Source organism: Hesperophylax consimilis, chromosome 1 (genome assembly GCF_061612785.1).
Source record: "Hesperophylax consimilis isolate HC1 chromosome 1, BYU_Hcon_1.0, whole genome shotgun sequence".
NCBI classification, from domain to species: Eukaryota; Metazoa; Arthropoda; class Insecta; order Trichoptera; family Limnephilidae; genus Hesperophylax; species Hesperophylax consimilis.
Genome location: NC_142836.1, coordinates 45,624,260 through 45,696,348, shown reverse-complemented (window position 1 = coordinate 45,696,348; position 72,089 = coordinate 45,624,260).

Genomic DNA, 72,089 nt, shown 5'->3' with positions numbered 1-72,089 from the left:
TAACGAATGAAAATTTGAAATCGTCAATTTATAAATAAATGGTTTATTCATTTACGTCAGTAGTTACGTTTATTACAGAACAGTCATTATTATAAAGCCATAATAAACCATCAATAATCCAGTACCTAATGAAGATTAGATCAAACTACAACAATGGAGAGAAGACATGGAGGTACACGATTAGAAAGCTCTCTATGTATGCAAATATCATTTTTTTATGTGGATTCCGCATAAGAGTCCCAACTACTCCCAGCCGTCTGCAGCCAGTGAGACTATGACATTTCCAATTGCGGTATGTGAGGCTGAAGGTAGTGAGGAGGGGAAGCAGATCGGGAAGTACCTCACTATTCAAATCTGTTTTCACACATGGAGGAACTCAAGGATTGCATCCGGGAGGAAATCGCCCATGTACCCGTCGAGATATGCCAAAATGCAATTGAATCGTCTTCATGAACATCATCTTTCTGATGTCATCTTTAGGACTTGATGGATAAAATAGCATGATGTACCGAATATAATAAACCCCATATTTGTAAGTTACGCCTTTTTTTAATAACCCTTCAAAACTGCACCGTCTGTTTGTGCACTGTATATTTTTCCGCACCCTGTATTTGGATAGTATGAACTTGCTTGTATATTATACTTTGTAATATTTTTAGCGCAGTTGTGTTATTTATGTGTCATTGGAAATATAATGTTTGGGAAGTAGCCTCTCTTCTTATCATTACTTCTACCATCGCCTAGAATCAGCCTAGAATTAAATTGTTTATTTATTTATTTATTTATTGTTTATTTGCAAAAACAGTATGAACCAGAACATTGCAATATCGATAATTAACATTTACAAAAAAGTGAATAACAAATAGGTACATTTACAAGTGGGACAAAGAAAAAAGTTTCAAATTTAGATTTACAATTTTAAGTATTGAATAATAATATTTCACGTTTAAATACGTTGTAGGACATGTGGAAAATATCCACATTTCCTGCGAGGCAGTTAATTAACCTAGTGATTCTTCCCAAGGGCATCACCATTGGTAAGTTAGTTCTGCACCTAGGAAGAATCAAAAGCCTGTGTTGGCGGCCTCGCGCGTAATTATCCGGGACATAAAATCCTATTTTAGCCAGAATGTCTGGTATTGATACTAAACCGTTTAGTAGCTTATACGCCATCAGGAGTAATGCAACATCCCTTCTGGAACTAAGGCTGCATATACCCAGCATTCCCGAGATAAATGCTGTTGGAAACAGCCATGGGTAATAACCAAACTCTCTCATGTAGAGGTATCGTAAAAACTTTTTTTGTATCTTCTCGACCATTAGTACATAGACAGTGTCCTCTGGCCCCCATACCTGAGATCCATTCTCGAGAATGCTACGCACTAAGCTAAAGTAAAGCAGCCTTATTACTGCAAGGTTGGTCAAGTCTTTCGAATTGTGTATGACAAAACCCAACATCTTAGTGGCTGATTTACAGATCTTTTCAATATGAGCGTGAAATGTTAAGCGAATGTCGTACACAATTCCCAAGTCCTTGCAAGTCACCATGTGCTTCAGTGACGTATCTTTCATTTTGTAATTAAAATATATGGTCTTGTGTGCCCTTGTAAAGCACATCACTGAACATTTTTGGAAGTTGAACCCAAGTTTGTTATCAATACTCCAGTCAATAATTGCATCGATATCTTCCTGGAGCTTTCTACAGTCTTCTATCGATCTTATTCTCAGAAAGAGTTTGATGTCATCGGCAAAAAGTAGAAAACGGACGAATTTAATCTTTCCCTGAATATTGTTTATAAAAATTAAAAACAATAGGGGTCCTAAATTGGATCCCTGCGGCACACCAGAATTTGTAGGATATGCATTAGAGTTGAACTCACCATAGGACACGAATTGTTCTCTTTCACTCAAATAGTTACAAAAGAGTTTCAATAAGTTTTCCGAAAAACCAATTTCTTCGAGCCTATTTAGAAGCACTAAGTGATCAACTCTATCGAAAGCCTTTGCAAAGTCATGGTAAGATGCGTCAACTTGCTCGTTGTTATCGAGTGCTCTCGACAAGTAATCTGTAAATACCATTAAATTTTAAATGCACTTTACCCCCGGACTATAATGTAGATGCGGGTTTATTATTTCTCTGTTTTATCATTTAAAACCAGTAATTTTTACAGTAATACAGTTCTTTGGTGACCTACGCTATACGTAAATACTTACACCTCCCATCTTCTATCCTGATGATACATATGAATATTAAAAATTATATGCCAATACAGTACATATTTAGTATACATAATTGAACTGCCTCAGAAATTATCTTTTGTATTTGTTAAGTCGTAAATTAAAGATGTCTTCAGTATAATTGTTTCCCTCTATAAGTATTCTGGGCAATGAGGAATTCATAGGGAAGTTAGTAACAGAATTTTTGACTGAAATAAATTCTGACTTCTAGAATTACGTAGTGCAATCCTAAAGCTTATCAATGCCAGCAATTCTGGACTATAAAGTGCATCATTTAGAATTTTATATAGAAATACTAAGTCAGTGAAAATCCTTCTGTCAGACAATTTCAGCATATTCATTTAATTTACAAGATTGTCGTAGTTCAAAAAAATTGCTGGTATACCCATTTTATAACTTTAGAAAACATAAGAAATTATTTTGTATTCTTTCAATAGCTTGTACATGAATATTCCAATTATCATTTTATATTAAATAAAAGAAAATTTGGAAAGTACTTAGTTTATTTTTTCTACCAGTAAGCTTGTATATATGTAAGTTTTAGCGAAGGTAGTTACACCCACAGCTATATTTTTATTATTTATAAAATAAATTATTACGAGTACCAAAACAACGGCGCTCGGAAAAGGTTTCTGCCACATTAAAGCGCCTGTATTTAAATGAAAAGTATAAATCGTACCCGAAAACAAAATAAAAATACGAACGGAAAACCGGAGAATTATTTATAGCCGCCATTATGTTTGAAAGAAAGCTGGAAACAAAGATAGGCTGGAGCTGGACTGGAACTGCGACTGGAACTGCGACTGGAGCTAATGTGATGAAGGCCGCGACGGACCGGCCGGCGGTTTCAGGGGTAATTGAACACGAGAAAAATGTAATTGTGATGAGATTGTTTTGTCGCTGTTGTTATTTAAATGAACCACTGTGCGTCGGTGGCCTAGAATGGAAAAAATGTGTATTTTTTTTACTTTATTGAGATTTTAGTGGACGTTTTAATAATTTATTATATTTTTATACACTATGCAATCATATCCACACAATTGTAATCCGAAGAATATCATAGGTGGGTACTGAATATTTAAAAAAAAAAAAAATTGTCGAATACCTCACTAGAGTCCCAACTGCTCCCGACCGTTTTGTAGCCAGTGAGACTATGGCATCCCTAATTGGGGTATGTTGTGAGACTGAGGGTAGTGGGGAGAGAAAGGAGATTTGGAAGAGTATGGTGGGAGAGTACTTAGCTATCAGATCTGGTCACCAAACACGGCTAAAGCCATTTAGAGCAACGTTTCAGTTCTGAATGGTGGTCTTACACCAGCTTTACTGAGAATATCTTCCACGTGCCACGGGTATACTACATATTATTTTTAAAGAATAAAATGTGAAATAACACAAATTCATGAAATAAAATTCACTTGCGCACGTCCGAATTTCAACCCGCGACCTTGGAATTGAGTATAAGATGATGTCATCAGCGCCCAATAGGGCCTCTCAAAACCCGGGTATCAGGTATACAAGGTATCAGGGTAGCAGAACTGTGCCGGGGTGGAAGCTACGGCCGGTACCTCCGGACGACGGAATAAAATAATTGCCGCCGACCGCGCCGTTGAATATTTATATTTGCCCAGAGTGAAAAGTATATTAAAATAGCTAACCTGTGTAAATGAATTTTCATGCAAATCGTGCGGGCCCAACGCTTAAGGGAATGGACACTGAGGGATGAGAATTTCAGGCTATATCATATACATACTCGTACAGCAGCCTGCAGGGGATGCCAATCTTTTTTTCTAATCCGCTAGAAATAAAAAAAAAATGTTTCTGAAAAAAATTCCGATGGACGATCCAATCACATAAGTATCACCGACCAATTACATAGTATATTTGCCCCTGCTCGGAGAAAACTTACTGATATGAAATATTGTTGATTTATTGAAAATCTGGTCAAATTATTCGTTTTCCTGTTTAAAAAGTGACTGGAGGTCTATAACCAATGATTTGACAAATTTCATAATAAACTAACAGTAAAACACGAATATGTTATCAGGAAGTCGAAACACGTGTTCTTTAAAATAATAATACTTTCGCATCTCGTCCATTAAATTTATTCAGAAAAGGTTACCTGCCTGACCACGTATTAGATATGTTCGGAATGACTAATTTTCTATCAGGAAATGGTCACGCAGTCACATTTTTAACAGTTTCCTGATAAAAATTACTCACTAAAAATTACTTACATTCACACAGGGAGAAAAATACTCATTTTTCTCCCTGAACGTAGGCCGGAAGCGGGGTCACCTGCGATCATTTCCACAAACAATACCTCAAACGGTGACCGGATAAATCATCATAATGATAATTCATCACATCTTTAAAAAGTTATATAAAGTCATGGAAAGTGATGAAACCTAAACTTTATTAACTGGGTAGGTTATATATAGTAGGTTAGGTTAGGTTAGGTGATAATTTTTTTTTTTATGACTCCATATCACTTTTTAAAAGTGTGTTGAATTGTCACTGTGTTGAGTTATTTGTCATTATTTTGTAGATGTCTGATAAGGAAGAAGTGTGTGCTCTCAATTTTTCGCTGTCAACTGTCAATGTGAGTTCTGACGAGAAAGACGTTTTTACAGTTATAAAATCTCGCGAAAGACACCTCGAAATTTAAAATTAATTAAATTAATTAATCAGGAATCGAAAATAGAATACATATTTGGTATAGGTAATTCTTCCGCGTCCCCGAAACTGATTTCTAAGAATTAGTTTTATTTATTCAGCCAGATATTAAAAAAATTACATCATTTCGCCAGAAAATGCTTGTTGTCACATTATGATTTCTTGCATATACCAGCCTGACCACTTGAGAATCTCGAAAGAACAGCAGCCAAAAATTATTCCGGAGGTTTCTTGGGCCTTAAAAGACTTTATTTAAAAATGAGTTCATGACACGACATTGTTTATTTACAATTTATTGAACTCATAATTACTATTCTCGTTCAGTGCACTTAACCTCTAAAACTATAGTAAAACGATTAAGGCTCCGTGACAGACCGCACCGCGCGGTAACTGTCAAAAAATGAAATAATCCCCTCCCTTGCCTTCCCGTTTTGAATGGGCGTAGAATGTTTTCCTTGGACAACGGAAAACACAAAATGTGTATGGGAACGCCCCCTTTTCGAATGTATGAGGCAATGTTCATCGTAATGTTGTAAATAATGTTGCGAAAAACGATCGCTGGAGATGTTGCCTCAGGGGCACATTTTAGGCATTTCGAATAAGTAGCAGCACATAGAGCAAATCAGAAAATATTGACACTTTAGGATAGTACCAAAAACGTCATATTTATAATTATAAATGTTTCTGAGAAATAAATAGCAACATACAGAATAATGGTCTTGGAGTAAACCATATTGTATGTGAAATATTTAATATAAATATTTGTTTCCTTCGTAACTTGATTTCTCCCATATTTGTATATATTTTAAATTATTAGGAAACCTATGAATGGGAAGCAATATATATATATATATATATATATATATATATATATATATATATTGCTTCATGAGGTTGCCTATATATTGTGACAAAGTTGAGTATCTTGGAGACGTTGTAGAACAAGAGATACAGACACATTACTTCGAATGACATATCTCAAAACTTTTTTAATTTTTTGCACAGACAGTAGGTACTTAATTTATCTGCTGTTTGGATTTTGTACAGCGCATCTTGTAATGTTATTGGGCGCATCTCAGTTACGCCTTTTTGTTATGATATATTTTCTCTTATTTTTTTATTTGGCTTGAGAAACTGCTTGTGCAGCAGTTTCTCAACGAAATTGCCTCTAATTAACAATATTCTTAAATCAACCATTTTTTGCGCAATAATTGTGTTTATTGTGGTCAGGGTGAGACACATTTTATTATCAAGAGGCTTTAAAAATATGTTTGCGCTTTATTGGATATTTTTATGATAATTGAATTTACGCTGGCTCAATCAAAAGGCTGAAAAAATCTAAAAATGAAAATTATTTCATATAATATTGTTGTCAATGTAACACTGTTACAAAATAATTAAATATTGAACGGATGCACACAATTTATGATGAAACGTCTGACAAAACATAGAAAACGCTCTCATGTAAAATCAGTAAAAGTAAGAAACGCCAATTGGAGAGGAGACTCAGTTTTCTTTATTACGACATCATATTTGTATAATTTATACAATAATAAAAGGAAATAACGGTTGAGAAAGTATAGCAATCAATTAAAAAAAAATTAATAGGACAATTTTTTCCAAGCAGAAAAACATTTTTTCTAAAATAACTAAAAAAAATTACACCGGGGAGTTTTCGACGAAAAAGTTTGTGAACACTGCCTTAAACCGTATCATACCCAGTAGATACACCTTTATGCCTTTTATATAGCATTATGTACATTCACACATCCGGAGTGTCATATTAACATGCTAGCACTGAACACACACAGGGCAGAGTGAACAGTGCAGAGTCGCCATATTTGAACAGTCTCCTCTTATTTGCTGACATCTCCTTGGCAATAAAAAAATATTAAAATTGTACTGCAAATATTTGTGCCAAATTGTTATTGATAAGGCTGTTTGCATTCTGCGCACCGTATAAGTTTAAACAGACTAATGCGTTACTAGAGAATATTTAAATTTAACCGTGTTTTGCATTCATTCCTATTTAAATTCTTAATTTAATTAAAACTAAATGAAATATTAATAAGCCAGAATCGATCAATTTCCATTTGAAGGCCTCTCGAAGCATTTTTCATCGACAATCAAAGTTTCTTATGACGCGAGAGCTTTACATCAAAAAAACTCAACTCCTATTTCTCAATACTGCCCAAGCGAATTGGAATTTGATTTAAAGTGCAAGATGAGGCTTGAGTTCCAGTCCGAAATCCGCACCAAAAATAAATAAATAATATAATTATTTAGCGCAACTTTTTCACAAACCACATCAAATACAATTTAATAATTATCGTTTGGGATTCGCTTGATATGGGCCAAATATCAAAAATATTAGAGATATTTTGCTATGTTTTCTTGTGAATCTGTTAATGTTTAATCTAAGCTTTATATTAGGAAAATATAACTGGAATATTTTTTGTTTTTGGAACAGCACACAAGATTTCTGTGTGCCCAAAGCCACTGCGACTATGGCATACCTAATTTGAGAATGTCACGAGGCCAAAGAGAGTGAGAGAGCAAAAGAGATGTAGGTTGGTTTGAATTTAGTTTTATTATAGATATGTAGTAAAATAGTGTATCCACAGTCTTCCTCCCTAGAGATTCCTGTTCCGAGGCGGACTATGGGTTGTTGTGTTGGTTGTTACGTCATGCTTTCCTCGTATTTGTGTTTGTTTGTGATTGTTAATTTTGTGCTCGGAAGAATCTCTTCAAATTATGGCAATCCGGTTAAAAACGGGATTGCAGGACGTTTTTAACCAGACTAAAACCGGAAAACTTTTAGTAAATTCCTAATATATCGAAACACGTGTTCATGCAGCTGGATTTGCCTAGAAGATATATTTTGACGAAATGCGAAAAAATTATGATTTTTATGAATACGTGTTCCGACATCCTGATAACATATTCGTATTCATCTAAAAGTTTATCAGAAAACCTATATTCATTCGAGGGTCTGCAATCCCGTTTATAACGGAATTACTGATAAGTTGAAGAGATTCTCAATACATTAGCAATACTCATTGTCATGTTTGTTGATTTCCTTATCTATATTGCCATGTTGCTGTTTAATCTTATTAAGAAAATCATTCAAATTAATATATGATTTTCTCATCTTCATGTTTACTTAGACGTGTTTTTATGTTGTTTTTAAACGAGGTATTTTCATTTTTTTTAGATTTTGTAGCATGGAATTTGTGTTTTTTCTTTCCAAGAGTTGAATTTAATTAGACATGGAAAGTTTCTTTGGTATTAGACATGTTTAGTGAAGTAACCAACCATTTATATAATGATAACAGTATTCTCCTTCCCTCGTAAAGGTTACAATCATCACCTGTCTTCAATTAAAACTTTTCTTTAAGACTCGCGTGACTAATTGCTAGAGTAGGTAAGCGCCCAAGGGACTCGTAAAGAGAGTCTCAACTTTTTCTGGCATTAAACTACTGCAGGGTATTCGCCAAGTATTTTATTTGCGATAATACCGACGTTTTAAATACCAATTGAATACAGGCTGAAGTAATAATTCATAGCCAATGTAACATCAGCAGGCACTTTCCAGGTAAGAGACTTCCACCCCGAGTCTAATTTTAAAAACATGAAAAAAATAATAATAATTAGTTGATGGAGCCATACAAACTGTCATTTTAACCGTTTTCTTTCATCCAATCATCACCCAATTCCTTTATTCATAGTTCTATGGTTCAGTTCCCCACAGAACCCTTCTGCGACAATAACAATTTGATTCAAGTATTCAAGCACTAATAAACAACTAGCGGACAATAAAACAATAACAGATATTTAAAAATGAAATTTTGATGAATTGTTCCAATTTTGTGAATCAATCCGTTCTAAGTCGTCTAAACGTTTCAATAAACCTTAAAAATACTATAACATTGCAATGAAAATACTCGTATTGATACTGATTGTACGTTGTGTAATGCATGCTAAAGTAAATCCAATGAGGACGTCATAAACTTTCGTCCTCTTCCTTCTTACGCGTCTTGTTTGAAGATGAAAAATGCAGAGGATATTAGAATGATGACGTGACATAAGATCTCTCGCTTGGGCTAGTAGTATGTCAATTGGTGTTGTGGTGGTGATCGGAGAAAACTGATTTTTCTGCTTAAGGGTATTATATTACGTGCATTATTATGAAAATGCACCAAACTTGCAGCACAATACTTCTGTTTTAGTAATTACTTAAAACAATATATCGATAACAAACAATTCTTGCTAATAATAGTCTCCACACAAGAATCATATTTCTTTGAAACAGTGATTACAAATGTTAAATGTATAATTTTACCATAAATGAACATTAAAATATCGAAAACTATAAACTAAGCCGTAACACATCCACTATTACCGATGTATCAAAAATAACATAGTGGTAGGCGGGACCCCCTTCGTAAGCGTTGTATTTAATTTTCCATGTGTTCCATATTTGGTCAGGTTCCCTATTTAAGATGGTCATTAAGGGCCTTATTTACTTTGAGACATTTTTGTCGTGTCGATGGACATTGCGATAGGAAAGGAATGAGTTTTTACACGCCGGACTTAAATAGTTGCATGTGTCCTCAACTCCCCCACTGGCGCAGCCGCACTTAGTTATAGCATGGGGCTAATTTACCGCAACGGGTGTGAGGATTGTTTCTGCTGATAAATTAATAATTTAACGGTGTTTGTTTCAGAGGGCATCAATCATTTACTTTGTTCCATGGCAACAAAAACTTTTTCCGTAACATATAAATATTTGTATGTTAATTTAGGTAAACACAAATATATACCCATTAGCGTAAAGCGGTTTTGCGATATGAACTTTGGAGCCAAGAAAAAAGCCGCAATGCCGAGCGCTTGCTACATTGATGTACATTTTACGTATAGTACAAGTATATACAATGCTTTGCATGTAGATATAAACGTACAAATGTTACACTCATATTATATGAATTCTTTAAATAATTCAACTGAGTATGCTTTCATCGTAAAAAACAATAACTACCTTATTTGTATTGTTTCACAAACTCATTATTGATAATTGCAAAGTCGCGGGCCATTAATTTTGGAATGACATATGAAACCTTTAAAGAGTAATATCATCATGACTAATCACAACTTAATTCACAAAGTATTAACTTCAACTGGAAAGATTCTGTGTGTACTTAATTAAGTAGATGATTGTTTAGATTTTTTTATGAATCATGGTCTGTCGAAAATGACCTGCCGACATTTTAAAGGAATGACTTGTATTTTATTCAATCAGTTATTTTGGACACGTGTTACTTTTCTAAAATCAGAGAAATATACCGACTTTGATTGTAATAATAACGTTCGTGCAAAACTTGACTCCTTGATTTTTCTCATAATTCGTGAAGAAAGCTTTTTTATACAATAGTTACCTACTTTTGTTTTACTTTGAAATTTCAAAGGTTCATAATTCGGCAATACTAGAAAACAACAGTAGATCGATCATTAAAAAGTATTTTTATCGTATAGAGTATTTTACTCCTTAAGTGATACTGATATGTAAAATGACAAAAAATTAAATTAGTAGACAATTTTATGAAAACCCCAGTAACAAAAGATAAATAATTTCACGTAAATTGTGAAAGAAAGTAATATATGATTGAAAATGAACCATTCTAAGACATGATGAATAAATAAACGAGTATTGCTAATTTATTAATAATATCTTTAAATATTTTGCAACATGATTAACAACGGGATTGTAGGCCCTTAGCGAAATAACTGATAAGTTACTTGATAAACTTTTAGTAAAATATGAATGTAATATCACGACGTCGGAACACGTGTTCAGAAAAATCCAAAGATTTTCGCATTTCGTCATTATATTATCAAGGAAAATGTAGGTGAATGCATACGTGTTCCGATGTATTAGTAATTTTTCTAAAAGTTTATCAGGAAACGGCGTGCAATCCCGTTTTTAACCCGATTACTAATAATTTGTAGAGATACTTAATAAATAAGCAATATTGTTTTTTCTCCGTGCACAAACATGAAGAACAACATGCACAATCCGCCTCGGAACATGAATGTCTAGTGAGGAGGACTGTGGGTACCTACACTATCATAATACACATAATCGACAGATATTAATCAATAAAACTAAAATAAAAACCAAGCTAAATCTCCGTTACTCGCTCACTCTCTTTGGCCTCATGATATTCTCAAATTAGGTATGCCATAGTCACGGTGGCTTTGGGCACACTTCGTGCGATGTTTCCAAAACAAAGAATATTTCAGTTTTCGCCAATAGAAAACAAACCGTATTTGACAGATATTATTATTTTAAAATTATATTACAATTTTTTCGATAAAATATTTTAAATAAAAACAGTGATCGCTGATCTGAAGGGTTAAATTATACGGTAGCATCACAGTTTGAAGCTCCCATAGTCACCTAGAACGTTGTATGTGCATGAACTCTAGGATCTTTCGCTTGAGATCGGGAATTACACGAAATCTGCGATTGCTCAGCGGATCAGCGAGATCCGGTACTTGTGCGGCACGACGCGCGGGCCCGTGAGAACACGGCTCTACCAGTCTACTTACTGTACTAGCTGTAGGTACTCCGAGGGCGAGGGTCCACTGCGCTACCTCCACTGGGAGGATGGACCCACCCCGAGGGATTAGTAGGCAGATAAACGAGTATTTGTTATGGTGTTAAAATATTATTTGTAGTACCTACCTATTTACCTATGTTTTTTGGGTGACAAGATAACTCGTCAAATTCAACACATCTTGTGATATAAATTTGTGGAAACTGATGAAATAAAAAAGGTTATGTAGGTTAGGTTAGGTTAGGTTATGTAGATTAGATTTATTGGTTAGTTTTTTTCATTGCTTTTTTTTTAAGTTTACATTACTTTTTTTAGGTGTATTGAATCGTCATTGTGCTGAGTTATCACGGAACCGTTTTTTGACAGAGAAAAAATCGACAATATAAGAAGTTTACAAGGATGGAGGAAAAACTGCAACATGGGTAATTATGATATTACTATTTTAACCAAAAATATTCCTGTGTCTGCCGTCGAACCAATTAGTTTCAAATTCGATAGTAAGCTTTTGTTATATAATTTGGCCAACTTCGTGTTTGAGGCGGCTAAGAAATCTCAGTTAAAGTAGGTAAAGTGGGTAATGGGTTGATGGTAAAATTCCTCCGGTCTCACGATATCTTAGTGCTGGGGCCACCGGCCAGCCTCCGGTCCCCCGCCGTATTAGGTAACTGGCAAATGTCTGTTTTATGATCATGACTTCAGTAGGATCTTCCGAGCTACACATATCCTATATCGTCCAGAACTTGGCTATACGACTTCTCAGAATTAATATTTACAAAAATATATTTATTGGTTAGGCAGTGGTCATAATAATACTTTGTGATTATTTATATCTGTGCACGTCATTCCTTATAAAATTTCTATGTGAAAAAATCAACCTGTAAACGAAAAAGTTCTTTTACTCTACATCTATTTTTGTATTTAATTTTTATTGTTTTTTTTTTGGTTTGACTTATAACTTGTGCGAAGAAAAATGTGTTTTAAAACTTTCAAAAATTTAATTGTGAATTGAAACTTCCTCCCCAGAAACTGGAGTCGACCGCGCCAACAACTGAGCCAAATCCTGATTGGGTAGGACTGACATTTACTTAGTTTGTTAATTAAATTAATGTATCCTATGTCTGATTAGATTTTTATAATTGTGATTAATTGTAATTGTTGTATCTATTTATATGTTAACTAAGTTTTTCTAACTGGAGTGTTTTCACGTAAGTGAGATCTTCTGTAGAAACCCAGTATAAATAAATTAATATATGAATAATTTTTTTTTTTTTTAAATGCCTAAATAAACTGGGGTGTTCGGGGTGGACATGGTATGACCAAGTACTTTAATTAGGTAAAGTAAATCTAATTAGACAAGAGTTTAGGAGAAAATTAGATTTGTTATTTAGTTTGTCTAACTGAATTTTTTTCAGCGAATATTTTCGGATGATTAATTGTTAGTACCTACTGGTGAAACATTTTTATAAAGACATTATTCAAAATAAACCCTAAAAAATCAAAATGTATAAAAATAGACCTTAAATTGATTACACGTGCATAAACCCACATGCATAATGCAAGTAAAAATGCTAATGTGAAGCTATTTTGTCAATATATTTTGAATATTTCAGCATGCGATAGTAATCTATTCGTCAAAAATGATTAAGACGATATCCGATGAGAATGTATAATTTCCAGAAGAGCAATAGAAGAACCAAATTTAGATGTAAACCGATAAACCTAGTTCTATTTTAAAACACAAAATTACATATTTTTCAATAATTTGCAAATTCACCTTTTGGCCTCATTTTAATTAACTAAAAAATATTGAATTATACGTTTAATTACTAATTTAATACTTTATGTTTATCCTGACGAAGAAACAATTGGTTTTGATGATGGAGGATTTTTTTAAAGTCTTTTTAAAGTCTAGAAAAAAATAAAGATATATAAAAAATATTTCAAAGTTAAAATATTTTAAAACTTAATTCTCCTACTTAAGAATCATTTTTCGAATAGAATTTTATTGTATAATGTGGAAAAATAAGTTTTTTCACAAAATAATCTAAAAAAAACAATATCTGTGCATCAATTTTATAAAATAATATAAAATGTATATTTATATAAAATCATCTACTTTAACTTATAATTTTAACTTCCGGACGAGTTAAACTGGCCACTTGCGGGAGAATCCTAGATTTTTTCGCTGAAATAGGGCAAATATCATTTGTTGGCATCTGCATTTCCAGCATTTGCATTGCAAACAGGCTACTTGCACGAAATAGGAGTAACAAATTTTCAAGTTGGTACATAATTTTCTTTCACCGTCTTCAAAAATGATAATTTCTTCGTAAATTTACTGGATTCTTATTCAATACTTTAGTTGACTACAAATAAAACTTCGTTACACTGCTAATATTGACGGCTACACAAGTTAACTACTAAAATAGATTTCATAAAATTCTGTATTGAGGACGTAAATTTGGAAATCAATCCTTCAGGGAATGTAATTCAGGATATTTTAAGGTAACTTCCATTTTTCCGATTTGTTATTTATAAGTATTACTATTTGATATTAATGTGAAAAAAAGTGGAATATTTTTTATTTGAACAGCTCATATTTGAAGAATAAAATGTATTATTGATGAAAAAGGCTCAAATACGCATTGCACACGAAAATATGCATCGCGATATCTAATCAAGAGATTTTGAATAATTTTGAAAAAAAATTAATAGTGTTCATAAACATTCACAAAATACTCTTTTATACTTATGTGTAGGTCTTTTATACTAACTAACTATACTGTATTTATTATACATAACTAAACTGCCCCAGTAACAATCTTTTGTTTATGTTCGCCAATTTAAGCACAATTATTAAATTTAATAGAATGACCTAGTTCAACAAAATTGCTGGAATGCCCATTTTAAGACTTAGAAATCTAAGAATTTATTTTGTATTCTTTCAATAGCTTGCACATGAATACTGTAATGTGATCCGTGGAAATTTCATGTTTTAGGTGTTAGCAGTGGATATTATTGCAAAGTAACGTTATCAATAATATGTGGGTGAGGTTTATCCGGACTAATTTTCCGCACACACAGAAAAAGGCTTATCTCGGATCTAGTGGCGCAGTTCCCAGTAACTAGTCCCGGTGAATATGAAGCAGTGACCAGTACTGTACAGTAGGGTACGGCGGTGTCACGTTCTGTGCCGTTTCGTGAGGCGACCAGAGGGGGCTGGACGTCACGGATCACGAAATGTGCCCGGGGTTGTTTATTCACACCACCCACTGCGGGTTACTGTACACGACAAACCTGACTCATTTTATATGGCGACTAATACTTAAACCTTACGGGTATTGATTTAAGCCCATATAATAATGCACACTATAAATTATAGTGCTTGTTTTCCGAGTAGTGACGTATCCAATCGAAACGTTTTAATAACCATTGATGCTCTACATCGAGCAGCTGGATGACGACGTGCATTTAGTGTTTGAGCTTTGTTAACTTTTTTGTTAACTTTGTTAACTTACTGACGGCATCCGTGGTCGAAGGGGCAAGGCTCTCGACTACTAAACCGGAGAACGCAGTTTCAAATCGCAAAGTGCGCAAGTAAATTTTATTTCATTAATTTGTGTTATATCACAATTTACCCTTTTAAAATATTATAACGTATAATTGCGGCACGTTCGTTGAAACGTTCCTTGAATAGCCATGTACTTCTCCACCTTCCTCTTTAACCTCTCCACAACCAAAAAATTCATAATATGTCTTAATCGGGGTTGCCAAAAATCTTCCTGGCTCCTGACGGTTGGGAGCCGTTGAGACACACATAAAAAACACTATTAACTCATGCGGATGAATTTAAATTGATCGAGTCTACTGTCTATGTTTTTTCATCGGTTTTAGGAAAGGCTAAGTGCTAATTCTAGATCAGAACTAAAGTTTCATGAACATTTCGACTCTTAAGTTGTGTTGTTTTGTTATAGAACAAATAAAATAAATCTGACAAATGATTAACATAAATCATTTGTCAATCACACAGCGTTATAGAAGTACACTACAACCTCCCTTTTTAACACAACCGCTTATAGTTGCAATAATAATCTAAAATACGCTAGTGAGGATTCTGCATTTTTAGCAGCCATTTAAGAAGTTTAAGAAAGAAAGAAAGAAAGAAAGAAAGTTTACAATCACAACAGCATTTAAAACAAGATTTTTTTAAAGAAAATTACTATTCATCTCACAGACTTTTTGGTATTTCATTGATCAACCATTTCAACAAAAATATTTAGTTATTTATACTAATTTAATAAAATTTTACTGTATAAAGATCGATTTTGTTTTCGTGATTGAATGAATCTAAATCATGGATCTGGAAATTCACTTCCCGATCCAGCTGAAACTCGGCAGCTAAGCTCGTTATCGATGACAATACAATCACGCAAACACACCTGGACATATACGCATTTCTCTGAAATTGGATGATATTATAGCAGTTAACATTTTATTTTATTTTTATACATTATTATACAATTACTACTTCAACTTTAAATACAGGTGTTACCAACACTATTTCAGGTGATTTCTTCAATGGGATGCTGATTAAATTTTTATTTTTATGTTAATGTAAATAATTGCATACTGCTCACTAACCCCGTATGCACGGACGTTGAATTTGGAGGGTCTAGAATCGTTCAAAATAAATGCAGCTTCAGTTTCATCTTGCAGTTTCCATATAACGCCGCGCCCTTGGGAAAACGGTGGGGTCTACTCCAGTTAACATACAAAATAAATGTCAGTCGTATCCATTCGAAATTTGGCTTATCTGTAAGTGCAGTTGACTCTAGTCCCTGTGGAGCAAGGTTCAATCCTCAGTACAACAAAACAAAAAATAAATATTTTTAATTACATCTATTAATACAAATAGATTTATTACACACACGTACATAGATTACATCGAGGGCTTGAAGTCAAACAAAACTGTAATAATATAATTATTATTTTAATGGCTATGATAATAAATTAACGTCATTTTTTTAATGTAGCGTATTGACACCAAGCTATATGATATCCGCTTACGTCACCTTGCGAATGAGTTCGTGAAAGAAGCTGCACTGTGTACCTACTGGACTTACCGTATGATTGAACCCGGGTTATGATGAGAGGTAAGTTCCGTGAGAAGTGTAGAAAGGGGTTGAGAATAATGCATATCAATGACCGCACATCTTCACCAATCCAACACATAACACTGAATACAGGACGGAGCTACCGCAGATATCTCAGGGCAATCCAGGTTTTAATGGGGGCCTGCCGTAATGAAAGACTTTCGCCAGCGGAATCCATAACATCGTTTACTCTGATTATAGTCCGGTGGACTCGTGAACAGTGAACACGGACTCCTGCAGAGGGGGCTGGGGCTGCTGCTGAGGAATCAATCTTGGGATACTGTCTGTGTCTACAACTCTGCAAATATTGGTTCTCGACGAAGTTCTTGGACAGGGTCATCGCACTCGATTAAAAAAAAATTGTCTGTCTTCTAAAATAAGTTTAATCTGGTTTATCATGTAGACATTTCGGAAAATACTCGTTAAAGAGAATGATGGTAATATAAAATATGTAATTTTTATTTTAAAACTCAGAGGGACAGTTGTTTTACAGTTCTATTTAAGTTCCGTTATTATTAAAGTTCTGTGGAACAACTGGGCCGCAATTGAATAATAACTGAACTCAAAAATTAGTACTACCTTTGGAAATCGATGAATTTTTCAAGTTCTGTGAATCAATTGGTCCTAATAATTGGACGAATTCGTGAACCTCTTATAAATAAAAGCGAAAACGAGTTCTTATCATAACTTGGTGCCTTTACAGAATATCGTTTTTGGACACTATATACAAATAGGTAATCGTGAAATCATCTACGACTAAAGGAGGGATTTTCAAGTCTAACCTACGTCAGTGCGTACAAATAAAAGATTCTTCCATTTGTAAAAGAACATGGTGAAACGTAAAAAATATTTATTTATCTAACAGTGATCATTATGACAGATGTAACGCCCTTTTTCCGACCAAGTTCTGACAAATTTTTAAATCAATATTACAGATAGCAGGGTCACTAAATGAAATCCATGACAATACATTTTAATGCGATACGAAATAAGTGTTTTGTAATAAGTGTGTTGTACTTAAGTCAAAAATAAACATAATATTGCAAAACATAATCTGTATTGCAACCCCTCTCGAATCATCTCACTTGAGCATTACCGAAAACCCATCATACTATAAAAACACGTTACTTATAATCGTTTCCTCAGACACCGATCGATCTCTTCATGCAACTTGAGTAGGCACTTGAGAGGTTTGTGATTCTCCCTGACAACCGCAACCGGAGTGCCTAGTTACCAGTGCTTACAATGTGAGGTGTGGTAGTTAGTAGTTACCTGGCCACTGGGAGATATAAGTACCTGGGTAGTGGAAGAAGCAAGTACTACCTGAGCAGATTATGCGCCATTACCGGTGGCGTGAAGCACGGATCGGCTTTCGTGATAACCCGACAATTGGCGTTCAATCATCACTCACTACTGCAATAATATAACGCAGTCAAAATAGGAAAAGTACATTTCTTACTCAGCGATTTTTAATAGATATTTGTAATGGTTATTTATATTAGGTAAAATAAGACAGATATAATTAGTAGCATAAATATTTTTAAAAAAAAGTTAAGTGTGACAGTTCGCCTTTGTTCTTGGAATGAATAATTCCAAGAACTATCAGAAGCGAGATGATGTTTAGTGTGTCTCTAATTGCCATCCTAATCATTTTCACCTATATTTCTAGCTGGGTTGGGGATCCATTCCGGGGTGGTTATCTCAAGAACCAAGAGGAGAATTACCCTGACCATTAGATATAATGACAATCTCCCCGGAAATATTATGACGATATTATACTTCTCGAGAGGTACCAGAAAATTGAATTAATTAAAACAAGCAGTACTACGCAGTGTCAACTACTAAGTATCCACGAACAATAACAAAATGATTCTGGAATTTTTTTAAATGAAGATTATCAGGGATTTAGAAAGAAACAGAACTGAAGGAAAATAAACACGAAATGTTAATTGTGGCAAAAAAAACAGCTAAAAATATAACACGTGACCATTGTGCATATCTCTTTCCCACAACTGAAAGGAATGCACCTTATTGATTGGAACCACATTGACGTGTCATCGTAAAGAGTTTTGTTACTTTAAGCCTAATACGATACGATAGAAAATATTATTTGATTCGTCGTAGATATCCCACTTCCCCACCTTCCTCTTTCCCTTCCCCACTTACCTTCAGCCTCACAACATCCCCCAATTGGGGATGCCATAGTCTCACTGGCTCCAGACGGGAGCAGTTGGGACTCTTGTGAGGTATTCACTATAAAAAAAAAAATTAAAAAAAAGATATCATCAGCTACCTACTAACCTTGATGTAAAATAATCTATAGATGATCAAAAATATACAGTGCTGAGCATACAATTGGACTAACATTCAACAAAACTTGAAACACGCAAAGACAGCGTAATCGGAAAAGCGAACCGTTCTAAGTTTATCATGAACAGGAAAAGTAAATGAGGTTACGAATTCATGCAAGGCTGTAATCATGGCAGTTTTCCTTCAAATTATCTTCTAGAATGACACGAAATACTGTACACGGGAGTTATTAACTCGTAGCTCTTGCGCGTTATTAGGAAAAATGCAACCAACCAACATAATTGGTTTCGGGGTACTTTAAATCCACGATTGCAATGTGCTTTGCAAAGAGAGGGTTTCATTATTTTATTTTTTATGGCACGATCATGTTGCAGTTTTAAAGCGAAAAACGTAATGATTTGCAACCTATGTAATATGACCAACTGACACACAAATCGCGGGTTCAAAATTCGACATGAGTAAGGGTATTTTTTTTGAAAAAAAAATATCGATGGGCCTTACGTATGGAAAAATGTAATTATTTCTAGTATGAAATTATTGCACGTCATCAGAGAGCGTCTCAGAATCATTGACCATTTGGAATCGAAACTTTGCTTGAAATGTGTTTAGCTACGTTTAGTGCTTTTAAAAGATCTATCGGCAATCATTCCTTCACATTTCTTAAATATTACTCCACACAGGAGGCCTTGAGTGCTTTTCCTCATTACATATGTCATTTTTTGGGACGCTTTGTGGAGGGTCTTTTTGAGGAGAGGAAGGAGTGAACATGGGTCTCTTCAAGACCTACATACATGTTGTAGGAAGGAGAATACACAGATACCGCTAAATCTCCCCACAACTGAGCTATTGAACGAGTCGTAGAAACGACCCGTTCTCATTCGACAGATGTCAATCGTGTACGTTTAATCAATGTTACCGTGTACAAGCGCGCGTTTGGCGTATTGCCCGACTACGCACCGGTTCAATGATGCTAATTCCTCGGATCATCTTCCTTTGAAATACAGGTAGAACAATGAGAGCACACCTACCCAAAATCTGTATTCTTAAGATTGCAATCCGTTTGTCAAAATAGAGGAATCTGTCAAACAGACAGCCTGTTTCTGCACAGAGTCTAGGATTTTTTCATGTATTTTGGGACTCCAGACCAGAGGTGGCTACCATATTCAACGATGACCGGTCATCAAAATGGTAATTCATCACATCTTTAAAAAGTTATATAAAGTCATGGAAAGTGATGAAACAAAATCTTTATTAACTGGGTTAAGTAGGTTAGGTTAGGTTAGGTTTAAATTTTTTTTTCATCGTTTCTAATAACTTTAAATCATTTTTTAAAAGTGTGTTGAATTGTCCTTGCGTTGAGTTATCATGGAACCATATTCAACAATGAGGCGCACTTGCAATTTGTACAGGTTCAGCAGTTGTGTTCTGATATAACCTGAAACATCTCTAAAAAGCGTGGTACATTTACATATAATTTCCCACTCCTTTCAATTTTATAGATACGACAATGTATTTTGTCCGATACCTCTAAACATTGGTAGTATTGGCACTAGTGGGTATCTTGACTTCGCAGCAACCAAAAGAATTCAAGGATTGTTCTGCGTTGTTTTTACAGCCTTCCAGTTGGGTCCATTTTGGGAACAAATATGTTGAAATGAACATTTTTGTGAACACAGTAAACCACTAACAAGGAATACTACCAAATTTAACCAGAAATGCAAGAAAAATTCAGGAAATCAGAAAGGTTCGTTTAAAAAACTTAATAAAATATCTTCAAATATTTTCATTACAATTTATATTACACGAAATCTGAATGAAATGTTGTGTCGTTATCTTCTCACAAATTCTGAGAATCGTCAGGTTAGCTATTTCTTCCTCCACCTGGCAATTGGCAATCACGACGGATTGATGAGAAAATATCTCAATGTTAGACGTTTATTAAAATGACGTATTTACTAAGATATCGGTAGGTGCAGGCTTTTGTACCTATAGTTGATATGTTGGTAACATACCGCCGCGCCTAAACATACCTACTAGTATGATAATATAGGCTGATATATGTAAGATAAATGTACGTATGTATTCATCACACATCACATACACGCACACACACATGCAGAAATACCTACAAGAAAAAAAAAATCTATTATTAAAAGTCCGTCTCTCGATCAATAGGCTGTTAGCTGCAAGTCTGTTGCCGGAATGGCGTAAGAACTATCGAGCGTTACTTCATTGGTCACAAGGGACATCCTACTAAATTGCAATGATGTATTTATTGGTATTTCATAAGTTTCAAATAATGTTGAGGAGAACATCTTTACAGGTATTGGCGGATTTCTGTTCAACTGATGCCAGTAGACAAACCAAAGGGCAGCCCAGATAAATGGCATGGAGGTAAATAATGTTTCTACAGTTAAACTTTACAATATTATTTTTAAGACTAAAATATTACAATAGGTACCTATATGAAATACACTCAAGAAAAAATTTTTGAGCGGGTCACAGACCCGCTTTGATTAACCAACATATCAAAGTTAAGTTGACAATTATGCAGACCACTCAATGTGGTTCGCCACGTTTGGTGCCTGGTTTCATGGGGGTGAGTTTTGTCAGGGTCTTTGTAACGTATGCGTCTGCATATGTTATGGTATCTCTCTATCGGCGGATTCATACTTATGTCAATCCTGGACATACCAACCCTTATATTCCTACCCACCCCTCATACCCTTTTTCGTCTCAGAACTTCCTCTCCCTCATTTTATTTAAAAGACCTGACACATTTAAAAAGAAAATACTTTCTGTGATGCATTCCAGGATAGAAACTGCCTTCAAATTCATACTGGGGATAGGACCCACATTCATAATCTAAATTTAATGTTGCCTGATTGTGATGTCAAGTCATGTGAATATTAAACAACAATAAAATTATTACTATTTAAATCTTAAACAATAAAATTATTAGCCTGGCAATGTTTCTACTTACATCTGCATCGTCTACAAATGAATCATCCAAAGTTGCAGGTTGTAATACGTCCATTGGCGGATCGATGCATTCCGATGCATTTCATTTGATCCCGCTCGTAAATCTTGTTCGGCATTGTGGCCGGGACCTGTCACCGGCAAGACCCAGGCCCAGACCCCCGAGGCTTCGCCCTGTTAAACTGAAGCTGAGGACTCCAAATATGCCCAAACGCGCATCAAATCGTTTTTCAGCCAACTCCGCAGACAAACTTTCAAATTCCGAATAACGTATTCGAAAATTAAAATATCTTAATTCGAATAAGGGGCAGTTAACGGAGAATCTAATTGACGTTTAACGTTTCGATTATCTATAAATCTGTTATGTTAAATTATAATAAATCGCTAGAAAAATTTACGAAAAAATTCGTTTTTTAATTGTAATTTTAGCTGTGATTCAATGAACTCAGATTTGTTTTGAATTTAAATGTTGTTAGTACCTACCTACCTACAATAAAATATTTTGACAGAAAATTATTTTAATTGTCATTTAAAATTGGAACCAATGCGTCGAGAATTCAGACAAGCGATAAAGTAATAATACAATAAGCGATAAACCTATAATATAATATTTTGTTAAAGATCATTATTTAAGTTCTAAAGTTTCGTAGGTTGAGTTTCGATTCGTAGAAATTCACCAAATGTCATCAAATGGCCATTCAGCGCAATTTTTTTATTGTTTGACAGTTCTCGTAAAATGCCGATCCGAAGTCCGTTTCACAAATTGTGATTAGCAGAAGAGAAAAACTATTGTTAATCATGTCAGCTTATTTTGATTTCATAGGCACCTAAACGCACCTAGAATCGGCGTTCAACGGGGAACTTCCAAAAAAACCAAAAAATTGAGATGAAATGCTATTTGATGGTAATGTTTTATTTGAATTTCTGTGAAAAAACTGGGCCTTAGTGTCTTAAAAAAACATTTGCGCTGGTGAATTCACAATATTTAAGGAAACTGAACATTACTCCAATGCAACTTCTAAATTTCTTACACATTTAATTACATGTAAAATATTAGTTATGAAGTCGGTTTGTTTATAATAGCCCCTTTTAAAATAAATTTTAGTAATTTAAAAAAAAAAATAATGTACTTACTGCAACGTGCATAGTTTTCTTTAAAAAAATCTGCAAAAAAACGTTAGAATGTATTATTTTGTTGATGCCTAGATAATGAATGAAAGGTTACACAAATTGAAGCTTTCTTTAAAAATAATTCACACCTATTTCAAAAAGAATCCATTACACATTAAATGTAATATTCCTTCCCAAATTTTCTTATAATGATAGGTAAGAATTGTAGTAAAGCGACATATTGCATACAAAAATATTATGTTCTGACAATATTCTCCAATTTCAATAAAATCACTAGAAGAATTAACTTCTTAATCTAACGGGAAATTTATCTCAATTCCTTTATGGATTTAAGTCACATAAACAAAAAATGAGAATGTTATTGGATGTGCAGAAGTCATTAAAAAGTATTTCACCATTGAAAATAAGATTCCAAACAAAACAGTTTGTTATTTAAAGCAGATGGTTTTTTGCTGTCCATTCTTATTTATTTCCATTGCATAACGATGGACCAGTTTTAGGGACCAAACAAGAGGCCCGCTTATACTCGTTGGATTGTCTTTTCGACGGAAGAGGATGTCAGAATATCATCTCAGCGACAAAAAAAATTGGACACATTCAATCGATCTTAGAAAACCAGTCTTTAAAGATCCTTGATTCGCGGAAAATATCACAATGGTTTTTTTGTCAAAATCCACCTTTAGATGTAGATACGAGGTACATGCATTATGTAGAGAAAGGTTTCTTGTTACTGTTTTCATATTTATTTTGGGTAGCTCTATTATATTAAATTGAAGCTTTAAAAAAACCTTATATCATATTTAACATGTTGCTGAAAATAATTTTAATTGTATTTTTAGTAAAAATGTATTTTTTAAACGGCAGGACACTGATTACTGAAAACATGAACCCTCTTACATCGACATTCAAACGATACTCATGTTCAGTAAAATATGTTGTCTGAATATTTAAAAGACGTGCGAACTATATTGCTCCTCATATTAATGTATTTGTGTTTTTCATTCTGAAACAATGCGTTATTGCTAAAGCCGAACAACATTAAGATCAATGAAAATAAATCTTCTGCAAGTGAGAAAGCTGCAAACATATTGGTCGATATTTTTTTACTTAAGTCGGAGCAGAACTCGCCGAAATTTTCGACCCTCATGAGCAAATTCTTGCATGCGAATTTGTGTTTAACCCTGAAAACTCTTTAAAAATTAATTAGCATTGTTTGTTACGTTTAGATCCTCCATAGCATGGATGGCTTAAAAAGGAAGCGAAGACCATTATACAACAACGCATCAAACATGGCAAGGAATGATTCGTTTGATAATTCAATAATCTTCTTTAATAATGTTTCGACCACATCCATGAGTGTCCATATTACAACTTTGAAAGGGTAATAAAGTCTAATTTCACAATGTTCTTAACCGGTAGCATACCAACATTGAAAGAATTCTCGGAGCGAGTACAGTTTATAAAGTAAATTCCTATAAAATGGATACATCTGACAAGTCCGGCGCTAACCGAGTAAGAATGGACATTGGACATTTCTGTCCAGCAAATATGTTGAAATGTTCAATGTTTCGACTTCACCAGCAAAAATATAACACTAATGAGACTTGTTTATTGCAAACCATTAATTTGACATTTTTCTACACGTTTGCTTCCCATTTTTTAGTGTCAGCTCAGGACTTTTATGAGTTGATTTTTCACGTGACATTAGCAATGCTTTAAGAATGGGCTAAGATTTCCTTTGTTTGAATTTACACATGACGTTCATTGCAACATTGGAGGTTGAAAAAACGACATTCTTAACATATTGTGACACGACGGGTAGAAGGGCAGAGTGAATTCCACTATTTTATAATTTCAAAATTCCAGTTTAGTCATTAACCCTAGAAAATAAAACTTTTCATTAATTTTATTAAAGTTCCTCACAATGTGCAATTTAAGTAACCTTTTTTGTAGTATTTACGCGGTGACACGCTTGGACTATTGTTTGTCGCTATTGGTGACTTCCGTTATTTTTTTCTTATGCGTGAAACTCAAAATCACCCCCACGCATCGATTTTTTTATTCCACATTTATGTACTTAAAAAATGTCCAACACAAGAAAAGATATGTCGTGCTCTGTGTTTGGTGAATCAAAACATTTTAAACACAACATGTTACCGACTTATTGTGTGGCCTATCACAATTTGGATTATTTTTGCAGGTTGCGAAGGGTTGAGCTCTGTGAAAATCGCTAATTTGAACAGCTACGAATCTCTCTTGTGAGATAATAAAATTTTAACTTTATTATTGAATTCTTAAAGAAGTTAATCATTTAACAGAAGTCGAATCCAAACCCTTTAATTTCTACCAAATCAATCCTTAAAATCTTAACTTGACTTGACAAAATAAAATGTCAAGGTATTAGTAGTAAGCTGTTGAAATTTCGCATTTTAGAAATGTTGTATATAGGTAGGGAATCAAGTCATGAATTATTTTCTTGACACAAGTCCGATGTTCAAGTCATTGCATTTCAGATATCTTTAGAAATATATCGGATAGATCTATGTAACTAGTATATCTGTACGAGCTTACATACATTTTATAAGTTGCCACTTGAAATGGCAATATATTATTAAATGTCTCGTAGTGAGGTTATGTTCTAGCTGTGACACTGTTACGTGATTGGTTTAGCTAATAATGCCAACTTGCACATGTCTGTCTCCCTGTCTCTACTCAGCCTTTAAATCCGTTGGTTTACTTTTCTATAAGAGTGATGCTTTTTACAAATGGACAGATGAGTTTTACTAAAATCAAATTGTTGAATGCAAGAACCTTACACATACATAATGCATTGGATGGAGTTTGCAAAAACCTACTGACGTTTCAACAGCAACGATCAGGTATTTTAAAATTTTTGCGTTTTTCGCAGGTTAATTGAAATATAAAAAGAACATTAATTTACAATTTTTTTAATCGCTTGGGTATTTTTGTACCTGTCTAAAGCAGAAGAGCATTTCTGTGTACTTAACGGCACAAAGTGGGACGGACTCATAAAAGTCGTTCTATCTTATTTTGTTTTACTGTGATGCATGATTTAAGCTATTTAGGCAATAACAGAATGATGCTTTGTATTTTTATTTAAAAGTTTAATATTAGACCGCTTTCATTGACCGCTATTGCGAAATGTTGTAAATTTTTTATTAATATTTTTACAGGAAACGAAAAAAAAATAAATGACAATAACCCCTTTAACTCGTTTGTGTAATTGAGTAAATGTTTTTAGTTTTGTATAAAGAGGTTGTTCCATGATATTTCCTCAAAATGACAACTAAACACACCTTTAAAAAGTGATATAGTCATTAAAAGTGATGAAACAAAAAATAATTTAAATAGTTATCTATGTAACCTATTTTTGTTTTTTACTTTTCATTACTTTATATCGCTTTCTGTAGGTGTATTGAACTGTCATTTTGATGAGATACCCGGTCACCTAAAGTGGTGTATTTACAATTTACAAGAAAAAACAATGGCAAGCGACATAAAATGGTAATATTCTGTAAAATCTGTCAAATACGGTTTGTTTTTGTGTTTGCGATGTAGGGAGAATTAATTGTTATGTTGATCCCTCAAATTGCACTAAACGCACGGAGAAAAATGAGTATTGCTATTTTATTAAGAATTTATTCAAATTATTGATAAACTAGTTAAAACGGTATTGAATGTCCTTAACGAACTATTAAATAAGTTTCATATTAAACTTTTAGTAAAATACGAATGTACTATCACAATTTTGGAACGCGTGTTTTGGCAACTCAAATGCAAGCGCAAGAACACGTGTACCGACAGATTAAAAATTTACTATACTTTTTCAGAAAACGACCAGCAATCCCGTTTTTAACCGGACTCTCAATAATTTGAAGAGATTCTTAATAAATTAGCAATACTCATTTCTGTGCAGATCAATATTATTTTAAATACCTCTCTAAATACGCTAAGTAAGTAAGTCTAAATACGCTGCTTAAATTGAAACTTCTTAAAAACAAATAAGAAGATATTTAAGCTCCTTTTAAAAGTCCTATATTGATGCAATAATTAGACAGGAAATACCAAACGGAGTCCAGGATGGGCATATCGGAGCTGGGCGGAGGTCGGTCGGACAGGCATGTCACTGTTTCGTCACGAAACGGTCGTCAGCTTTTTGTGGCTGGTCGAGTCCGCGGCCGGGACACGGGCGTAGGACGCAGGACATGGGCGCAGGGCGCAGGACACAGCACACGGAGCATCCATTGTCTTGGGCATTCCGCACGGGAGCATCATCATGCGTCTGTCAGTAAAACTAGCAAAACACGCGGACACGCCGAGAAGCCGTTTTGACTTGTCTTGGTAGCATGGGGTCACATGCGCCCAAACTTATCGGAAGAAAAAAAAATGTGGACTTCAAAAAGCTACATAAGCAGAGTGATCGGATCCTTGATTCTGAACACAAACATCGTGAAAATTGATCGAATTATTTAAATTGGGGTTTAGAGTTCAAATAATTTAGAGGAAAACGTTTAGTTCATAAACAAAGAGTTCACCCAGAACCTATCGAAGGACGAAGACCACCATTCAGAATACAAACTTTGCTTGGAATAGCATTACCTGTGTTTAGTGAGTAGATCTGAATAGCCAGATAATTCCTAACCTCCTATTTTCACATAAATTTCTTTTCCTAACCCTTTTTAACCTCAAATAATATTTCAATTGTGGATGTCGTAGTCCCATTGATTCTGGGTTGTTGGAATACACCTGCGATACTTTCATTGAAAAATTCGCCATTTTTATATATTGTATTGCTCTTTTTCTTTCGTTTTGTAAATCAACTAATATCATTTTCAGTTATAATAACGTTATTAATACTGCGAACAACTAAATAATATGCGTTTGCTTGAGCTTTGAACAAAAAATAACAACACGACAAGACACCTTAATTCGTATCAATGCCGTGTAGTTATTATTAGTTATTTTACGACAACACAAAATGTACTCAATGTAATCAAATAAATTTATATCATTATCATAGTTTGTATCGTTTCTAATAATTAGAATAAATACCAGAATTAAATGATAGCACTTCAAATGACATGCATTGAGCAGTGTATTCAATATTTTGTCCTGCGCGTGCTAAACTGTGTGAAAATATGATTATATAATAAATAACGTTACTCTAAGGTGACCTGCTAGCTAAGTGTTGTTCAGTATATTATCTGCCTGTACAAAATATAAATCAAATGTACATTTTTATGTAGCATCACGTTCATTGGTGATAAATTGTAAATATGATAGTTTTATGTCATTGACAGATGAATTGGCGGATGAAATCTTTTAGCCTTAAGTTATCAGCTTATCCTAAGTGTGGTTCAGTATATTATCTGCCTGTACAAAATATAAATCAAATGTACATTTTTATATAGCATCACGTTCATTGGTGATAAATTGTAAATATGATAGTTTTATGTCGTTGACAGATGAATTGGTGATGAAATCTTTAAGCCTTCAGTTATCAGCTTATCCTAAGTGTGGTTCAGTATATTATATGCCTGTACATAATATAAATCAAATGTAAATTTTTATGTGGCGTCACGTTCATTGGTGATAAATTGTCAATAGTATGATATTTTTATGTCATTGACAGATGAGCTGGTGGATGAAATCTTTTAGCCTTAAGTTATCAGCTTATCCTAAGTGTGGTTCAGTATATTATCTGCCTGTACAAAATATAAATCAAATGTACATTTTTATGTAGCATCACAATCATTGGTGATAAATTGTAAATATGATAGTTTTATGTCGTCGACAGATGAATTGGTGATGAAATCTTTTAGCCTTAAGTTATCAGCTTATCCTAAGTGTGGTTCAGTATATTATATGCCTGTACATAATATAAATCGAATGTACATTTTTTATGTAAATATTATATTATGTGCTGGTGGACGAAACCTGTTAGCCCTATGCTACCAGATATTGTAAAAAAATAACTATGTTTTATTTTTGCAATGACTTAATGAGTAAAACCTCAAATTGTTAATTAATTATTGAAGATAATATGAACGATTCTTAAACGAAAATTTAAAAAAGAAAAATATTTGGTCACATCTAGGACCATGATCGTATTTTATAATTTCTTCAATAATTAAATTATCCATTTATATAAAGTAATGATATAAAAAAAACCACAGATGAATCATTACATGTAGAGTTTTCTATTTTGTGTGTTGCGTTGTTCATGTAAACGGCAATTTAATAAGATTAGGTGTATATTATTTAAAATTGGGAAGATACGTTAAACAATGTTAACTGTAGACCAAAGTGACCATATTTTTCGCCGACAGGTACCTACGTCGTTTTGGCCAAAGCTTCCAGTTTGTAATGTCTGTTATTGGAATTTATCGCCTCTGCGGAAAAACCTTCGAGTTATTCTTCAAAATTTTCTACTTTATGTTAGCATTTGAAATATATACAAACTTTTACACAGATATTTTATTAGAGGATCATTGATTAAAGTATTGGCTGCGGCGATTGCGAAATTAATTGTTTTCGATTAAATACATTTAGTCGTACAATTTCAGAATTTTTGATAACTCCAAGAATCTTTTTTGGTTAAATATTACGGTGATGTTAAGTATGAGTATATAAAAAGAAAAAGTCTTTGTTTTGCACAAAAAAAATACCCAGGTCAGTATTATTGCATATTTGAAAATAATATTTTTTTCAAATAATAAATTGGTGTCACAGAGTTATTGTTTATATTATTGTTTTACTAAACCATGATATCCTATGTAGGTACCTATCTACGTAGAAAAAAAAAGTTTTCTTTTTAATAAAGGTGTTCCACGTCCGTAGAAAAAACATTTTGAATACACAATGTCGGTAACTGCTAAGTATTTGAATATGCTCAGTTATCTTGGGCCGGGAGTAATTTATTGATGATTCTGTTAATTGCTCTTGTATCAATTACCCTTCCTTAAAAACACTAGCGATTGATCATCATGACTGCATAACAAACCATCATTTAGGGCCGACCCATTTTATGTACAGCAATGCACCATGCATTACGCTCAAAAACAAGCAATATTAACCCCTGAATAAAAATGCAACATAGTTTGTATTAAGTATTAATTAATTCCAGCTTTTGATCAGACTTTTTTACTAACTGTCAAAAACCGATGTGATTTTAGAATTCTTCTATACTAGTAGTTCATATTTTGCAGTCTATATGATGCACGAGTTCATCCGAACTAAGTCAATTCAATCCACGAGTAAAGTCCATTAGTAAAAAAAGTTGGAATGCATCAAAGCTCTCATGGATTGGCGCTGATTGCATATTACAGTTTTTTACTCGTGTGTGATAATTGGTGTGTTCCCTCTTCAATTAGTGAAGGGCGTCCCGTTCACTCATCCCGAGCAAATTAACGCATTAATTACTCTGGCGGAACGCGGGATTCACTTCACTTGCTGGTCGCGTCTAATAAACAAATCAAAACATTGCAATTATACGGAACACGTTTAACAAGCTCGTTAATTTTAATTGCAAATTTTCTTATCCAATTATTTTCAGAGTAGTCTAGCGTTGAAGAGCTGGACACCTCAACAGTAGCGGGAGAGGGCGAGGCAACACTTTTTTAAAGAATGATAATTATTTGTTTTTCACGTCTCATAGTACCACATGATGGGAGACTTTTGGGGTGTTAAAATACACTACACTCACTCCTCTTGAGCAGACGTTTTTGGACAACCTTGAATTGTTCACCATCGGAGGTATGCCACAAAATCTCGAAGCTTAGTTACGTAAGAACGCATGGAAAATTTACGAATTTGGAACCATTATTTATGAATTCTAGACAATTATTATAGCAAATTGTTATGAGCAATCATTATAAATCTGAAACACAAATATAAATTGAAAAAATCTTCCGACAAAAAATAAATGCCGCCGACGGGAATTGAACTCACACCGTTCTGATTGCCGGTCATATGCACTATAACGACTAGGTGTTTATTGTTATAACTGCTAGTCCTTTGTACTTTGCATAAAAATATCATTATTTTATTGTCTTGTTATCATTATTTTAATGTGGCCTAAATTATTTTTTTTGTCATTTAGTTATTTTATGCAACTATATTACATTTTATGCAACTATATTACATTTTATGCAACTATATTACATTTTATGCAACTATATTACATTTTATGCAACTATATTACATTTTATGCAACTATATTACATTTTATGCAACTATATTACATTTTATGCAACGAAAAATGGTATTTAGTTATGGACACTGTAATACTGTCCGTAAAGTTCGCTAAAGAAGGAGGTAGCGCAATACGGCATAATACCCCACAAATAAATCAATATAATTCTTTTGGCCGTAAAAATCTCGAATCATATTAGACTCAATTAGTTAATATATATTTTTTAATTAATTTTCCTAAATATGGGGAACAAATAGCAATATTAGCAATTTCAACAAAACAACGAACAAAAAATTTAATCTTTTTGAATATCCATTGCCACTTTTTGAACGGTGTCTTCAAACCCAAATAAGCTACTTATTAGCAAAAAACCATAAATATGTTTTTTTATTATACCTAATACGCTACTGTGCTCTAGCGGTTACTTGTGCCTTGGGTACCTTTCTAGTAACTACTAGTGTACCGGTAGAGTACCCACTGGATTGATTGAGCAGATAAATGCAAGTGTTAAAGATTTTCATCATGTTCCATTATCTTTATAATATAGGCTTTTAATTTTATAATATATTAATTGAACTTCCCAGGAAAACATGTAAAAACTTATAAAAACTTAATTTTAGTATTAAATTACAAAAAACACCCACTTAAACAATATTGGGTAGAAAACTGTCAACTAAAACGAAAAATTAGGTAAAAAACAGGTATAAGTACTTTACTTTATTCAAAACTTTAAAGGACTTTATTTGTTATATGGAAATGAAACGCTTTGTATACACCATTTTTAATATTTGTTAGTTTTCTGGACATGTCGAAGAAGAATAGCACCATTGCTGATTGACTAATCAGGTGTATGTCTGATATTATCATCCCGCGGTGCTCCATCGAAGCCAGAGTCAAATTAGCCTCTCGGAAGCTGAGCGTACTGTACAGGACCTGCAGATACTTTAATAGTACATAACTGCTGATCCTGTAAGAATGGCAAGTGCGCCCACTGTTGAATTTGGCCGCCACTTCTGGTCTGTACCTGAAAAAATCCTTGACTCTGTTCGGAAACGGGCGGTCCATTTGATAGATTCCCTTATTTTAACAAACTGATTGCAAACAGAACAGGCGTCAGGTAGGTATGCTTTCCTTGTTCTACCGGTATTACAATGGAAGATACTCAGAGCCCTTTGGCACCGGTGGATAGTCGGGAAACATGCAAACATACAAACACCATTGAAATTATTTGTCACGTGAAAACGGGTCGCATCTACGACATGGCTCTTGAAAGATTTGCCGGCCTCTGTATTTCCTCTTTCCTACAACATGGGTCTCTTCAAGACTCATGTAAGCTCCTTCTTGACCTCAAAAATACCCTCCACACAACATGCCCCAAGATCACATCGGCCCTGAGGAAAATTATTTTCTCCTGTGTGGAGTCAATGTCAAAAATATACTATATAGTAATGTTGCCTATCCCCGGTAATGTGACATAAATCCTCCCAAACATCATTAATGAAAGAATCGACTAACAATTGCCAAGATAGCTGTAATCTAAGAATCCCAAAACAGACTCGATAAGTTATTGTGAAACTTAATTAACCCAATTTGAATAGGCAAAACGTTCTCCACGCGCCTGACATCATGCGCAGTGTACACTAAACAGGTACAGTGCACAGGTGTGACAAGCGTTTGATCAAGTGTGTTAACGTTTACAAATAATCTGCGAGTGGCTGCTATCAAGAGCTGCCGCTAAGACAGAACAACGGCCTTCTTATTTGGAGAAGAAATATTTTCAACTGATTACCATCGCCTTTCATTGGCCCAAAGCAGTCTAGAGCTGGGGGCTTCACTCAATGCCTCTGACACCTGTCGGTGAACCTGAAAGGATGCGCACAGACGTGTGTCAAGATTTCGAAGGGTATTGATCTTCAATGATGATTTATAGACGCGGTGACACGAGTGTTAGGCATTGTTTTAAATACGTGTTATTCAGCCTAACACAGTTCCTAATTAATCTAATCGGAGATAGAACTTGCAAACAAATTAAAGCTGTGGTTGCGAAGATAATTTGACATTTTATTTTTCATCCGTCAACTTTTCCTACCCTCGTGACAATGGTAAAGCATTTGGCCCTATGCCCTTCGCCTCACCTTTATTACTTATCATTATGATTATTTCAATAAAATGAGAGCTATGGCTTACTTACATCTTGATACATCTTGCCCATCGCAGTGTAGTTTTAACAAAATTATTAGACTTCAAATCAACTCATATTTGGTATTACGTAAGTGCATTATATGTATAGGTACGTAAGAACGGAAAATGCATTTGGTAATTAATTAAATAAACCGGTATCTCGTACATGATTGTCCGAAGAAAGTGAAAAGCATAAAGATATTATAATTATATATTTAAAAAGATGGTTGCACTAGCCATAATATTTGGTATGTATGAATGATAGCAAAAGTATACACCAATATTTAAAAAATCTAAATGTTTTGAATTGTCGTTGGAAAATTGAAAAAAATTACAGAATGTATGAGGAAAACTAACGCCATTGAAAACATAATCTCCAGGACAATCATACTTACCCCATTGATTTTTACAATGCGAAAATTTACCCAATCATCGATAGTTTGATCGGTTTTACGCGTGTCATAATTGTTTAAATAATATGTTTCACCAAACGACATCGCAACAAGCGATCGGGCATCGCTTACTTACGGAACCAGTAATTAAAAATCCGGTCACATAGCAACCCATTGTTTTCAGCTTAGTGTTAGTAACAATACTGTATAAGATAGCTTTTCATGTGTGTTTTGAATCTCATCTTCACACCAATGAACAATGTGAACAGTAGCATGGCACCAAGTAAAAAGTTTAGTCATTTGTGAATAATGCCGTAGAAATACCGAGAAAATGTTTTATAGCTTTGTTTAAACGCTCTTTAATTGTTGAGAATATTATTTTCTATTGATATGGTATGTTCGCTTGGAGTGAGTTTTATTCTCACGTCAACGAGCCGGGGTCAAGGCGAGGATGCCTACAAATAGCTAAGTGTACGTAGCACGCCACAGCGAGCAATCAAAAAAATATTTATGAAACATTGTTTATTTTTTCAGAGGCTCTTTATTCCGAAGTCATTACACCCGCCGCTGATGCGCTATCTGAAGTCTCCACTGACAATGGCGAGGAAAGACGGATTATTTCTTCGTCTTTGGTATTACAAATCTTACCATATCTAAGGATGTGACGATATTCATCCGATGACGTATTTTGGCTTCTGATGAAGTAAAGAGTAACAGATATTAGAAAATCCTCAATCCCAAGGAAATACCGATATAAGAAAAGCCAATCAAACTACGAATGGGCTATTAAGATATTTAATGGGATGAGTAGGTACTAAAAGGTTCGGAGAAGCCATTTTCACACTTTCGATATATAAATGTACGAGCTTTCCTTCAGACCATATACGTGTATTAACATGAATGAAGGCGTAAGTATTTATATACTAAGGGCCTTACTAATGAACGTGTCTTAAATTTTACACAACCGGGATAAACCTACAATGTAGGGTAAATGGTTGTTTTCCAGTTGTGTAAAATTTAAAACACATTAAAAAATCATCATATTTTTCGGGTGAATTGTCTGGTGGTTGAAGAACCTTTGCAATAGGAATCTTTCACGTTAATAAAATGATATTTATGCTTTTCGAAGGTCATCGGTTTGCAACAATATTTATTTTCTTAGCTTTTTAATATTTTTTATAAGATCTAAAATAAACACAAATAATAAAGATCACCAAAATCGAAATTAAAATCTCGATAATATTTGTGCAGGAAATAAAATGAATTTATACCTAATATGAAATATTAAATAACATACTAACGCAGAAGCGCAAAAAATTCCAAAATCAGATCCAAATTTTGAAAATGGAATATAAAATAATTTTCTGTTAAAAGTATTACACCTTACTTTAACGATTGTCTGAACTCTTTAAACAACAATTAAATCCTTCCAATTATCAAAATAGATATATGATCGATATTTAAAACATGGTAGTAGAACGAAATGTGATATGCAACTGTATATACACGATTGAAGCTCAGGTAGTAATGTTCTGTGAACACCTCACTAGGAGAACCTGTACCGAGGTGTTCGCATGGGTGTTATTCTTCCGCCATAGGTGGAAACACAATATCCTCCTTGGGAGTCTCCACCGTAGTTCCACCCATGGTGGCAGTATTTTACATTATTAGGTTAGAAGTTAGAAACTGTGTTGACATGTTCATCATAATATTATATAGACACAATGTAGTAATTTGAGGTATGTTACGTACCAAAATGTTCTGTAGACACACTGTAGTAAAGATACATTGTAGAAAATAATTTATTTATTATATTTGAGTAATGAAAAGAAAAGTAAGAAATATACATGAAGTGAACTTAATGTGCAGTAAAGTTGAAAAGAGAAAAAAAGCGAAACAGAAGATAAATTACAATTAATTGTATACTTATGTTTGGTTTGGAGTAAATAGGTGTTGGAAAAATAGAGCTCCTTTAAAATTCAATTTAAATTTTAGTTCATTTTACCAGATTTCACGCGGGAATAAATCACACAGGAATAACAACGGAAATAAGATATTTTATTCTATTGCAATTTTTATAATAAATAACATTTGAATTAAACCAGGCATTTATAAAGTCAACAAATTAAATGTTGAAAATTACACAATTATTTAAATGGACTACTGAAATATTTAGATAAATGAAATAAGTCGACAAGAAAAAAACAAATGATGGAATTGTTATTCACATGCCACAATAATCTTTGAAAACCACTGGATACAATGTAAATTACCATCAATACAAAAAAACAATTAGAAAATACTGCAAATTTTTACATAAACGCTAAAAATCAAAGCTCGCACCAAAGGTTAACACGAAGAAAAAACAAGATGCTTATTGTTTTCTGGCAGAAGCACAATAATTAATCTAATGAATTCAACATTCATAAGACTCTTCTGACTGGCCTACCATTGTTTTCCTTTTCATTCTTAGTTATAAATTCAAAACATATTCAGCAATGCCTACGTCACAAGACTGTTATAAAAATACATGATTGCATCAATTTACATAGTTATGTAACTGTTAATGTACGTTTTTAATATTCACTTCTCCTGCTTATGTTAATGTATGTTTATTGTTTTACATAAAACGTTTCGGAGTTTGCGGTAAATTTAGTGCTAGGTTATTTCGTTCGATGAGAATTGCACTTTGAAAATTTTCAATATAAAATATATTTTGTGATAATCAATAAAGCAGATTTATCCCAGCTTCCTACAGATGCTTTCAGTTTTGCTTATACTTGGCGAATGTCATCGCTTTGAAACCAGCGGTTTTCTTTAGGTTATCAGCTCTTCATATCAGTAGGTTACCTTAATTTCTCGTCTCTACAAAGGATGCTGTTTGAATTTCATCGGCCATACATTAGCTGTCCATCTATCACATCTACGTGCCCAGCACAGTTACACAGTGTGGTAATTGTGACAGTAAGGTAGGCTAAATTTGTCTTACTTCTTGCCCGCGCATTAGTCTGTCTATCCCACAAAAAGACACCTATCATGGCTTTTTCCTTGTCTAAAATAATTGCCACGTTTCTCAAAATGTTCTTAGTAACAGTCCACGTTTGCACATCGAGCGTGAGTTATCTATTGGAAATAAACCCTTTCTGGTTAGAATCGTCTTCTTTTTGAGAATTCACTTAATAAAGAATTCACTTGAAAAGTCACTTAAACGACGTTCTGTTTAAATATTCTTCAATAATGAAAATTCGACAATTTAGAACACAGCGTGCAACATTTGTTGACCAGCACTGGTTAAAGAGCGTTGATCTTGCCTGGTGAGCAGTGAGCACCGAGACGTCTTGACCGAAGAAGTAACGGATGAAGTCCGTAGTTTGGGCTCATAAATGCTCCGTCAGGTGGAACGTCCGGCGATAAACGGATCCGAAACCACCGAGCATAAAGGCACAGAATGTATGCCATCCATCTATCTGACATTATTGTCAATCATTAGCTTTGCTGCCCGGGGCCTGGTGTCTGATGTCCGCTGCCCGCTGTATGGTGTATGGTGCCCGGTGCCAGCTATGGTAGGCCTTTTGTTACGGGGCCGCGGCTAGTCACGCCAATTAGCCATCGGAATCCTCGACCAGCCGGGCGAGGAAAACTCTACGGAAAATACATCGCTGCATTGTTAGGGCGCGCGTTAAACGAATAACTCTCGAGACGAACTATGTTATCAACCTGCAGATAGTTGCTATCCGGCTCCGCCCGAGTTCTCTCGAACACTCTTATATCACTCTTGTAAAATGTGAAACAAAATGACACCCAAAGCGTCACAATATTCCATATTTTATGGCGATAATGACGCTGCAAAATTAAAATTATAGTATTTACCTAGATATTACCGACACACATCTCTGCAAACCTTTTGACGCCAAAAAACACTATTATTTATTATAGGATTGGGTGTAACTTATAAGAACACACACACAACCGCTTTATGGAGCACATAAATTAATATCTATTATTTTATTATATTATTACAGTCTATCGTAGGTACACAAAGCTCTATATGCTAGCTACAAACGGAAGTTCTGCCATCTCTAATGTTCAATTAAAACTGACCAAGATTTTTATGCTGATGCATTTCTCTACCTGCTAGTTAAAAACAATTTTTCTTAAACCATGTACATATTTGTCAGAACTTCTGTTTAAAGAATTTAAAGTAAGAAAATTTAATGTATTGTACTTATATCAAGAAACATTACACGTTTAAAAAAATAATATTCTAAATAGAACGTACTCAATTATAAATTAATAGAAAACTCAGATAAACGTAATTTCTCCCAACTCCAATACGTTAAAAAAACAATGGGTAATTCAGCTATAAATAAATATCTCGGAGTAAAATCTTTTAATACATTACCAGAAATTATAAATTACAAAAAACATTTTAAAGTTCATCTTAAAAAACACATTTACAACTAATATATTAACTGAATACTTTGACACATAAATAAATAAATAACGAACATAATAACATATCACCCTAACACACACACCTAGCTTTATTATGGTGGTTCATATTCTCTCTATATAAATAACAATATGTGAAATACTTACTATGTACATTGTAACATATTTTATGTAAACGATATAAATTTTTTTTATAAACATAAAAATAAAATAATTACAGGGATATTTGTTGAGATAGTATTTCTGGTTAACAGTTATGTCGAACTTGTTAAATAACTGTACTTTTATATTTTTCCTCACAAGCTCAACGTCCTATATATTTTAGTGATTTAGGTTATGCGTGATTGTATGCAACTGCTCCTAACCGTCTGGAGCCAGTGAGAATATGACATCCCCAACTGGGGTCTGGGGTGTATTGTGAGGTTGAAGGGTAGTGGAGAAGGGATGGAGATGGGAAAGAGGGAGGTGGGAGAGTACTTGGCTAAACACGACTGAAGCCGTTTGAAGCAACGATTCAATTCTGAATGGTGGTCTTACACCAGGGCGATACTGAGAGTATCTTCCACTCTGGAAACGCCGCAAGTATACTATATATTATTTTAAAGTGATAAATTGTGACATAACTAAAATTAATCAAATCAAAATTACTTGCGCTTGCCGGGATTTGAACCCATTTCGGCTTGCTAGTCGAGAGCCTTACTCCTCGACCACGGAGTCCATCATATACATATGGACGACAACTAACGATAACTAACTCGAATATTATTTTGGTTGAATGTTTTTGAACGTTATTGCGACGAAATTTATTTATTTATTTTTGTGCATTTGACATAGAAAACAATATATAAATTACATATTAAGCTAAATAATGTACACATATAGATATTGGACATGTCTATATATACATGTAATAATATGACAAGCACAGTGTACGTCGAGGATAAGCTGCAATACAGACGTGAATACATGCTAGCCTGGTCAACATTATTTTCTAACTAGGCAGTACCTTTTCTAAGAAATTAATCATGGCATTATTTTTTGTTGTTTGGTACGTAATAATAAATAAAAAAATATGTAATAATTATTGAAGACAATATAATTTCGATTCTTAAACGAAAATTTGAAAAGAAAAATCACAATAAGATACGGTCGCATCTAGGGCTTGAACCCACTGAGCTAGTAGAGTTGGTAGTCCATTATCAATTTAGATTATTTTTGTAAACGAATAAAATTAAGAGATGATTACCTCCCTTTATGGTAAAGAAATATAAATCTCCATCAAAGTTATTTAATTGTTAGTAACGGTTCTTCAGTTTATATTATTACAAGTATTATATTATTTCATCGTTATATAACAATATTACGATCTGATTTAAAATGCTGTAGTATGGATGTAATTTTCAAGTAAATCCTTGGTAGACATAACAGTAAGAAGTTAGAATTTAATCGTTTTACATTACCCGTAGTTGTATTTTTAATTTATATTAAAATTCCTTGAGTTATCAGAAAACGGAAATGAGTACATTGATATTAGCTTCGATGCGGAACCAGTAGGTATTAATAACTTTAGCTCCGACGGGAGACGATTGCACATAGTTTTGCATCAACAAAATGAATCTAAAATTGGGCTAAGTTAGGTAATAAAACATATTTGGTTTACTGTTTCGTATTATAGTGATTTGAGATATAATGCCTTGTTGTGCTACCTCCTTGTTTAGCCAACGTTTCGGACAACATTACAGTTTACATCATCAGAGCAGATGTGTATATTAAAATGCAGGTCAAAAATAAGGTAATCTGGTGATATGAGGTAACTTGATAGATTTGCCGTAACTTGGTGAATGATTTTTATTTCAGGTACAAAAATCAGTATATTTTATAATCATAATAAACATAATTGATAACGTACTTTGTTCATTAAATTTAATAAAATCATCTGATCGTAGAATTATTTCCGATTTAACAAGACGGCGCTACGTGCCACAAGAAACGAAACCATTGATCTTTTACGGAAAAAAGTTTCGGGACCGTGTTTTCTCTCGAAGAGGTGATCACAATTGGCCACCGAGATCTTGTGATTTAACACCTTGCGACTTCTTCGTTTGGGGCCACTTGAAAGAGAAGGTGAAGGAAACAGCCCATCGTCGATTCAAGACCTCAAAGATGGAATTCGGAGGCTATCGAGGACATAAGGCAGCCACTTTGCGATTTGGTTATGGAAAATTTCTTGAAAAAGATATGGTCCTGTAGGCGTGGTCGTGGTGGTCATTTGACTGATGTTATTTTTCACTATTAACGGCATACCTTCTTCTTTATAATAAATTAAATATTCGATCATTTATATTAAAAAATGGCAATTTTTCTTTGAATATCAAAATAACACATCTTATTGGAAAACCCTATATTTATATTATAACATGTATATATTTGTTTTAGCTCAAACAATGTTGGATGAACAAAAACATACATTTTTTGTTTTAATTTTTGGACAACCATCTATAAAATGAATGTTTTGAGTGTGAAATAAACCACCCAGATTATGCGGAATTTCATAACCAGCAGTGGTATATTGTCCCAAACTTCTATTATAAAATGAAAAATCATAGTTTTAGACTTTGGCAGGTCAAAGTTAAAACATGTAAAAATTTTTTTTGTATTTTATCCCTAAATATAATAAGAAATAACCATTAAATATTTGTCAACTGGAGAAGAGCAAATAAACAACTACTAAAAGCAATAAATAATGATCACCATGCGAAATTCTAAAGTTCCTTAAAATGTGTTGATTAACATAATCTTAATAGAGCAGACTTTCTAAATACGTTTTTAATTTTTTTACCCCTTCTCAATTACCATTTTCCTTCGCCAACAAATTGAGGGTACTAATATTCATACTAGGAAATGGGACTCTTTTCAATTTTTTTTAAATTGGAACAGATTGTGATTCAACGATTCTGACAAGAGATAAAGTAGGCACCAAAATTATTTCATTAATTAATTATTCCTACGCTAGTAGAATCGCAAAAAGAAGTAAACATCTGAAAAGATTTGAGGGTGACTGTGGGATATCTCTCCACAGGTAATAATGTTTCTGCATAATAATATATTAACATCTTTTATGTATAGATGGTACCTACTTGATACCTTCCTAGGTTGCTAGCTACTATAGATACCTACCTTTTAAGACTAATCACGTGTAATCATGTGGCGGTTTTAAGTATTTTTTGTTATTTACTATTTAAATTGCGCAAATTTAAAGTTTCACAAAAATGTGATTTTTAAAATATATTTTCTTAGCTAAACTTTCATATTTCTCTTTATTAGGCTTCGTTTCAACGGCAAAATATGTATTTTTTTAATGTCAGATGTTTTATTATAACACTCGAACCAATAGGAATTACAAGGATGTGACAACTTTCAGTTTCGGGATTAGTCGTATTTTAAGTGTGATACGTAAAGACGATTTTTTTCTGTTTTCTAATTATGATATTTGCAATAATGATAAACAGGGTTAGACATATTAATAATTTCATGCTAGCCCACTGTACGAAATACCGAAACGTATTTAATTTCTTATATAATAAGTTAGGGGAGAAGTGGCATAACAGAGCCTCTATTTTTCTGACCGTCATACATTTTTATGACGACCTATTCAAAAAGAAAATGACGAGAATACCGCACAAGATCCGTCTGGAGCCACTGATGGTGTGATATGCCAATTCCAATTGTGGTATGTTGTGAGGCTGAAGGTAGTGGAGTGGGAAATGAGTTGGGAAAGAGGAAGGTGGGGGAGTACCTGGCGATTCAGATCTATAGACACTTAAGTCTTAACAATATTTTCTGTAAACCTTTTTCAAACACTTATATTTTATTGTTCAAAAAAATAGCAACACATGACTTCTTCAAATATTCATTAAGTATTTTTCATTTAGGGATGGTCCGATGCTCTGTAGGGAACCCGCTTGCACAGCGCGGGTGTAAACTGTGCACCCTATAGTTTAAGTTTAGACTTGCGGAACTCAATACTTCGTTTGTGTGAAAGCACTATGAAACAATACATGATTATTACTTCAATGGTGAAAACCAGAGATAAAGTTGTAACAATGTATAACTGTATTTAGTTAATAATGCCGTAGTAAATTTAACTCACCACAGGTTGTGTGGTAGATAAACCCCAAAATGTATTTTTAAGCATTGAAAATTCTACAAAATACATTTTTGACTTCGAGTGGACAATTTTTTTATTTATCTACGCACTGTCAGATGACAGCGGATGATCTATGTCCAGTTCTAATTGTAGCTACCGGTCCTTCCTTGCCACTTTTCCCCTTCCTAGTAAAACAATATCAATGACTTGCATATAAAACAAGCATGGCACGAATTAATTGTATAATTCTATGTAATCATGCGTAATCACAAATCATTCGTAAAGCAACACTACAATATCTTTACAGAAAATTATGAAAAGGGCTTTGTTAGTTGAACCGTGGTAAACAATATATTTTATAATAAAATCGCGTTTCCTATGCATCCGGTAGACCGACTTACCTCTGAAGGTCTGAAATACCTGGAAACTTGGAAAATACGTTTTATCCTTGAACAAAAAACGCGAAAAACAATAGCTAGCGTATCATAGTCACAGGTAATTTAATACTGCGGTAGAAGAGGCGTCGGTACTATTTTCTCGCGACCAGCGGCACGCGAGGCTACGGCAAGACTTAGCTACTTATTCTAACAGGGTCTTACCTCCTTCATTTGTTCTAGGTAACAAGTCACACTTATTTTCACTTGACGCAATGGCCACGACATCAATAACGACAAATTTACTTTATTTTTTCTCTCTAACACAACGCTTAATTTCGATTTTAGCTCCGAATCCTGTCATCCTCGTGTTATTTGGACATCCTTTAGGGGATTTTTAATATCACTTAGAAATAAAACGCACTATATTTTGATATAATATTTTGAAATTTATTATTTCTGCGTATTTGGTAATTATGTTTTATTTTAATAAACTTTATTTCAGCAAGAAAGGGGATTTTGTGGAATTCAGAAGTAATCAGCTGTAGGCAGACTGATGCAACCTATGCGCAAGCCAAATACTAAGTTTGGTGATCCCGGTTTAGGAGCATCTTGGAATAAACTCCCTCCGGAACTAAGATCCATAACAAGTCCAACAGAATTTTAGTCTTAACTAAAAACTTACCTTTTTAAGCTTTCATACCCTTAAATTAAATATACCATTCCCGAGAGAAAGTCCAATTATATGCAATTTTCCAATTATGTCCTAAATCCTGTATCTAAATGTCGCTAAAAAAATTAGTTAATGCTAATTAAGTGTTTATATTAAGTGACCTACCGGGTAAGTATTGTACTGTATATTATCTCGATACATAGTAAGTAATCACATATATCATTGTAAAAATGTATTATATATCTCTACAGGGTCCTTGAGATGATTTTACACAAAAATGGCGCTATAAAAATCATACAAATATTATTATCATTATTTATTTCTTAAACCAAATTATTGCTAGGTTTTTTTATGTATATATTTGAATTGTCACCGGATGGGCCGCACAACGCCGCTCCCAACTAGAAAATAAATTAATAATCAAAAAGGTCAAAATAAAGTGCATTAAATCAACTGTGACTATAATAGAGAACTCGGGTGTTTCCATCAATGTTCATGTATTTATTAACTTACTTGCTAGTTGTGAGTGCGTTTGGCGGCCAATCCGGAGGCAACTATCATTAATAAAACGGAATTAATAAATATTTTAGAGCTAAATATTATGTTTCAAAGAATAATTGATTGATTTATTATTCCAGTGTAAAAATCTTGGACCTTTTAGATGAAATTTTGGAAGATCTTATTAAAATTTATGAGTAACTAGTAGTACTGATAATTTACATGTGAACTATTTTATGGAGAATATAGCAAAGCGGTTGTTATTGTTATAATTGGATTGGAATTTCAATTAAGTCGAGAATTTATCTGATTAAACAAAATGTGATGTGAAGCCGGCAGAAGTTTATCGTTTCACCAATCTTAAAGAAATATTTAAGCACTTGGCTGAAACAAATTAAGAACTATTTCGTGAAACACGTAAACACTACGTTACGTAATAATTTATAGTTGAATCTCAACATAATCAGTGTTATTTGTTTAGTGACAATCATTTGCGAAAACTTGTTAAAACCTAATTTGAAAAAATATAAGGAAAATAGGTTGAAAATTGAAAAAAGGTACAGACAGCTTTTAGGGGTGTGCTAATTTACATAAAGGATTCAAAATATCCATTATCCGGTAAAACACGACTTCCACTCTGACTGAGTCCTACCTTGGTTACTGGCGGCCTACATATTGCATCGTTTCAGGCTTCTTAGATAGAAGCTCCATTATCCGGTAAAACATGACTTCTTCTCTAACTGAGTCCTACCTTGGCTACTGGCGGCCTACATATTGCATTGTTTCAGGATTCTTAGTTAGAACCCCCATTATCCGGTAAAATACGACTTCTCTTGTAACTGAGTCTTACCTTGGCTACTGGTGGCCTACATATTGCATTGTTTCAGGATTCTTAGTTAGAACCCCCATTATCCGGTAAAATACGACTTCTCTTGTAACTGAGTCTTACCTTGGCTACTGGTGGCCTACATATTGCATTGTTTCAGGCTTCTTGAACCCCCATTATCCGGTAAAACACGACTTCCCTTCTAACTGAATCCTACCTTGGCTACTGGCGGCCTACATATTGCATTGTTTCAGGATTCTTAGTTAGAACCCCCATTATCCGGTAAAATACGACTTCTCTTGTGACTGAGTCTTACCTTGGTTACTGGCGGCCTACATATGGCATTGTTTCAGGCTTCTTAGTTAAAACTCCCATTATCCAGTAAGACACGACTTCAAACATTTAGATTTTTTGTCTATAGCCAAGTGGGCTGTATGAAATTTACACGCAGGCCGCAAGAATGGGGCCGCAAGTTGTGTATCACTGGTAAGGAAATATATTTTTTTACAGCCGAAAATCAAAACAATCCTACATTTATGACAAGTGGTAGGTCGTAGGTACAGTACGCACAAGCTAGTGATAAAAAGATACACAATTCAATGATATTTTTCTTGGAAGCCTTGAACCAAGTGATGATAGTTATAATGCGCTGATTGTTTTGAAGAGGAAATTGAGAAGCATGAAAGCAAAATCTTAAAAAACACCATAATAATAAATGATGAGTAATATAAGTTTATTTTTCAAACATATTTTGTTAATAGGTAATACCTACTTACTCGTATTTTGAAAATATACTTTAAATTTTCGAATAATATATTGTTAGGTAGGTACATACAATTTTTAAAAAACCGATAAAGAGCAAATTTAGTTTGTCCCCTCTTGGTCATTATAACCAAGTTTGAGTGTATTTTTATTTAGAAAAATAATCAAAAAAAAAATAATCCTTTACGGTTTGCTCTAGTATAATGTAATCAATTAAACAAAATTACTTAAAGGTGTTTTTTCAAGTTTTTCAGAAAACAAAATTTGTGTCGATTTGAACATTAATACATTGTTTTGTTGCCCGGTCGCCCCATTGTTAGCATTATATTACAGTGCTGCAGTACGGCAGTATGGCCGCGCTGCAGTATGACTGGTGAAGTGTCCGGGCCGGCTGCAGTAATGACGTCTGATGGCCCCGTCATACAAATAATAGCTCGCAGGCCGCTATTGTTGTCGGCGAAACTGGTAATTAGCCGCGGCACGCCTCCCACGGCAGGCAGCGGCGCGGCGGTGTGTCGCACCTACCCCACTCTACTCCGCTGTTACTGTAATATACCTCACACTCACTAGAGTCACTGCTCGGAGCTCAATACACCGGAGTCGGGGTGATTGATACAGTGCAAGTGGTTAGAGGTCTGCACGCACTAAGAAGGCACATATTTAAAGATTTATGGTGTCCAAAGGTAAACGAGCAAAATAAGTAGCATATTGCCTAATAATCGACTTGGCCGTCATTACTATTGCGGGGCAAGGTGTTGACTGTCAATATTGTCATGTCTTGTCAAGATTGCTGTGATGTATAAGACAAATTCGCGACACGAAAAAACGATCTCCTACCATACCCCCACCAAACTTGTATGAACTTATCACATTAAATTGTTTATATTTATCACTTTAGAAATTATGATAGTTTTGATAAAGTACGTGGGAGCATAGTATGTAACAGAGCGAGAAGGAAATAGATTTGACCCGGCAATATTGTAGTAATATCGGTAGTTACACAACTATCTTGACCAACCTTGCCAGCAAGAAATTGAAAAGTTACTCGTTTAATTGGTTATTGCAAATAAGCTAAAAGTTTTAGTGACAACTGTCTGAAACTCTTATTTAGTCCGTCGTCCCACTGCCTCTGTAACGATACCGAATAAATATATTAGGAAGCTGAGTAGCGTTCCGGCTTGCTAAGATTGAATGATGAACGAAATTGTTCTTGTTTCGGGGCTTAAAATTCCTTAAATAGTATATATTCGTTATATACGCATATAACGAATCAAATAAAGGTGATAAACATTGGAAAAATTTAAAAATGGTACAAAAAAACTCCTGAACAGTGTTGTATTTTTCTAAGAATCCTGCCTCGGTTAATCCACAAACATATAAATTACACCAATATTATTGATATCTATGTAAGAAGCAGGTAATTTATTGTAAATGCAGTGCATCATGTCAAACATTTAGATGCTGTTTTGTATGAAAGAAGATGTCTTCGTCCGGTTCGCCGAAAGATTCTCCGCGGTTTTTGATTTTAGCATCACAATCGTGGCGAATTTGTGACACTTTTGATTTTTTCTTAGAAACGGAATGTCGAAAACCTCGTCTTTGTCATCAGCTGACGGATGAGGCATAAGGCATTGCCAGCGACGAGTTTGTCAAATGCACGGGCGTTGAAATATTTACATTGTCTGGGACAAACCTTCGGCGCACATGAATATGTATAAGGCCGCTAGAAAGCGTTCATAACAGACTTTTGAATGAAAGTTTAATGTTTTGAAATGATCCTTACGTACAATGGCACCATTAAAACAAATTGCCGTGGCAACGGAGCATTCTAGCTGTGATTGGTGTTCAAATTGCGGCTTTGACACTTATTATTGCACGGAAGACAAACATATTCATAGCTAAAGCTGTTCTTTGGACTATCCACTATTTCCTAATATAAAATTGCTTCATTTCAAATATTCTTTACACAAAAAGGAAAAATACTTCAATCTGCCTATATCTCGATTTTTATAATTGCCTGCGATTGTGAGCCATGTGCGAGTATTTTCAGAATTTTTAAGAAAATTAATCGTCTTAAGTCAAATAATTATAAATATAAGTACCAACATAAATGTACACCTATTAATTAAATGGACAAGGCTTAATTCAAACGTGTTGTTGAATATTAATCATATAGGGGCTCAACAAATTAATTCTTACGGTAGGAAGTTGAATTTTTAAATGAAATATCAACCGGACAAATTAAAGATAATATATTTTATTGTTAAAATAGTATACCTCCAATTTTGGTTGAAAACGAATTAAGAACTGAATACTTTTCAATACTTAAGAATGATTATATTCAAATAGGTTCAAATACGGCATCTCCTAAACCCACCCTCCCAAAAATATAAATTTATTAAAATATATTATAAATCCTCGAAACAATGTTTTTATGAGCACAGATATTGTAAATCAATTATATTTATCTTAGTGCTAAACAAAGTCCATGTCAAAATATTGTATTGCCATAAGTTACAGATAATGTAATATGTAACTACACACTGGCGTGCAAACCTTCAAACTCAGTTTTGTTAATATTATGTTTTCTGGAGATACAATGTTTTAACTCTTAGCCATCGATATAGGTCAAGAGAAATTTTTGATTGCGGAAATTTTAGACTGCACCGCTTTATCATTTTATATATTTATGAGTACGAACAAAAAAATTCACAGACTTTCAATATTTTAAATAGGAACACATACAATTTTCCCTAAAGTGTGACCTGCAATCTACTGCTATATAGATGACGGGAAAATAGTTAATGGTTTAGTCGTTTTACCCAAAACATTTTTTTTCCTATCCATACAATAAAAATTTAGAACACATTAGGTACCTACTCCAACCTACCTCCGATTATTGAATAATAAAAGTGGTGAATATTGGCAGGTGAGGTTGTACGAGTACCTACTTATCTACGTAGTTTGGGTACCTACCCAGAGCCCACGGACTGAGTATGACGCAGGTTACGCGCGTCTCGAGTGCGCATGCCCCTCACCGGATGATGTTTAAAATTCAAAATGGCCGCCAGACTTCCTTGTCACACGTCTAACGAAGAAAAATATATTTACAAAGGTACCTACCTACATTTTTACAGGTTTACCGTATATTTTTAGGTTTGAAATTTTTAAAATGAGTAACTTTATTTTTTCTGAGACAATCTTAATACGAAATATTAAATAAAACACACCCGATCAATATTTAATTAAAAGAACTAATATTATAAGTAATTAGATTAATTACAGACTATTTTATAATCTCATCAAAAAATATAATGAATCCACATGCGTGGCACTCAGAATTGAAACGTTGTCTAAAATGGCTTTGGCCGTGTTTGGTGACCAGATCTGAATACCCAGGTACTTCCCCACCTTCCTCTTCTTATCACTTTTCCCTCCCCACTACCTTCAGCCTCACAACATACCCCAACTGGGGATGCCATAGTCTCACTGGCTCCAGACGGTTGAGATTAGTTGTAGCTCTAGTGTAGTTTCGCATAAAAAATCGCACTTACTATATTTTGAATAAAGTCAAGAACCTATATCCAATCTTTCCCCCTCCCCCCCTACTTTTCTTTTCTTAATACTTTTAGTGTGTGTGCTATATTTCCATTGGCTCTAAATAGTTTGAAGAATGCTGTTGCATAAAAAAATCACTATCTACTGTTGTTAAAAAATGCCATAGCACAAGTCAGTTAAAAAGACAAAAATTATTGGCGCTTTATTAAAAACGAGTGTGTATTAGCTTACCAGGTAATAATTATAAATAATGGATAGGTGTTAATGTTTGATAAATAATTAATGATTTACCTCACGAGTGCTTTAATGCCTTGATTACATATGCATTCACCTGATACAATGCATTCATTTGCACTCTAAATAACACGTGGTTTAAATACAAACAAATGCTATTCTTGGATTTATTTGAAGGCAAACTAACATCGTAAAATAGTGTTAAAAAGTATAAATTTACATGATTTTAAATGTTAAAATGTATTATTTACCTTTAATTATGTGAAAAAACATGAGCGAGCGCCATCAAAATATCATTAGTGAACACGTCAATGAGAGTTTTCAAAACACTCGATAGGTGTCTCTCGCGTCGAATCGACCAATCAACTTGGCGCTTTTCACTGCATCCGGTAATACTACACACTTCCGTTTCCACAACAACATTTTAAACTTCACTTTTGAATACTTGTAACTTTCAAGTAACTTATTTATTTTTTTATTTTTATGATAATTAACTTCAATATATTTTCTAAAAACTTCTATCAAAAATCACTTCAATTTATTATTAACCTAATTTTTCAATGAAATAAAATATAATATTATGCAACAATATGCACAGTTTAAAGTAAGTGTGTAAGTAAACTGAGCACATGTCAAAACTCTCAAGCTCACAACAGATCGCGCCACTGGTCCACCGCTCCACGTGCCCGAGTCGCACCACGTGACTGCAGAACTGTCACTCGCACGTGGCCCCGACCACAACACACTTTCCCCTGCCAGCTGTTACCTGGTACCTGGTATCTACCACCAGCGGTAGCAGCCATCACACAGTTGTCTATGCGGCCAATCTACGGCCCGCATGCTAATTCGCTCGCGCCGTGTGAATTATGCAAATACACTAATCGCTCATTACGTAACAAGTCCGCGCTCTGATTACTATTTCAAGCAACATTTGATTTCATCCCGAGAGTGATGATGAGAGACGACAAAGAAGGTGCCTTCACGTTGAGAAGTGGTGCAAGAATGGACGCCATCCTCCAAGCCGATGTGAATTTTATACTATCCACCATAACGGAGTTAGTCTCCTCCGAAAGGCTGGTGCCTCCACCGATTCGTTATGCATACAGCACCAGGGGTTGTTGAATACAGCTCACTTTATACTCACACTTATTTATGAACCAGCACCGAGGCCGCGGCGGTTCCCGATACCTCTATACATTATACAATATCGGCTTATGCCCCAGTGTTCCAGCCAGCAGCTCTCTCCCATACACCAGCGGGAAAAGGGCTTTTTATGTATTCACTTTTCAAGTCTCCACCTCATCTGCAAGTCGTATTATGGACCTAATTAACAAGTTAATATGGCCAGTCTATCCGGGCGGCGAGGCGCGCGGGCACGTCACGGAGACGGAGGGCGATATCTGCTGCAGCGCAGTAGGAGTGGCTGCCGCACCGGCTAAACCAACCCCTAACACGGAGGCGCGTATGCTAGAACTGTTATTACTGCCTTTACCAATGTTATTCTGACTGTATATTAGCATCACTATGTCTCGTTATGGAAATAAATCAATCTTTACATTAAAGCAATCGCTTTGGTATAGGGGTTAGTTTAAAAACTTGATTATCACGTAACTGATTCGGTATACTTATTAAAATAAAGTGCTATTTTTTTTTAAATTAAGTTTTTTTCTCACTGTTATGTCGAGTTTAATGCTAAACAGATAAATTTACGCAATATTATTGTAGAATTACGTTTTTTGTAATTATTTAGTAAAAACTATAAATGAAATAAGCTGCTTCTCTGTGACGCTAATAGAGCAGCCCATCTATATACAATATTCAGCCGAAGTTCACCAACTTTGCAATTGTAAGGAGGAGTGCCGCTTGTGCTTCATGAATTTTGCTTCAAATTCTGCCTCCTTCTCCCCTCACCCCAATCATTCCCCATCATACATAATAACACAAAGTATAATGTGCCCTGGCCGAAATTCATATAAGAATATGATTCTTGCTCGCGCAGCCCGAATATATTTAACATCTCATTTTCCCTCCACGCAGGGGAAAAGAAAACAGTTTAACTGAAGTTTGGAACTAATGCCGCCGCCGTGGGCGATGAGATAGGGTCAAAGTTTAATGGAATTTTACAGACTCAAACAATCACCCGCATTCCCCTAAGTGACGATAACCTGTGGATCGAAATTCACTTAAAACAACAAACCCATTTGATTAACTATTCAAATGCAAATAGATTCTCACAATATTAGTACAATGGCGTGAAAAAATAAGATAAGGGTAAACACCTAAATATTCTTTACGATCGTTAAAATAATGTTATTTCATAGTGCTGATAATTATAAAACTCTTGACCCGGACCAGTGGGTGAGATATCTTCCACATTTCTATGAAACTCAACTCCCCCGGCCACTAGTTTCTCTTGCCATATCTTTTCCACGGTGAAAAACTTTTGAAGGCAATGATCTTTGATCAATGTTATTCGAATTCTTGCTGTCGAGTGGTCAGCTAAATCTTGAGCAGAGATCTCTAACATCAAAATGTCTCTGATATCTACCTCTTCTTTCGTCTCCCTGGGAAGTCAATGGTATACATGATAACTTAGTACTTGATTCGTCAGTATTATTCATACCCTTCAACGACTTGAAACCCAAAAACACACCCAATAGCCTTTTTGACGTACGATGTATTTATATTTTTTTTGCAGGCAAGTCAAAACGTATAATTTTGGCAAAAATTTTTTAAATCCAAATTGTAACTGAGAATCCAACCGTATAATTAAACAATGTAGTTTGGAGTGTGATGTGAGGACGTAATATTCTAAAACTCACAAAATACACAATTCTGATTTTCAATACATATAGTGCATTTATGCTGCCATCCTTAATATAAATGGTGGTGTAATGGTCAGCATCGTTTCCTTCAAAGCAGTTATTCGGGGTTCGATTCTCGGCCGTAGCAAATTAAAAAAATATATTTTCATTTTCAAAAATAGCTCTTTTTATATCCTGTGATTTTTCTAAGGTCAGAGTTATTATAACTTTTTTTTTATATGTAGAACATATTATCATTATTAAAGTAAAAAAATATTATAAACGATCTATGTATTTTTCACGGACTAAACCACATAAAAATAAATATATTCAATTTTTAAATCCTCATTAGAATTTTACCTGAAAACCATTTCCAGGATAAGCTCCTCCTGAATTCCAAGACAACTGTTTTCAGCCTAAAATATCCTTCCTCCCTTCTTTCTCATCCTTTTCCCCCTCCAACTAAACCTACCCTTACAAGCTTCTCGTAACCGAGATTTTCTTATTATTCATAAATAACTTATGCATACAGCAGACAAAAATATTACAAGATATTAATGAAAGAAATGTTAATTTTATACAGTGCAGTAAGAAACTGAGACGTCTCAAGTAGCTATGTGATTTTTTTCCCGCGTAGAAAATTCGAAAATAAATTTGCTCAAAATTTTTCTTTGTATCTCGTTGCAGATTTTTTTGCCGACCAAGCTGACGCCACGGATAAAAATATCACCAGGTGAGTGTGGAAAACATGAATCCTGCAGTCATACAGATTAATTAACACGGTTAAAGTACACTTATATAACGTTCCATTTCAATATATTATGTAATATATTAAAATGGAATTTGAATGTAGTGAATTTAATTAAATTTTTACTTAGGGCAAGGCCAATTTTTGTTTATAGTAATACTAATCGAGGAATACAAATTATTTTTACAAAATAATTTTAGCTTGCTTTCAATTCTATGGCTGCAGATAAAAAAATGTTCTTGACAAAACTAACATGAATATTTTTTAAAACCTTATTAAAGGACCTAATAAAGACGAACCAATATTATTGGTTACCAACATTTTTTTGTCTCAATAAAATGAAGTTCTTTAATTCTATAGCAAATTTTTATAACAACTACTGAATTATTGGTAACAATAATTATTTTACTAAAATAATGTACCTACCTACATATAATATTGGATACACGGAGAAAACTTACTAATTTAAAATATTGTTCATTTATTAAGAATATCTTCAAATTATTTGTAATGCGGTTAAAAACGATATTACAGGCCTTAAACGTAGGAATTGACAGCTTGCATAATAAACTCGCAGTAAAACGCGAATGTGTTATCGCGACGTCAGAACACGTGTTCATAGAAGATCTAATATTTTCAAAATTTGTCATTATACATTATCAAGACAAACGAAGGTGCACGAATACGTATTACGATATATTATGAATGTAATAGAAATTTATTAGGAAACGGCCTTAAACCCCGTTTTTAACAGGATTTTAATAAATCACCAATATTTAAAACCAACTAAATATTTATCACTGATGCTCACATTCCGAGATTTGTGTTTGACTTTTTTAAATTTTAAAATAATATTGCTCGTTTATCTGTGATCATTTTAAAGAACATTTTTTTCCAATAAGCACCATGCAGTCATCCAATATGAGAAGTTAAATAAAATATGTAAGTCTAATTAATTATGAAATATTGTTGTATATCTAAAAAAAACTAATTTGATATCAACCACCCTATTCGGGACATTTAAAGTAACTACGCAAAAAAGGAATAGATATTATTATACAGGATTTTCCAATAAGAGGTGTTATTTTGATATTAAATCGTAAAAGATCAATGGTTTTGTTGCTTGTGTCGCACGTAGCGCCGTTTTGTTGAAAGTAAACGTTGTACAGATCAATACCATTCAATTCCGGTCATGCACCATATGCACTTCTCAGGCCATATGCACTTCTTACATATCATTGATCATCTCTCGATAGCGCAATCCATTCACCGTAAGTGTTGGTCCAACCTCATTTTAGAAAAAGTAAGGTCCTATTACTCCGCTGGACCATAAACCGCACCAAACAGTCACACATTGGAGATAAAAAGGCTTTTCAACAATAATTCTTGGGTTTTCCGAGCCCCAGATGCGATAATTTTGCTTGTTGACGAAGCCACCGAGGTGGAAATAGGCCTCATCACTCAAGATGATTTGAATTTGATTCACTCAAGTGTATTTTAATAATTTCAATGCATTGTTGAAGCGTATATCGTTCCATTTTTATTAATGGCGTAGTTTTTACATGTCAAATGTCAATAAAATGACAGCTTCAAAAGTAACATCTACTGAAATAGCGGGCTATTCAAAATAACACCTCTTGTTGGAAAACTCTGTTTTTAATCAAAATCATTACAATCGTAATAAGTTCATTACCGGGTTTTTATCGTCTGTTCACCCATTTTACGCAATTTTTTTATCGATGTAGGTTGTATAAATGAAAAAATTTAAAAGTTTTAGGCTGGTAATCATAATGCGTCAGTTAAGTACATAATAATGCTTTCGAAATATTGTTAACAATAGTGCTCTCGTGAAAGCATAGACCTATATAAAACAGACTCTTTACTTCGGCAGCTCGCTCATGTGACGTGAAATTGTCATTTTCCTTCGATCCATTTTTCACTTTTGACATTCCAAATCCCCGTGAAGAATAGAATACATCCATACTCCCACTTCACCTCCTGCAGGATACGGGGTACAGGGCACGGGCACGTGACACGCGGATGACAAGAGAGTAAATATCCGAATAAAGCCGGTACACGGCTAAGGCCTTCACATATGAGATTTATGCACATACGTTATTGCATTGAAGTCCTCTTCCGATATTACGCCCTTCTGGATGTTATCTCCGCCTCAATCACGTATGGAAAAAATTCCCACACACTTTGCTTCCAGACATCCAGGATAATATTGTGTTTGAAATAGGTTTCCGGCGTTCTTTTCTCATCCTTGTTACAACGTACTTTAGAGAATATATTATTTGCTTGGTATATAAATATAAAAATATCATTTAAACGCTAATAAAGTTTCTCTTCCGTTTACTTGTATTTGAGTTTCATGTAGGATCTAAATAATTATAGAGTACTCGTGAAAAAAATCAACTGTATTAGTATAATGTTTCGTTATTTATATATAAATAATTAAACAATCCATTTTCTTTTTAAGCACCTAACAAATCACTATATTCTCGTAATGTTTGTCAAAATCAAATTTATGCACTTGGCAAAAGGAAAGAGATACACATACTATTTTAAAATCGAAGTGACTGGTCAGTGGCTGAGTTGACATCAAGTGATAAATAATAATAATATTTGGATGATTTTTATAGCGCCGTTTTTGTGAAAAATCACCTCAAGAGCGCTAAACTTACCCACCACTTGGATAACATTCGTTAAAATCACACATAAATCGGTTTGCCCCATTGGTGTAATAAGACAACTAGTCAATGGTTTTGCCATATCAAGGAAACGAATTTACCGTAATATTTTTCATCAACAAAAATATTTAAATCGAATTTAAAAATAATAATATGTTATAGTTAATTATAAGTTCTATGAATTTAATAATAAGTTAATTTAATAATGTTGTATTATTTCGACAGCTTTTTCGGCGTTCATGCTATTTCATTTCAAATTGTTGCCTATTATATGGTAATAATTAGAAAAGTAATAATGTAAATACATTATAAAATATTTATGGATGTTTTACTTGATTTGATTGCAAGCGCTCTAGCTAGGAGATTCTGATATGTTAAATTAATGTTATCTTGGCATTAATTCACTATAAACTATTTTATGATGATATTTTCTTCGAATTTTCCGAGTGAGCGATTCTGATTTTCCTCGCATATAACCGGCTGACATTGGCCGCTGTTATCAAAAGAAAAATACCTCCACTTGAACAAACACAGGGAGAAATAAAACGCGTAGGTACATGAGAAGAGCAAAGCAAATACGGGGGATATTCTTCAAAGCTTTTGCACAGCGCTCCGTTTTTATCCTGCTTGACTCCTAATGTGCTGAATTCATACATGAACAATTCCCTCATCCCCCAAGTCTTGGATCTTCCTCTCCCCTTCTCCCCGTACTTCCACAGGGCCCCCGCAGCGTCTTATCGGCCGCCATGTTTCTTTTTTGTAGCGGACCGTTATTTGGGCATGAGGAGCTCGTGGAAATGACACATTCAATAAAATATGGCGATTTTATTATAAGCAGGCACTTGGCTGAAGTCGGCTTCTCGGGGACTTTATCTTACACTTCTTCCTACCGGCTTGATGGTCTTAGAACACTCTCTCATCTACAACGTCTTATTATCAAATTTGCACTTCTTACATATTTGAATAACCGCTTGGCAAACATATATAAATACATTTACACGGAGAAAGATGAGTATTGCTTATTTACTAAAATCCTGTTAAAAACGGGATAGCAGGCCGTTTCCTAATATAATTTTAGTACTTTCCGAATATATGGGAAAATGTTTTCATGCACCTGCGTTTGCCCTGTTAATAAATAATCACGAAATTCGAATATATTATAATTTGTATGAACTCGTGTTCGGACGTCGTAATAACACATTCCTTTTTAACTAAAAAATTAACATGATTAATAATGATCCTGTTAAATATGCCATTTTCTTGTTTAAATATTTGTCATTCAGAATATATCGTGAACACGTGTTCTTTTCCTAATAAATATCATGACGGAATACGACAATATTAGTACGTTAATATCAATATCAACATTTGTATGAACACGTATTCCGCCGACCTCATAGAACATAAGATTTTAACTGATACTTTGTTAGGAACTCTGACCAGTTTTAAAAAAAAATAACGGTTTATTATATCAGTTATCTCAGTGCGTTTTAACATGATTATAAATAAATAAATAAATAAATTACGAATAATTTGAAGAATTTTCCTAATAAAATAATATTGAATATATCAGTAAGTTTTCTAGGTGCAAAACTGCATTAAGAAATATCTGAATATACGTGCGTAGATAAACGAAATGGGTTTATTTACAAACATATTTCTTAGATGACATTGTTTTCCAAAAATTATTTTTTTAGTCACGTTTTTAACCAAGCACAACAAAAAAGGTGAAATTTTCCTATTTTAATTTGAATTGATGATGCACTCGCTTAGTGCACGTTCGTTCTACTGAAAAATATACCAATTTATGTGCATAGGGATTTGTCGGGTGTAAGTATTTCCATATTGACATACTTTTAAAGCATATACAGAACTTATTCAAAGAATTTCATTTGAGATGCAATTCGAGGTTACAGCGTTCTCTACACCCTTATAATATTACACGTGCAGTGCTGAGAGGAAGGGACAAACACACAGCGTTTTCAGCTCATTTCAAATTCAAAGTATTTTAAGAAGAACAAAGAAGCTGTATTTCAATGACGAGGATCAGGGGTGCAATACTAAAGAGAGATGCTGTGTTAATAACCACTGATGTAGTTTGGCCGATGAAGTGAAATCTTAAATACTTGGTTCTGAGATCAGAAATGCTATTAAGGAAAAATATTATTTGTTTATTATGAAAATAGAACTCCATATTGATTTCCGTTTTAAAATTATTATTGGTAATCCGGTTAAAAACGGGCTTGCAGGCCTTAACTAATGAATTAACAGGTTTCCTGATAAACTTTTTGTAAATCACAAATTAATTATCACGACGTCGGAACACGTGTTCATGAAAATCCGAATATTTTTGCATTTCGTCATGATCAACATTTCTGAGAAATTTTACACAAAGAGAAATGGGCAATGTAAGTATACCAACTGCATAATAGTGGTGTAGTAAATAAATTTCTTCAATAATGAAGTATTTTGAATAAGGATTTGGATTTTAACCCACGACCTCCAGATTCGTAAACAAAGAACAACCACGGAGGCCGTTAAACTGCATTAAGCAAGCATTTGAAAATTAAAGTTTTTTTTCTTATTTTTAAAAGTGTTTATCATCCCTCCTCACTCTTAGCTATTGAGAAGAGCGCTTTCCTCAGGTTGTTTGGATGGTACTAGGTACTAGGTAGGTTGGTAGCGAAATAAGAGAATTATTTGCAGGCAGCGGGATGATATCGGGAGAAAGATGCTTATTATTTTATTAAGGTAACACTTGGATAATTCTTCCATTTATATCGGAAGGGAGATGACTGTTATCTGGCGTCATAGAGGCGCCTCCGTTTTATATTACTTCCTCTGTATATGGTTTTCTCATAGTGAAGATAATGGCCGCGTTGTTTTATACACCTTCGCGTGATTTATAGCACACATTTGTTACTGGCTTTTCATTTTACTAAATATGTTCCACGACCCCTTGGAGATATCTCGCCACTAAAGTATTTTAATTTATCGTGGCAATTGAATGATAAAATGCTTTGTTTTCAACTTTATTCCCCGCTTTTACTCTTTTTACTTTAAATATGTTGCCTTTGTCTTAAAATTTAGTATCATTATTCTAAAAAAGCGCAGAAGAAAAATAATTATATTTTTGAACGTTATGTAATATACTGGTTGACTTATACACAAAGCACCAGGTTTTACTCATTATCTTTTTAATGATAAATTAATGTTTATAAGACAAGGTTTTTTATGCATGGCATAAAGGATAACAAATTATTATATATCTTTACAAATTGAAAATAACCGAGTAAAAATAAATGCCGCCGACGAGAATTGAACCCGTACATTCTGATGTCCAGTCAGGTGCTCTGGACCACTGAGCCACGTCGGCTTATTCCCAACACGCCAAATAATTCAATATGTACTAGTACATCAATCAACAATTACTGCTCATTATATTTTGGGAGATATTTTCAATTTGTATGGATATTTCAGGCGAGTAATTATTGCTTATAATAATTTGTTTTACCCAGTTAGGTTAATGAGTAGGTACTAGGTAAGTATGTTCATATTTATTTTTGTTAATGGTCTGACTGCGAGTGATTGTTACTCCAATTTGTTGAACTCTAATTTGTTTAAAGAATTAAGATAAATAATACCTACCTATAATATCATTTTTTAACAGAAAATTTTAATCATTTTAGAAATTGGAAGTGTGTCAAGAATTCGGACGAGCGATAAAGTATCCGCTATTGACCTATAATATAATATTCATTTACCAAAAAAAATAATTATTCTCTACTTATAAAAAATGTGAGAACTCACTGTTTAAGTCATGTCTCAGGGTATCTATTCTCCAGTCCAGGACACTCGCAATCACCGTCGAAAATACATACATTGGTCGACATTCTTAATCTTGAGTCTCGTCGAAGGTACTTAATTACACACGTAAAACGTCAAAAATACATTCCACGAGTGTGTCGATACACTCGTTGTTTGAGTGGAATGACTTTTTCGAGAATCGAGGCCCTGCTCTAACATACCCTGGTGACTTTCTGCTTTATGTAGATAGGCTACACTGACAAAAATGAGTACGGCTATTTTATCAAGATTATGTTAAAAATGTGACTGCATGACCATTTCCTATTAAAATATTAGCAATTTAGAAGATATCTGAACACGTGTTCACGCAGGTGGTCTTGTCTGATTCTTATGAACACGTGTTCCAACTTCCTCATAACATATTCGGGCTTTACTGGTAGTTTGTATAGATTTTTTCAAAATCATTCGTTATAGGCCTCGAGTCCAGTTTTTAACAGGAAAGCGAATAATTTGAACAGATTTTTATTAAATAAACAAAATTTCATACGAGTAAGCTTTCTCCATGTCGCGCATTCAAATCCCAGCGTATGAATTGAATTTCATTTGATTAATTCATGTTACATCACAATTTTATGTTAATTTAAAATAATATGCAATAAAAGATATGTTTGCGGCGTGTTCCAGAGTGATAGATACTTTCAGTATTGCCCTGGTGAAAGAACACCACTTAGAATTGAATTGTTGCTTGAAAGGTTTTGGTCGTGATTGGTGACCAGAATTGAATAGTCAAGTACTTCCCCACCTTCCAATTATCCATATCATCTGAACTTGTTAATGAATATGTTTATTTGGGAGTGACTGTTGATTGCAACTTTAAATGGAACTTGCAATAAACAAAATTTGTAAAAGGCTGAGGGCGATAGTGGGTAAACTGTACAAATTGAAATGTTTCGTTCCTGTGAATATTTTAAAAATAATTTACTTATCACTTGCAGAATCTACTTTACGATATGGAATAACCACATGGGGACACTCTTGCAAAACTAACTTAAATTACCTACAATTAGTAAAAAATTCTATGATTAAATTACTAGTTCCAAAACAGATATTTTCACAGAGGCGAAACATATCATCGAAATGTATCGAATCTTGACTGTCTTACCGGTACAGGCCTTATTATGCCACAAAATATTGATTCAGCATATATATGACTCTGAACATAAGAGGAAAGTCGCACATGAACATAATACTAGGTTCACAAAAAATGAAGGAATGCTTGTACCAAAACATAACAATAAATACGGACAGCGAACCCTGGAATACAACGTGCCCAAAATATTCAACATGTTACCAAGCAATATAAAAAAATGCGAATTACCTCAGAGATTCAGATATATGCTGAAAACATGGATACTAAGCAGAGATACTCTTTATTAGTAATACTTTTGATTATGGCAGTGGTTGGTGATAAATATGATGTATAAGTTGTATTGTAATAAGTAATAATATTATGAAAATATGTTATATTGTAATTGAACATGAACATCCTGTTGACAAACTGCTTAATTGCGGTTTAATGGGATTGTACTTTGAAGAACAATAAATAAAAAAATAAAAATCTCACTTCCTAATGCCTTCAGCCTCACAACAGTCCTTAATTGATGTCATTATCTCACTAGCTCCAGAAGGTTGGAAGCAGTTGGCACTGTTGGGCGATACTCACATTAAAAAAAAAAACAAATGAACAATTTGACAAATAATTTGCAAACACCAATGAAATTCAATGAATAGTTCTAAGTACCACATTCATTCAAATCGTTTTCAGATTTATGTCATTAAAATTATCTCAAAAGTATGTAGCTTGTCACTCAGAGCACTTAGTGATCAGTCTATCGATCTGTTTCCAAATGCTCTCTCTGCTGAAGAAGCTTCAAAATAATAACATTGGCAAATTATATGTTTCTTTCTAGAGGAATTTCCCCTAAAGGAAACGCGAAATCCCATGATTTCCCAGTAATTTTATGCCAAAATGTATCATCACCTTTACCTACAGAGAATGAATGATGTTGGAAGGAAAGTTACTCGAAAAAGCCGCAAGTCACAGGACGCTGAATTCGTTTGGTTTAAAGCCAGTGGCGGCTTACGGGAAAAAATGTGTAATTTGATATTAGCAAATAAATTTATAGCAAACTATATTATTGCTTTCAATGATTGATTTTCAGTGAAAATATAAATGCCACAGTTAGGATTTCATTTTAAGCTTGGGCATAGTTGTTTCGTAAAAATCAAATGTAAAATTGTCATTAAATGGTCACTCAGCGCCATTTTGTTTTTTTTATTACATTCGATAGTTCTAGGTACTTTTCACCTTTCTATCAAATTGCAATAAGCTGACAAGCTCAACATGATATTTGTAATTTTCTGTTGATCACAATTTGTTCAAACACTAAAACCGACTTCTAATCTAAATTTAAAGGCAACCTTTCAACAGTTAAAAAAAAAAACAAAATGGCGCTGAATGGCCATTTGATAACAATGTTACTGTTGAATTTCTATCAAATAATTCTACCTTAGGAGATTATTCTATCGTAGGGAGACTTATTTGCGAGATTTACTAGAAAACCAATTAATATTGTATTTCGTAAAATATTGTTTTCCACATTGATTCATTATATTTAGATGAGACATGAGACATATAGCGAAAAAATATGTTCCACTTTTTTACCTCCAACAGACCCTCAACTGATCTCCAACTCTCCCAATGCTCAACTAAAACTACCGAATCCGGTCTAAGAGCACCGTTTATCGCGATCTAATCGTGGAACAAATATAGTATGATTGTAGAAAGCAATCACTTTGTGGTTTGACATATTTAATAAAATAAAATACTTTTTTGTTTTAAAACCACGATATTTATTAATTTAAGAACCGACCGGTTTCGCTTTACTTAAGCATCATCAGGGTACAAATTAATACTAAACAAGAAGTACATAATGTGTGTATATATATAACAAAATATAGAGGGAGACAACATGATACAAATATAAGCAACACAAAGACGGTCATAAAATACATTAACATAAGTGCACAAGTAATGGAAAAACCGCTAGATAATTATGTAGACTAATGGGTTTTATCAATAAATCGGGAGAAACAAAGCATCAACTGGCATGGTGGTAAGGAGGTAAGGAGAACTGGGATTTTTTATGGGTTTATTGGAAACAGACCTAATATTGGACTACTTGATATGTCTAATTGATTATTAAGTATCTGACTTTTGGTTTTTACAGCTTTTTTAATTTCTAGTGCCTCTAAGTTGTTTAGTCTGTTACCATGCCCGTTTTTATGTAAGATGTTAGCACCGGTGCTATGACAGAATGTATGATCTTTATCGATCAAATGATTTGCGAATTCGGAAAACCCGTTATTATTGAGGCAACGAAGATGCTCCTTTATCCTAATATTAACATTACGTGATGTCTTACCGATATAGAAAGCCGAACAATTATTGCAATTTAATTTATAAATCCCCGAATGACTTTGTTCGGCTTTCTATATCGGTAAGACATCACGTAATGTTAATATTAGGATAAAGGAGCATCTTCGTTGCCTCAATAATAACGGGTTTTCCGAATTCGCAAATCATTTGATCGATAAAGATCATACATTCTGTCATAGCACCGGTGCTAACATCTTACATAAAAACGGGCATGGTAACAGACTAAACAACTTAGAGGCACTAGAAATTAAAAAAGCTGTAAAAACCAAAAGTCAGATACTTAATAATCAATTAGACATATCAAGTAGTCCAATATTAGGTCTGTTTCCAATAAACCCATAAAAAATCCCAGTTCTCCTTACCTCCTTACCACCATGCCAGTTGATGCTTTGTTTCTCCCGATTTATTGATAAAACCCATTAGTCTACATAATTATCTAGCGGTTTTTCCATTACTTGTGCACTTATGTTAATGTATTTTATGACCGTCTTTGTGTTGCTTATATTTGTATCATGTTGTCTCCCTCTATATTTTGTTATATATATACACACATTATGTACTTCTTGTTTAGTATTAATTTGTACCCTGATGATGCTTAAGTAAAGCGAAACCGGTCGGTTCTTAAATTAATAAATATCGTGGTTTTAAAACAAAAAAGTATTTTATTTTATTAAATATAGTATGCACTAGCTAATTGTAGCTCTATGGTTTTCTATGGATGTAAATATTATATCACGTTACCAATGTAATAATGCGATAGTATCGACGTAATTGGTATGGCTTTATTTATGAAATATAAATACAGTAAAATATCGTCAGGAAAATCACATTGAATCTTCATAATAATAGAATGCTTCTCACTCACTAGTTATGGTGTTACGTTAACGTTACGTATAAACATTCTTTAAGGGTAAACAGTTCCTCCTTCTTCTTTTCGGTGCCATGGTCAGAAATTATATAAATTCTAAAACATGCTATTTTATGGTATTTTATAAAAAAAAACGAAAATAAAGATTTTGTGATTCTAAGTTTTGTCACAGAATTATTTTTTTATCCAAAACCATCTTTAATTTGAAATCAAAATTAACCTTCTTTTGATAAAAAAATATGCTGTCAAAATTCGTTCAATTGTGACTATGGCAATCAGGTAAGCAAGTTACAAAATTAAAAAATACCATCTATAGTTGAAGGGTTATCCACTACCAACGGGACATCCCGTGCATTTAAATTAAATATAATTAATTTTTTTGATGCTGGAAAAGTAACAAGGATAAACGAAAAAAATATTTCAATCAGCCGAGTAAGTACCTTCGGACTTTTTACTACTTGACTAAAACCGAATTAATAACGTTTTCAAAAAGATAACCAACAGTTAGGTGCCAAACACAAACTTTACTAATTATTAACGTAGCGAAAACAAATTTGATGAGTTTTCCTCACTCCCCGCCACTGCTCACCGTGAAATACTCAAAGGCCCGGCAATTTCGATCAGACGAAGGAGGAGAGAAGAGAAGAACCGCAGAGGAAACTGTAAAGCCAAAACTAATGTTTCATTCATTTTTGTTATATTACAGTTGGCTCCGTGCGGCGGTGGCAGTGGCGGGCGGTGGCGGTCGCCCTCCATTCCCACCTCCTTCCCCACTAGTCATCCTACCGACCTACCATCCCACCAGCCAACCCTGGCTGGAGCAAGGGTACGAGGTTGCTCAGCAGATATAGGGCAGTGACGTGCACTATTTGAAAAAAGAATTTCATATATTGTAATTGTTTAATATTGAAACAGTTTTATTTATATTTTTATATTTTTTTACCTTACCTTTATTAAATTACCTTTTCCCCTGTTTTATTCCATTCTCAAAGGTCTCACCTTCGAAGAAACCAAGAATGAAGATTTGAAAAAAGAAGCCCAAAGCATATGATATTCTGTTTTATGTTCGAATGCTCTTTGTCGTTGAAAGTTGCATATTTTCGCTGCTCGTCACATTTAAACTAGTGAAAAGTCCGCAAAAGAGTGTAAATTATCATCCCCAAATTAAATATCGTCGTGTGATGATCGCAAAACAGTTAGTTTTGTGGAAACAACGGTGATAGATGTACATCTATGAACCAATAATAGGGCCCACGGACCCTTCTAAAAACCTACAAAACTTTCAAATTAAATAAACATCATTTACAAGATAAAACCCTCCTTTTCCTCATTCCTAAATTTCTGTCTCGGTAAAATTACAGTCAATTCAAGTTACAATCGTCGGTAAGCAATAATAATCTTATCTAACAACATTTTCATAATTCATAATCATTTTTTTTTATTACTAGACCCCTAATATAATCCAATTTTCCCTAATATTTTTATAATTTTCACTTCCCACTCGAAACATTCCCAATCAAACCTTATTCAAGTATCAACCCTTTCAGTACCGCACTTTATTTCAACTTATTAAACATTTTATATGCACGATAACATATTAAACAATTATTTGAAAAATTTATGATTTATTTATTTTTTCTCACTAATTTAGATATGTTTAACTTTGATTTTTACTAATTTTAGGTATCAAAGGTTTTTTTACAAGCGAGGAAAAAAAGCTATAACACAAACAATTCTTTAATTTAAAAAAATATTGATTATTGTGTAACATGCATAAATATAAAAAAAAACATTAAATAATAATGGATCCCAGTCTAAGCCAAAAAGCCGTAACGGGATCTGTCATTATATTTACAATTTTTGTGGATGTAATATGGATTGCAACATAGCAGAAAAAATAAAACCATGGGGAATCTACTTCACAAACTATACGCAAAACACGGAGATATTTGTTTCACAAAATCAAGAGATATTATTTGTTTCTTTATGAAAGGGTTAAGAATATAATAATTGTAAAATTTAATTACTCATATATCTATGTAGACCTAAATAAAATAAAATTTAATAATGCAACCAATATTTTTTTTGTACAGAAATTAATTATCATAGCTACCTAACTTCACACTACTTGTTAGGTCATGGTTTCTTCAAGTTTTGGCACACGATTATGGATTCTGGTTGGGTTTTGATTTTCGTTGAAGCGGAAACATTAAACTTTTTTTTTCAATTAAAATAGAGTGTTATTTTTAGTGAAATTACGCTGAAATGAATAAAATAATATTTAAAAGCCTTCCAGAACATATGAAGTCCTCTAATTCGTTGCCTACTTTTAAAAGATCGTCAAATTATTTGTTTTAGCACAGGGATTACCAACATTTTTTTCTATCTTTGTCCTTCTTAAATTAATGGCTAAATATTTGTTTACATATTTTTTTACATTAGCTCCACATAGGAGGCACTAAATGATATTGTCACTGTCATCTTTGGTAATGCTGTGTGGAGTCTTTTTTTATGAAAAGGAAGGAGAGGAAATTCTGGGAAGGAAAAATGTATGAGTGGTGGGTAGGAAACTGGGGGGTCGAGCAGGGTTGAGAGAGTCCGGCTGGAGAGGTCAGAAGGTCTCCCTCAACCAGTCTCTCCTGATTCGACCTGCCAAGCAGTAGGTGGGCAAACGCGCCTGCTGCCAAAATCTAAACTAACCTCACCCCGTTAACCCGGGGATCCTCGTTAAGTCTGATACCTTTTGACCTATCCAACATTACTCTATCTACCCATCGCCTTGCACGGCAGTGGGAGAGATGGATTCATACGTCCATCACTCCAGGACACGCTGACCCTCAGATTCCTACCCACCCCTCTTCCTGTTTCCTTCCTATAACCTCTCTCCTTTGTGTCATTAAAAATATCTTCCACACAGCATCCCCAAAGATGACATAGGCAATGAGGGAAATCGTTTTCCTAGAGAACTCCTGAGTGGAGCTAATGTAAAAAAAACAATAACGGAAACCGTGATTTGATTTAACCACCAAACGACAATATTATTATTTAATGATCGCTTTGTTAATCCCGATAGCTGCTTATCATCAACCTTGCATTATTTTCAGACCTCCTCATCTTTAGTGCAGGCACTAATGCTTTTAACTCTTAAACCCTACCACTCTGGGAATGTAATTATTCCTACCACGGGGTACTGCAGTACCCCGCGCAAAAAAAATGAATAAAATAAAAGTCTTTGATATTTTTTAAAATATTATTTTTATTATGGCAAAGTAATAAGAAAAGACAATAAAATTTATTAATAAAAACTAATAGACATTTTTGTCGTTACATGAAGGACAGATTTTGTATTGATGGTCAGCACAAATATGGCGGCGACAAGTGTTACAGACAGATCGAGATTTTCTGTCCTTTGTGCGCGGACAAAAACAGCAGCGACCAAGTTTGAGATTATTAGGGACCGGCCTATGATCTTCACTATGAATATTTAAGACTGCACGTATAGTTTCTCTGATATCCCGGGGTAAACTTTGCTAACGTAATTTTGCTCTCATATGAGGCTTTATGAGTGCCATTACCAAACTCTTAAGAAATTCACGCCGCTTGGTTATTTTCTCTTCATCAATGTTAGTTAACAGCTTGAATAAGACCCAAGAGTTGACAATAACGGCATTTAGCAACCCGTAGAAGAGACACATGGGCCACCTTTTGGTCTTCCTGGACGTTGAGTACTTCTTACAAAGTTGGTCGAACACATCCACCCCGCATTTGGTTTTATTATAGAAATGTATTATTTCTGGAAGGTACACTTCATTATCCTTTTCAGGGCTGTCATGCATGGTGGACAGCATGATTACAACTTTCTTCTTAGCTGACTTCAGAGGACAATACGACAAAAGTGGGAGAGGTCCGTCGTAGGCAAACATTGATGTGCATCTTTCTCAATTTTTAGTGTCCAAGAAAACAGGAGGAATTTCTCGTTTATTCTTCTTTACAGTTCCAACTAATGTTATCCCTTTTCCAGTAACTTCTTGGCTGTGGGTATAGACGTGAACCAATTGTCACATGTCAGGTTTCTGTTAAGACGTTACCAGGTGGGTGCAACAAAATATTGCGGCGAGGCATTCTTGAGCGAGAAGGCTTAACACTAGTCCACTTTTTTCGCTTATTATGACCTTTTCCATACATAACTAATGGAGAATCAACCAAGCGCCTACCGTCTTCATTTATACCAGCCCAGTCATTGTCAGGCACTAAATACTCTTCATCTCCTTCCACACTATCTTGATCACCGTCTTCACGAGGTGCGACTTCAGAATGGTCCCGGAAATCCTCGATAACACCGTCGGGCTCATCTTCTGAATCTTCTCCTAGGTTGAGCTCTTCGTCATCAGATACCAACAAAGCAGCTGCAATTTAACCCTCCCCCCCCCAAGACTTCGAGTCTGGGATGCCATATTTGAAAACAATACAGACACCTCATTACACTGCATACACTGTCATTACATTCATAACACATTATTAGTCCATAAATGTCTCGTTATTGGGCGCAGGCCCTCCCTATCAACACTGTACTCCACAACCATTATCACAAAGTAAAGTAAATCATAAATAATGTGTAAACATACCAGAGAGATGTCGAAAAATACCTTCAGTAATTCAAGTATAACTGGAAGAAAGAACTAACAGTATTCCTACCACGGGGTACTGGGGTACCCCGGAACACCTGTGGACGCGAATGCACTTGCCGGGCGGTGACGGCTTCCTGACGTACTTACGCGCCAATTACCGAGAGTAGATTAGCTAGAGCGATTTTTGCAACAGTGCAATATTGTTAAAATTGTTGATATTTTAAACACCAGGGGGGTACTCCAGTACCCCAGGTAGGGTTTAAGAGTTAATAAAAATAGGCATCAGGGATACGATTTCTGCCAAATTAAAAAAAATTAATATATTTGTTCTTAGTATTTTAAAATCCTAATTTTTGTCAGGGTGCGCCCTTGGTTGGGGGAGGTAAGAAGGTAGGGAGAGCCCGAGTAGCCGCGCCCGGCCAGGGACCAATGAGATGCTGTGACCTGGGCAAATCAGGCGCTCGGCAGCAGACTACGGAGAAAAATGGAACGAGCTGTACGGTTAATAACAAACAAACGGGTTTCATTTGCCAAGGAAACACTCAGCCATGCCGACTTTCAGGGATTCAAGCTTTTATGCCCTTACTCCTCTAGATAAAAATTCGTTAGTTCCCTTATATTAAACTTTTTATTTCATTTATATGCTATTGAAACTTTTGAGAAGCGCTGTATAAATAAATTGGGTCCCTAATATTTTTTTCTTGTTTTTGTGGCCTTGTATAGTTGAAGTGAAGTACTTAAGTATATATAACACAAATCACCCGAGTGGTTAAAACATGTGTTTTTGGTATTTAAAGTTTTATTATTATTGTTATAATTTAAACACCATTTTAATTCAAATTTATATTAGACAAAGCAGACATAATTTTGTTCAAATATAGGTAAAGGAAATTCATGTGCACGTGCTACTGAATTTGTTCAAACCGAACTAGTTCGGAACACCCGAAATCTCCTTTTTCCCCGCAGTAGCCCAAAGATACGTTAAAAAAGGTTAAAAAAATATACCCTTCAAAGTCGTTCGATTGTCATCAAAATTTACCCCTAAAAATTTCACTTTTAACCATAATATTTTATTTCAATTATACCAAAATGTGGAAATCATGTTTTGAATCAATTTGTATGTATCACGATGGGGTATGTAAACTAAATTCTGTTCATATAATATTTCTGTAAAGACCAATTTTTTTTTCGATATGTGTTTACGGCCTTCTTTTGCAAAATCAACATAATGGGAAAACGTTTAACTTTCTATCGTATTATAATACGAGTCACCATTAATTATAATTTGTTATGTGAATACCCCACAAATGTCTCAACAACTCCCAATCGTGTTGAGCCAGTGAGACTATGGAGGGGAAGGAGGTGGGAAATAGAGAAACGGAGAAGTACCAAGAGCCATATCAAGCAAAGTTTCATTTTTAAAAGGTGTTCTTACACCAGGGCGTTACTGAGAGTATCTTTCACTCTGGAATGAGTTGCAAATATACTACATATTATTTTAAATGAATAAATTGCGAAATATAATAAAAATCATAAATTCGATGATTTTTTACTTTCGAATGCCTAATAGAGGGCATAAGAATTTTCGAAGACAGTAGTTATACATCAAATTATATTAAATATGTCTCTGATTCGCATTCCTCCAAGTCATATTACGCAAAGGAATTTGTTATATTTTCCCACTAGAAGAATCTCGATGGAAGGGCCAATCTTCACACGGGAAGCTGTGAGCGCACCACATCCGAGCAGGTTTTTAAAGATCGAGTGCCACCATGTCTTATTCATATCCTTCCAAGTCAATGGAGACTGGAGATGAATCTCATTTGGTCAAGCTACTACAAGCCGAAAAAGGTTTGCACTGATCTATATTTTTATAAATCTTACCCACGAAACAGGGAAAAACAAGCTATTTTAATAAATTATTTCTTTGAAGGAAAGGGAATTAGGGTCGTAATTTTTATCGGTTAGCTAAAAAGCTTTTTATGTCCGAAGTAATAACTTTTTTGCTAGTAGTGCCATCCTCGTGTTATTCTTCAAAGATGCGTATATAATAATATATTCATTTTTTTTCCTCTCAAGATTTTTGTCAAGAAATTGTTTTTACGACTAGATAAATAAACGGTTTTATTGAACCTTTTAAAAAAATAATATTATTTATTTCAAATTAAATATGACATATGCTTAGTGGTTACTTTATCCTAAAGTAAAAATAATATTACAAGCACAGCAGGTGTTTGAAATTATAAAATAAACTTTAGAAATTACGAAAATTATAATTTTTTCTTCGCATTTCATCACTCTTTTTAAAATTTTAAAAACATATTCCTCTTCTTTTATATTGATCGGTTTTCTTCAAAGATCTAATACTTTATATTACAATACATTTTTTGGATGCTTTTCAATACTCAATTTTACAATACATATCTTGGAAGATCTTCAATACTCTATATTACAATACATCTCTTGGAGGATCTTCAATATTCTATATTACAATACATCTCTTGGAGGATTTTCAATACTCTATATTACAATACATCTCTTGGGGGATCTTCAATACTCTATATTACAATACATCTCTTGGAGGATTTTCAATACTCTATATTAAAATACATCTCTTGGAGGATCTTCAATACTCTATATTACAATATATCTCTTTGAATTTCAATTTTTTTTCGTGAATAAATGAATGCAAATGCTCTTCGTGAATGAAATCTCGGTAGATAGACTCGTTTTCAATGACAAGGGACATACGCATTAAGGCAGTTCATTTAAGAAATAAATGTTGGTCCTACCCAATCGGGACTTGGCTCAGTTGTGAGCGAGGTTACTCCAGTCCTTGGGAAGAAGGGTATAACCCTCAGTCAAACAATTTTAAGAGATCACAACAGTTCATAGCCAGTACTTGGGGAGGAAGGTGTAATCCTCAGTCAAACAATTTTCATTTTATTTAAATGTACCAATTAATAAAAATAGATTGTAGTATTATAGAATATTATTAATTACAGGTTGATTTTTACTTCTTTCGAAAGGGACATCTTATTTACTTATTTTTCTTGTGGAGTAATTAGGTTTGTGTTGATATGTATTAAGTTCCCACATAAATTCTGAACTTTGTTATGTAAGGTATTAAAATAAAATATAAAAACATTGCGAACCTTTTCAACTGAATCTCTCGCCCAAGAAAAACAATCCATCAGGTTCCATCAATCAAGCTGCACATTCAGTCCGTTGGTAATAAGAAGTGGACCTCTAAGAGATGGAAGGAAGAAATAACAATAATTCCAGATTGGTCCATTACATATGGATGCTGATGGGTGCTACAAACGAAAGAACTCGCGCATCTCTGACCACTGAGAGATTTTTTCCCCTACAAAGTAAGTTTTCCTTGATTGATTGCTTTTCTAATACCGAAAAGCCCAAGCTAATGGCAGTTCACACATTTTTCTTTATTAAAAAAATCTTTCGTTAGCATCACTTACGTTGGTTTTTGATTATGAACTCACAATTTATTCTTATCTCAACTTTTGAAGGATCAAAATTACCCCTCAATGTAAAATTTAATTAATTAAACGTAATATTATACTGACAAATCTAATAGAAACATAAAACAGAAAACGACACAGAAAATG